This window comes from Anas platyrhynchos, chromosome 2, assembly GCF_047663525.1.
Source record: "Anas platyrhynchos isolate ZD024472 breed Pekin duck chromosome 2, IASCAAS_PekinDuck_T2T, whole genome shotgun sequence".
In the NCBI taxonomy this organism is placed as follows: Eukaryota; Metazoa; Chordata; class Aves; order Anseriformes; family Anatidae; genus Anas; species Anas platyrhynchos.
Window position 1 is genome coordinate 143,522,283 of NC_092588.1, and position 62,931 is coordinate 143,585,213.

At 44.2% G+C, this 62,931-nt stretch overlaps 2 protein-coding genes across 4 annotated transcripts; one reads left to right on the forward strand and one right to left on the reverse strand.

Moving 5' to 3' along the window:
- Window positions 1-24,068: 24,068 nt before the first annotated feature.
- Window positions 24,069-43,646, reverse strand: MAP3K8 (mitogen-activated protein kinase kinase kinase 8). 3 transcript variants are annotated; one of them, XM_027450562.3, is made up of 9 exons: window positions 42,868-43,646; window positions 40,108-40,232; window positions 38,801-39,161; window positions 35,832-35,996; window positions 34,055-34,316; window positions 31,295-31,401; window positions 27,862-28,014; window positions 26,991-27,237; window positions 24,069-25,424 (listed from the first exon to the last, which is right to left on the reverse strand). In XM_027450562.3, exons 2-9 carry the CDS (start codon window positions 40,140-40,142, stop codon window positions 25,291-25,293), a joined length of 1,464 nt encoding a protein of 487 aa, XP_027306363.1. In that variant the 5' UTR covers window positions 40,143-40,232; window positions 42,868-43,646; the 3' UTR covers window positions 24,069-25,290. The 3 variants fall into 3 exon arrangements, with proteins under 3 accessions (XP_027306363.1, XP_038029921.1, XP_071889832.1); XM_038173993.2 differs by lacking the exon at window positions 42,868-43,646 and adding an exon at window positions 41,840-42,738; XM_072033731.1 differs by lacking the exon at window positions 42,868-43,646 and adding an exon at window positions 40,636-41,803.
- A 1,337-nt stretch (window positions 43,647-44,983) lies between these two features.
- MTPAP (mitochondrial poly(A) polymerase) lies at window positions 44,984-59,898 on the forward strand. The gene is made up of 9 exons (XM_027450561.3): window positions 44,984-45,123; window positions 47,123-47,295; window positions 47,856-48,089; window positions 48,407-48,631; window positions 53,803-54,014; window positions 56,198-56,424; window positions 57,581-57,673; window positions 57,767-57,840; window positions 59,024-59,898. Exons 1-9 carry the CDS (start codon window positions 45,021-45,023, stop codon window positions 59,357-59,359), a joined length of 1,677 nt encoding a protein of 558 aa, XP_027306362.2. The 5' UTR covers window positions 44,984-45,020; the 3' UTR covers window positions 59,360-59,898.
- The last annotated feature ends 3,033 nt before the right edge of the window (window positions 59,899-62,931 follow it).

The following is a 62,931-nucleotide window of genomic DNA, read 5'->3' on the forward strand; positions in this document are numbered from 1 at the left end:
CTCTTGTTCAGTTTGAACAAATTTGGCTATCCTTTAATGCTCAAAATAAAGTACTAAAAACTGATGATGGAAGAAATTAAGGCTTTCTTAGCTGAAAGAGTGAGAGTATATTTAGGAGAAGCAAGGAAGTTCCATAAATAGATTAAATGATGCACACTTTGTTTGAGGGAGCTTTCAACACAGTACACAAATTAAACATTTCCAGAAATTCTGTTAGGCCTACGTAACAGGGTGCTATTGTGGGCTCTCAAATTGACCTTTCATATTTAAAAAAGATGTATTTGTATATATAATGGAAAATCTGCCTTGATAAACATAAGGTACTTTGTTGACTGTGGTTGAAAACGGCCTGTTGAAGTAATCTAGCACACGGACACAAACTGAACGCTTGTTTTATTTATTTATTTTATTTTACTTCTTTAGCAAGGTCATGGGTTTACAGACATTGCATGGAGAGAATGGAAACTTGTACCTCATCAAACTAGTAAGTGGAATCCAATACAGCTCTCTGGCACACTCGCTGGCCAGCTCAGTCAAAGTTTTCACCAATGCATCTGCAGAGAAGTGTTCTCATCTAAGACTTTGGACGTAACACTGCAGTGTTGCCGGACCCACCTTGGTGAGTCTGCAGCAGAGAGGCAGCCCACCCTGCTCTCACCTCTCTCAGCCCTTGGGCAGCCCAGCCCACGAGCATGCTGCCTTCAAAACTTCTGACATTCCTCCTACACACATGAAATAAATGTGTTTGCTTGTTTCCTTGTGTCCCAACTTCTTCTTACGTGGTACAGGCATAGGAAGCTTTACATGATCTCACCTGGGCGCTTCAGTGAGCTGATCTGGCCCTTCGCCATTTGGCAGGGTAACAACTCAGCAAACCAGTAAATCAGAGTAGTTTGCCTCTCTGTGCCTCCATATCCCCCTCTTTGAATGAAGACCTTCATAAAACATATTGCGGGTAAGGGAAGGAGAATTACTGTTCACTTTTCCGCAGTTTGGGGAGCAGCAAGGTGCTGTCTGAACTGGGCTTAAGTTCCTGTCTTCTCTGAGATCAGGGCTAGTTTCCCTCTGTGGCAATAACAATGTCTACTTACCAGGATCCACCACCCAACTCACTACTTTGTTATTAAATTACAGACCTAGAAATGCTTGAAATAAAAACTGATTAGATCAAACACTACTTGCTTAGCACGTCACCATGGAAACTCCCCTTTCTCCATCTGTTTATTTACAATGATAATGGACTCTGCAATAAACTTTGAAATAGATACACAGATAGAAACAAGTCAAAACAAATGACAGAAAATGGATATCTTAGCTGGCAGCCAGTAAGCTAATCGCCCTCTGCCCCAGGATACCACTGCTGCCTAGGCTCAAGTTGAAAAAAACTGTGGTGACCGAAGCTAGCACGTAAGCAGATGTAGTATGCAAAACCCCCGGTCACTTGCTGTGTTAACCATAGATATTTCGGGATATTTTTGCTTTTAAATTCTCCAGACACCCAGTTTTCCCACAGTCTGGAGGTTCTCAGTATGGTCTGCCTGGGCAGCACATTAGTGGTGATAGTATATAAGCACACCCCAGAAGGATCTCTGCTTGGAAAATACCACTAAAAGCTAAATCATTTCAGCTCGCCGCAGTCCTTCACCTAATCTCTGCTTCGCTCCATGAATCACTCCTACTGACAGTGAAAATACCTCATTATCACGTGAAACTAGGCAGGCTCCTGGCAGCCAACCCCTCAAAGGTGCTCACAGTCTTCTGTGGATGGACTTCTGTGAGCTGCAAGAGCACTGACACCAGCAAGTCTAGGAAAATGCCAATGTTTGTGGTTGAGCCTCAAGGCCTGGGGTCCACTGAGGGAATTGGCACCATCAGAGGTGATCCATCACCCCCCTGAGATGCCCTCCAAAGCACAGAGGGAATCAGCAGCAGGAGACGGAGTCCTCCCAGGGACACAGGTGCCCACTGAGCCACCCAAACAGAGAGCCCTCTGACTAGGAGGGACGTGCACGTGCATAAAGTTAGGAGGCAAACCAAAGCCTTGAATGTGAGAACCAGCAGGGTTGTTCAGCACTACAAGGCAAAGCAGAGCTGCTAGATCCCATCCAAAACATGTACGTGGTAGGTTCAATGCCCTGAAACATGGCTCCAGCTCACTGTTCTCCTTTATATTCACAGATCTTTCCCCAAAGGCCAAATTTCTCTGTGTTTACACGGATGCACACAGTTCCGGGCAAGGCTGCTCTTGGGACGTATGCCCACGTAGGCAGGCAAACAGGATCTTCACAATCAAAGAGATGCATTCACAATTCGCCCGTCTTTATTTTACTGTTTATAAATACCCAGTTAGGAATTAAGGAAAAAACCACTGTGTGGTTTAAGTAGCCAGTCTTATACCACAAAAGATGAATAGTGAATAGCTGAAGTGAATGATTCCCAGAAAACTCATAGTCTGAAAACTGTTTGTCTGTGTTATTCTGCAAATGCTTGACGAATAATGAACAAGCAAACAGAAGTCAGAACATGACCAGAGGATGGATCAAACTGATCAGAGGCTTTATTCACAATTAAATATATTCAGGGGGGAGGGGGGGATATTTATATACATCACGCTCTTATACAAGTATAAACAAGCCAGAGCACTGACAGCAGCATATCATTATCAGATGGTAACGAGCAACACACTAATGAGAGAGCAGGAAATGGCTGTTGCTGGGTGCTGTAGTGCAACACCCATACACGACCCATGCTTTACCTTCTCTTTTCGGGTAGGGTATGGGTATAGGTTACAAACACAATCAGTACACACGCTGAAAGCTTAACAGCTATGCATCAGCAGGTGTTTTTAACACCTGGGTGTTAAAAAAGGGCAAGACCTGACCGACTTCTTCATAATGCTCCTTGTTGGGATTGTACTGAACCTGAGCCAAGAGCCGAGATGGAGAATCCTTCTATGAACACCGCCACCAAAATTTCCTGGCCAAGAGATTGTGGGAAATGTTACCTGCAAGGAATCCAGCCTCCTGGCTCACAGAAATTCTCCTCGTGCTGCAGTCATTCATCAGCCCTTGAAAGTACTCTGGAAGGGATGGTCACCTGCACGATGATCTCTTCAGGAGTGCCACACATACAGCAAGACCCCTGCTTGCAAAACCCTTCATGACAGTCCAGAGTGGGAAGGTGTGATAGGGTCAACCACAAATTATCCAGAAATATTTCTCCTATTAAGATGTGCTCACTAGGTCACCAAGCCCTGTCAAATTCTCCAGTAGAACTGGGTGAATAATGGATTTTTTTCAGCTCCCAACTGGAAAGAAGTATTTGGGATTGATTTGAACTTTTCATTTTTAAATATAGCCTGATTTCAAAATGAAAATATAATTTTTTAAACAAAACGTCAAGATGCTTTCCAGGTTTCTCCCTGCTTTTTGTCAAAATGATTTATCAGACTTGACCCAAATTGATTCAATTGCTCTAAAACTGCCACAAATGTATATATTAACTGAAAATATTTTCTGCTCAGCTCCATCCAAAACATGTATAACACTTATAAGAATTAGTGGGGGAAACTCTGACGGGGATGCAGAAATATTTAAACATCCAATGCAAATAAAGTACAAATGTAATGGCCTCACTACTACAGAAATGTCTTGGCGTGTTTCCACCTGGAGCCAGCTAGATGATTAACTGGCCACGTGCACTAATTATTTGAGGTCGATGTTTACATCAGCACCGTGCAAACTGGGTGCAGTCCTGCTCAAAAAATAAAAACATTCAACCAAAGACTGGAGACTGGACCTCTGTGTTTGTGAAAAGTTGAAATAAGGTACAGGAAAATGAGCCTCTGGGATTTCGACGCAGAGGCTTGGGCAGACCTGAAGAAGCCAACATCCTGGCCAGGGAAAGCCTTTGCTTTCCCACAAGGATAGCACCCACAAGGTCTTCCCAGAGCAGGCATCACTTGCACAGGAACTGCCACCAACTCTGTACCTCAACTCTGTACCTCAAGTGATGTCTATAACAACCCCCTTCTCTGAGACTGAGATAGGGAAGCATGGATCTGACTGAACATTACCTACAGAATCAGTGCAATGCTGGATCCAGCCAAATGCCCTTTTCTGACTGTGTCCTCTCTTGTTTTGCCACTGATTCTCGCACAATTGATTTACGCCTTATGTTACTTACAGTGGATGAGACGTCCTCTCATTTGGCAAAAACTGGAAACAATTCTCCACAAATCAATATAAACATGGCATAAGCCAGGTGATCTGAGAGCATACAAATGAAAAAAAGGCACTTAGTTGCTGAGTCATGGTAACATACAGCTATAACACAAACGCAAGTGTTTTGCAGAAAAAAAGTCTGCACAGAAACAAAGGACAGGCTTCTCCCAAACCTCCTTGAAACCCAGAGGCCAGATCCTGCTTCAGCTCTGAGCGAGGAAGGTACAAGTCTACTAAAGCAAGTAAAACTTTAGCAGCATATGCTTGGGGTTAGAGCCCCGTTGGTTAGATTCCTGATCTGTGAGGAGTGCCACTCAGCAAGCAAGGACCCTGCTCTCCTACATATTTCCTCCCACATATGCCTTCAGACAGCACCTAAATTTACATCCTTCCCTTGGATGGAAACAAACAGGCTTGGTCTTCATCCACATTTGGAGCAGGCAGAGCTTTTGCTGAAAGGTACCTGTCAGCCTGGCTCTCCGTGTACTGACAGCTTAAAAGCTACATTAAAGCTCAGCTTGGAGGTTGTTTGATTTGAACACAAGCTACAAACCCAGCTCCGGGAGCGCTCAGGGGCTGCAGTCAGACTTGCTGTTCACTGCCTCCTTTTATATATTGCGGTGGCTGAGTCTTATCTGTTCTCTGTTTACTATTTGTGCTTTTTAAACCAAGGGGAGAAACAACCGCCAAGAAAATTCTGGCACGTTTTGTGTGTGTGACAGACACGCTATAAATAATAGAAAATTAATGCTTTCTTTTTTCATATCTGCTTGCAGATGGCTTGTCCGGCGCATTTCAGGCAGCAGAATTAGATCAGTAGCAGCTTTGTCAAACATATTTTTTTCTTACCAAATGCTCAGTTTCTGTCAGAGCCTGTCCAGTCAAGTTCTCGTGAAGGGCTGATGATAAACTGAGATCTTCTGGTGCTCTTCAGCAGCCCCATGCCTCCAGGGTTGGGCCAGACAGCTTGTTCATAGATCAGTGCATCTTTTCATGAGACAGCGCTGGTAAGGAATGAATGGACAAAAGAGGAGAGGTCAAGTGCAAGCTTTTATAACCGTTTGTTTAAACCTGCAGTAATGAGAAAACATTTTGCTAACGTGAAGTGTGCAGGAAGGCTACTTCTGGGGGCTGTCTGCCCACTAGATGGTGCTAGAAAATAATGTAACTGCCCGTTCTCATCATGCACCACTGCTGAAGCAGCAATGCTTCAGTGGTGCATGGGTCTGCAGTGTGCGGTGTGTAGCTTAACAGTAGTTGGAAGCCAGTATAGGTTCTTCTCTGACCTGAGCTAATTTTGATCTGTTTGGTGTATAGATGTGCCCTAAAGGAGAGGGGTTAGTTCAGGTGCACTTCGGTGCCTCCAGTTCTTCTCAAACCAAGTGCCCTCAAGAGCAGCAAATGCTGGGCAGGCTGGTGCAATGCATGGCGTGGTTGCAGGTTCAGGATCCTCACCTGTAGCTGCACTGCTCCAAGAATTCAACCCCACTGTCCATCGCCTGGATGAGCTGGGCACTGGCTAACACGCTCCCAGCCATGGTCAGCGTGGCCTTCAGCAGAAGGTCAGCAGCCAGAGGAACAGAAAAGCCTTTTATTCCAGCCAGCCAAGTTCTCAAACACCTCCTGAAGGAAAAGCCGCTGCCAGGACCGGGCACAGAACGGAGGTGTGTGCTCACAGGCGGGAGCATCCCCACGGGATCTGCAGCTGCAGACATGGGCTTTGCACCGTTCCTCTCTGTTTCGTGGTCCAAGAAAGTCAGTGACTGATTTATGAAGGATGTGGGTGACGTGTCATTTCTGCAGCGGCCTCAGGGCTGGATAACTGGCACTGAGATGAGTGGTGGCCAGCAGAAAATTCCTTTGGTGAACAGTGGTCAGTGATGTGTGGAAGCCCCAGACCCCGAGTGGGAAGGAGAGGACATCTTCCTCCTGGGTAGGGCCACCGAGTGGGACCTGTGGGGAAGGGGACCCAGCAGATCGAGGACATCAAGCACTGCTGCACATCCTCTCGTGTATTAGGAAAACCATTACAGTTCATTTGACAAGTTTGTTCTTTTTTGAAAGAATGCTTACAACACAAAACAACAATTACTCGTGTTAATTAATACGGGGCACAGCTTTCCCACGGATGCACATGCAGGTACCTCAGAAACTCCTGCTTCTCAATGTTTCTTACCAAATTACAGCTTTTATTTTTTTTTCCTGCACCATTTTCAACCACCTGCAGGAATTAATCACACTCGCTAATGGACAGAACAAGCTGGATTAAGACCTTAATTCAGAATTACTCTGATGACAGACGGCTTCTCTGATTTTATGAGTGACAGTGAAATCAGTTTCTGGTCCGTTTACCACTGTTTCTCATGTTGTTCACTGAATTTTCAAAGCCAGAATAAAATGCTCTCAAAGTCACAGGAAAATGATAGGTACAACGTATATGATAGTATAAGTGATAAATCTACACCTTAAAGCTACTCTCTTGTATAGGCTGGAAAAGCTTTCTGGGTAAAAAGCAGGGCTACAAGTCAGAGCAATTCCTACAGCGGTCACACAAAGGCCAGCTGAGGTCAGGTCATATGCCATAAGCAGATATTTCCATGCCGGAGCACTAGGTAATGTGGTCCTGGCACATCTCTGTTCCAAACACATGTCCAATATTCGGTGTTACAAATCATTTATTAAAGCTCAGCCAATCATAATAGCAAATTTGTACGCATGTGAAGATCTCTATATTTTGCCAAAAGTAGCTCATGCATAAAAAATATTACATAAACTTTCTGAACATATATCAAAATAAATATTACAAATTACAGGAAATATGCTAAAATGACTCCCATTAAAATTTCAGGATTTGTTTAGGATTACTCCAATGGTTATAAAAGTGTCTCCTCTCATATCCTTCAGTTGGAGGAACAGCTTTGCCTTGGTCATTTTCTCCCCTTACAAACATGCCAGATTATTTTTACATCCAGCAGAACCGCTACAGGCACAGTGCAAGGTCTAGACACCTGCACTTGCCCAGACCCAGCGCACTGCTGAGCTGGGTGCCCCCAGGTCAGAAGCATCTTCTGGGCCAATTTTCCAGTGCTAATTGATGCTGTCCCTCCATGTGAGCCTCCTAGCCGCCATCTGCGGCGGTCACTGTGTGCCTGTGGGCCGTGCCAGCACATCCAAAGCAGGTATCGACACCCTTTACAGAGCACGACAGCAAGATTTGAACTTCCACCGCGTGTTGCAAAGAGGGGTGAAGTCACTTATTTGCTTCCCCCGATGGCTGTCAGCCTGCCCGTGCTCCAGCTCTGGCTATACTCACTTCACGGTGCTACAGTGACCACGGCATCACAGTATTAAAGCACATTTTGGGACAGAAACCAAGCTGCGAGCCATGTATGCAGGAGGGATTTGCAAACAAACACAAGATCCTACAAAACTTAGATCCACAGCTCCAAACTAGCTGCCCATGCTCTCTCCCCATTACATATCCTCTAGCCCCAGTCAACTAAAAAGTATTTCAAACTATGGGGTAAATCCTTAAGGCTGCCCTGACAAGAATAATTTGATCAGCCCTGGTCAGTCGGTGTCAAGAAATGATGCAGAGGTAGTGGGAGCTAGAAGGCAGGAGCTGAAAATGATTACAAAGGTAGAAAAAGGGCAACAAGAAACACTGGAACTGTATAATTCAATGAAACTGAAAAGTGACACTTTTAGGGATAATTTTAAGTTGAACAAAAGGATTGTTATATCACGTTATCTCTGGCGCTTACAGCCTCGTGATTTCATTTGAGCCATGCCCATATCAGGTTTCTGAGAGGACTTAGGCACGGATAAACGAGATCCATATGAAGACATACATCATTAAAAAAAAAAAAAAAAAAAAGAGGAAGTTTTGTTAGTCGGACTGCTCCATCGCTGTGTGTTACAGGAATTTCTGTACTTTCCACAGGGCAGCAAGCACTTGGCACTGCAACACTTTCACCCTGCCCCCTGGCCACTTCCTCGAAGGAAGGGAAAGGAGTGATGAAATCTGCCCCTGTGGGATACAGGGCTGAGTCTCTGGGGCCGTCCCCACCAGTTTGTGGGGCAAAACCCGGCAGGACGTGCCCGGGGGGCTCCCCCCTGAGTGTCCCCAGCCCCCTTAGCCCTCTGTGGGCCCGCTGGAGGCCGCCATGGCCGCCTCCTCCCCCGGGCCCCCCGAGGGCGGGAGGAAAATGGCCGCCATGGCCTCTGGGCTGAGGGGGCCGGGCTGCCCTCTGCCGGCCTCAGGGGGAAAAGGGGAGCGGGGAGGTGGGCACAAAGTCAGCGCCGGGGTGCTTCGGAGTCAGGCCTGCCCCCTTCCAGAGCCCTAAAAGATTTTAGAGAGCACAGGGCTTTCATTCTGCCATCCAAAGGGGGAGGTGGAGGGGTTACCCCAGCCTCTGAGGTTCCGCAGCCCGCCAGCTTCACAGCAGCATCCATGCCCTGCAACCATCAGGACCCGACTGTTTGTAATGAGGAAGAAAATTTTCATAAATATCTGCCGACTCCAACAGAACGGGAGTCAAAAAAAAAGCTTATTGCAGAATTTGGGGTAATTTTCAAGCTTGTCATTGCTGCAACATAAATAGGGAAGTGCTCTTTATGTTGGGGAAGGGAAATTGTACAAAGCATTTTAAGGGAGGATGTAGTGTCTTTAAATATAATTAATTTCCCGGTCTGAAGACTTTCACCCTACAGTCACACAGTTTTTTTTGCTGGTGTATATTATTTCAGCAGGCACTTTGGATTTTTTTAGCTCCAAAATAAATGAATGTGAGTGAGAGATTTGCAAGGGTTTTCAATGAAAGCACCAGTAGTGTTTAGTTTTGTAAATGCTTGTGTATAGAAGTGACACACAAACATACTTGCAAAACCAATTCCCAAACACAGACTGCCCAGATGGTGAGCTCACCTACACATAAAACGTCAGGATGCTGTTCTCACACAATCCAGCACGCAAAACCACTGGAGACGCTTCCATCTTCCCACTGCCAACTCATCCCCACCTCAATCCTAAACAGTCTGAATGGGAAACATATGATTTTCATTTGGTCCTAAATAGAAATAATCCATTATTGCTCAAATTATGGAAAAATAAATAAATAAATAAATAAATTCTAAATGTCACTCAGAAAAAGGCAAAGTAAAGTCTGTAAAAACTTACACCAATTTAAGAGCTGCTTCTAAAATCAGCTGCTAATGACAGGCGCTGAGGTGTAGTGACCCTTAAACCAACACAGTTACAAAAAATCTTACTAGTGAAAAGATTTGGAAGACTTCAAATGACTGAGGACTCGTTTCAGCAGAAACCACTGCAAGTAAAAGCGTTTGCTAACATGCCAGTGGCAAAGAAGTGGTTTGTGTATGACTTTTATTGAGATCTAAGCTCCAGGCTTGTAGAAGACAGGACCGGTGGTTTATACTTCAAGGAAATGACATTGTATACTGAAGATTATTTTTATAGGTCTTGTTGTTTCCACTGAAACATGAAAGCGCTTATCTTTATGTAGCTTCCTTTATCACTATCAACTATTTGTAAACTCTATTTGATTTTCCAGATCCTTTTTAGTCAAATGTTATTTAATAAGCACTGCACTGTATACAAAGCAGAGCAGCCAAAGGGCAGTTTTAATTTGCAGGCTGAAGGAAGCGGCATTATAGCCAGGCAGGGAGGAACTTCCTGGCCATTTTTTATAAACTAATAAACTTTTTGAGAGAAGGCGGCTCCTCACTGCATGATTTCTCTTCACCTGGAACAGGAACCCCTTGCCAACAAAAGCAAAGCTGTTTGCTTTTGTTGCAAAAGAAAACCAAAACACAGAAAACCGCCCTGCTCAGCCTTCACAGTCCTGCCTGCAGATGAAGGAGGGAGATACCGGCATGCACTCCATATATATTTAAGTCCTTGCACAGTTGTCAAAGAAGTGGCATGAGCTTCTGGGAAACCCATAGTTCCTGTTTAATATGTCAGTCAGTCACAGTGTTGTGTGGCCCGTACAAGCAAGTGGACTGTGTGGCTGTACAAGCAAGGGGATGTTTATATGGTCAGATGGTGATAATAACCTCTAGGCTGGGGTGAGTTTTGATTCATGCCAGGTGTATTATCTTCCCATCTGAGCGGCACACATAGATATTGACTTCATTTGTCCTTACTGGCATGTGCTCATCACATAACACCAATGCATTCAGCAAATTGCACTTATAGCAGTACATAGGTCTTCATGCTAGGTCAAAACCAAGTGCACACTACTTTTCCCTCAAAATGAGCTCTGAGAACAAGTGCTGTGTTTGAAACCTTCCCATACCATATGCTGGATAAGCCTTCCAAAACTCAAAAGTCACAAATGATGTGAGGTTTGCCTCCTGTGCTCTGTTGGCGCAGAACCACTGGGCTGCAGCGGGGTTTTGGAGGGTGCCTGTAGGGAGCTCCTGGTGCTGCTCACCCTCCTGGACCTGAGCTGGAGCGGTGGCCCATGCTTGGGTAATGGTCCACACTGCAGTGGTGAACCGTGCTGCACACCACTGCCTGGTTTCAGGATGGTGCAGGGCAGTGACCATGGTGCACATGGTCACAGACCACCAGTTGGCTTCCTATGCTGGTTTCAGTCCTTTTCCTCCTTTCCTACAGCACATACTCTAAAAACCACTTATATCACAGCGTAAGTATTACTTCCACTAAAGCACTGTGATGCTTTGAGAAGCCTGCACAGCTCAGGCTTCTGAATGCAGGAGGAATAATTGCATTATTTCCTGTGCAAGGAGAGGAACAAGCAGGTTCAGCCTTGTTGCCTTCCTACCAAGAGCCAAATCAGTGCTCGAGAAGGATTCAGAAAATTATTTTTCTGACCAAAAAATCACCAGTGAATCGGCAGAGGTGTAGTTTCATTTGTTAGAGTTATTTTACCAATGTTGGAGGAGTCCTGAGTAAATGTTGGTCTGTAGGCTGCTTTCTTGTGTATTTCAGAATGAATGGACAGTGTCCAAACTTTTGATCTCTTCAGGCTAAACGGAGGTAGTCAACGTGTTTGTTTTGAAAGACCTCAAAAAGAGATTTCACTGGTAAATGGCTTGTGGTTTTTGAGTATGAAGCTAATGTTTTAAAACTATTCAGTGCTACTGGTTTGAAATCCACTGGAAATCCCCTGCACCTATCGGACAGTTTCTGGCAGTGAGTTCATTTTCTAAAATACTACATAAAAAGGATGACACAAGCTAAAGGAGGTCCAAGAGCTCTTGTTTTAAAATTCTGACCAAGATTACAACATCAATAAATGTTGTAAACCAGTCCAGCTCTGGTAACAGTGAATAAACCTTTTTTTTTTTTTTTTTTTTTTTTCAATTCAATTTCTCTTTGCATCTCTCCTTGTTTTCAAGGGTTACTGGTGACTTCCCTCAGCTTATTTATTTTTATCCCAGCTTTTGTGTTTTTGTTCCCTCCCTTCCACCACGAGTGACCTCACTGGAAAGTCCAAGAAAGCCTCACCATAAAGTTTGTGAATTCTCCCAAGGCAAAAAAAAAAAAAAAAAAAGGATCATGATCATTACTTCCCATTTGGTTGTAAAATGTGGTTCCATAAATGTTCTTTTCAAATCTGATACAATTACAAAGGAACAACAGCTCCAGTTCTGAGGTGGAGCGCCAGCAAAAACCATTCAAGCCTCAGCCGTTAAGCAAAATATTATCTGTATATTATCTGTATCTTATGTTTCTATATTGATTGTATTTGTATTTTTCACAGATTGTGAGGCAGCTGGGTGTTGGGGAAACAGCTGGGGTGAAGTCACCAAGTCCTTAGGCGGCAGCAGAAGGCTGCTCAGAGCACACGTGCAAGCAGGCTGGGCGAAACCTGGGGAGCTGAAAAATGAGCAAAAGCAGGCCAAAAGGGCAGCGCAGACCTTCTCAGACTGATCACCCCTGTGCAGTAATTATGGCCCCAACACTTGAGCAGAGCTGATCTCAGCATGCCACGGCAAATATCTGCTTCCTCCAGCACCGCATGGAAAGGGAACCGGGGGCTGACTCACGCCCAGTGAAGTTTTGGGTGTTGGTAGTGAATGGCAAAAGCCGTTTGGGTGAAAGTGAGACCAAGAACGAAAGGGAGAAGTAGAAAAGCTGTGTATCAGCAGCGGCACAGAGAGAAGAAAGTGCTGATGGCGTTTGCACAACAGCACGGTGAATCAGCTGCGGGGATGTGCCCATTGGAGACCTCTCGGTACCACCCGGCCAGCAGCACGAGCGAGAGCACACAGCTGCACTCGGGTGCCCTGTGGTGACGTAGAGGAAGGAAGATACTAGAAAGGAAGAAAAAGTTCCAGGAAAATGAAATTGGATTTTAAAACCAAGAGGAAGGCAAAAGATAAGCTACGTTTGTCAGGGTGCCTTTCCACCACACTCTGCAGGTTTGGGATTGGAGCTCCCCATCCCTGCCTGCTTGCTCCCAGATTCGTTCAGTTTCATTGTGAGATCCTTTTTTAGTCAGATCCATTTCCAAGTAGGAGTGAGAGGGAGATGTGGTCTGCATGTGGATGGGGACAAGTGCCTGGAGAAGGGCAAAGGGTCCCTTGTCCCAGCTTTGCAGCAGAGACACACTCGTGTGACACCTCGTGAAGAGGCAGCCTGTGGCTGCCACACATCTGCATCGAAGGACAGAGCCAACAAACCTGTGATGGTGTTATTTAACCTTTTTACATATATATATATTTTTTGATCTTGTGACTGTGGATCCTCCTGCTCCTGCTGCACAAATATCTCAGGGCATCTCTTAAAGTTTTCCATTTAAGAAAATTCGGCTGCAGTGAATGAATCTGTATCACTGGAGGACTGGTAGCTCATCATTTTCTATGGATCAGTTTAGTGAGTTCATTTTTACAAAGAGAACCTTTAACTGCCCTGTGGTTTATGCTTCTCCTCTGCATCACATCTTGTATTTGATGACTTTATAAAGGTTTGTCCTGGATGTTAATCGGTGGCTGGTGGCTGCCCACTGAGCAAAGAATTACCGAGTGGGCTCAGCATCTATGGGGCATTGCTCCCACCAGTAGCACCCTGTGCCATCCTGGCCATCTGCGCAGCCTCAGCCACATTTTGGAAAGATGACATTCCCAGAGGCTAGCAGGGACCTGGCACATCGCAAAACTAAAGGCGACAGCAGTTGCAGTAGCCCTGCTCTCAGTCAGTCTTTATTCATTCGTTCGTTCGTTTGTTCCCTGTCCCGTTCTGGGCTCTAGTGGATGGAACTGGCTGGTGCCAGCCGTGAAGTTCCCGAAAATGTTCCTCTACCAAAAACATCACTAGATGGCGATAGAAGCTTTCAAACGGAGCTGGAGTCTGAGGCTTTGCACAGGGTTTAGGGACTCAGGCTGTCCCAAAAGGAATGGGGCTGACCTGGACCTCAGCTGATCTGCAAAAATGTCAGTCAGAGAAAGCAGGAAAGACCTTAAATAATATTGTAGCACTGCCCTGTACAGTGCCAGCATAGCAGGCTAACTTCCCTTGCCTGTGCATATCCCCAGGGGGAAGAGGCTGTAGCTTGGGGCTATAGCTGGGCCTCTTCAGCTCTGGCCATCATTCCTGTTCCCTCCATGAGAGGCAGTAAGCTGCAGTATATCAATATTTGTTTTGAGGCATGGCTCTGGCATGCTGGGGCAGGGATATAGAGGCAGCTGGAGGACCTCTGCTTGCCAGTGGGGCAAATAATCTTGGCTAAGTAACCAGAGCTTGGCCAGCTGGCCAGAACAACACCACAGTGCCCAGAGCATCCTTTGGCATGTTGTGCAGGAATAAAAGCTCACTCGGGGCACAGCACGCTGCCTTCCCACCCGTGAGTCCTCACCCTAGCACATCTCCACCTCTGGGGGACACTCCTGCTTGCAAGATTGAAGAAACCAAGAAAAATTAAATTTAGTATTATATACAGTAACAAATTTCTGCAAGGATGACACCATTCTGGGTGTTAAGGTACTGCCTAGGGAAGCTGTGGGAGGTGTATCTCCTCATTATATGCTGTAAACACGATTAACTTGTTTTTCTGTGTAAATGACCTCTATGATTCATTGTTGTCAGGCAACATGCACAGAGTTTCAGTTCCAGATGAATTTTAGAAAGGGTTTGAGTAATTTTTTTTTTTCTTTTTTTTCTTTTTTTTTTTTTTCTGGCCCATCACACACAACTGTGAAATCACACTTGGGTTAGTTACCTAAGCTGCTTTGGCATCCTAGTGAAGTTTCCAAGGCCAAGGATGCTTGTTTCCTACATGTTCCTGCTTGCCCTCTGCTCTGCTGCTTGCTGTGCTGTGGTAGGGGAGCAGAGGTGGCACCCCAAAAGCTCTGATATCCCTCTGCCTCCCAGCAGGCACAGCAGATCCTGCTGGGGTGGTGAAACCTGTCCTCTGCTCCTCCAGTCCCCAGAGTCATCATCTTCAGCATCACCTCCATGGGCTTGCAGGGATGTATTTCATGGACTTCACATGTGCCTGTGCCCCAGATCTCCCTGTGACTCAGGAGATGTCACACCTCGCTAAGGGCAGGTCACCTCCTCCCTCGAGTCCAGGGTGCATGCAGGCACAGGCAGGATCTGTGGCCTCTCTGCAGCATAGAAGTGAGTCTTCACGGTCCTCACGGCTTCATTTCCCTGTACCCCCCTCTAAACAGCATGTTGTCCTCATACACCCCACAGCCCCATGTCATTCAGTGAGCGTCTGGATGAAATCGTGCCCCGTGAGACAGAAAGAAGAGGCTGTGGTCTAGATGACAGTGTTTTGGTTTCAAATGGAGCTGAAGGAAATGGACACCTCAGATGGTTCACTGCCCCCTGCAACCCCTTGCAAGGCTCAGTGAGCAGGACATCGCCGTGCAGCACCACGGGGAAGTGCATCGGCATTGTCCCCAGCCTGATAGCAGCACGGCTTCGGGTAAGGCCGCAGAGGCTTTGCTGAGGAAAGGTCGGGATTGCATCACCCACTTCTCCTACCAGTGGAAGTGCTCACAGGCTCTGACAGGGCTGAGGATCTCCTCCTGAGCTAGAAAGAAGTCTTCTGCCAAAACCAGGGGCTTGGGCTCAAATGCCTCCCTCTCCCAGCCCAGGCAAGGTGCTGGCTGGCACCCTGAAGGACGTGTTAAAACTGCTGATATTAACTGTGTCCTGACAACATACTGGGAAAAAAAAGGACAAAGGAGAGTCCCACAAGCTGCAAAGCTGAGTGTTGGCCATTCGGAGTCTATGTCAGCAATTTAATATTTGATCTCTGCATCTGGATGGGCAGCCTCCAGGCAGCCTGGAGGCAGATGACCCGGCCCTCGCCCTGCTGATGATACCTGCAGTTGCACCAGCTGCTTTCTTCAGGCTCCACCGAAAGCTCAGACCAGTCTGGGAAGTTTTAACCTTTTCTTTTTTCTTTTTCTTTTTTTCTTTTTATTTTTTTTTTAATTGGTATTCAGAAAAATAAATGTAATTCTCTTTCTCCTGTCACCACTATTTTCGTTTTCATGTGTTCTTGAGCTTCTGATTTCCAGTTACAACTGAAAGCAGAAGTGAGAGGCAGCAAGAAAGGCAGTTCTCAGGGTATTTTAGGTTCAGACAGAGTCAGGAGGTTTTGGAAACAAATTATGAGATAATTTGGTTTGTGCTTAGCTAAAGGAAAAGCAAAATTTGACGCTTACTTATCCCTGTGAACAAGCCACATACTTTCTCCTCCCTCTGAAATACCCACTTGGTGTCAGCATCCACAAGTCTGTTCCAGTTTTGCCAGGCAGAAAATGTTTCTGAGTAATAGTGTTTGTCTCTTCAGTAGGAATTCCTGTCTGAGGATCTGAAAATATCTGATAACCCTCATTTTGACAGAGGAAGAGCAGACAAACACCAGATTTTCTGAACACAAGGCTTTCCCTAACCTGCCCAAGCTCATGTTCAGTTGCTGGGATAGAGCCCAGATACACTCTGTCTTTAAGTAAGCATTATTTGTGCATATTTTCCTTCAGCAAGTAGGCCAATTTGGATAAATATATATATATAATTGTCTCCTTTTCAAAGTGAGTTTTGTACAGATTTGGTGTTAGCCACTCAGAGAGGCAGAGCCTCTGGCCAGGATGGGGGGATGAGGTGCAGATCTGTTTATACACCATACACTTCTTGCAGGAGAGATAACAGGTTTTGCTACAGAGCAAATATTTGCCAACAGCAATGATACGGAGTGTGGACTTGAAACAGAAAATATATTTGGGAGCAGTGAAAGCCTGTGGGTTTTTCTTTATGTTACACCAAATGACCCTGAGCAAATCACACTAGAACAGGTGGGCACAGGGCAGGGTATGGAAGATACTAAAAGTGAGGGAATTTCAGGTGGAGTCCAGTGGAGTTTTCAGGCCACAGACAAGGAGTTCAAAGTCCTAGATGCACAGTGAAAACAAGCAGATGTTTTCAGATGTGCTCTAGGGACAGTGTGGAGATGTAAGACCTTAGGGAGGCATTCCCAGCATGAAATCCACCTAGGTGAAAGACTTACCTTTGGGGGCTGGATCCAGCCCAGCTGATCCTACAGGATACTTCAAGTTAAAAACAAGCAAACAAACAAAATGATTTTGAAATTTAGATCTGGGCAGAGAATTGTTCTTGCAGCTTATAGCCTATTATCAGGACAACTTCCCATTCAACTCCAAGTTTCAACTGTTGAAAAAAAAAAAAAAGTTTGTGTTTGCTCTGTCTAATCTTACGAGACAGGAAGAGGAAAATAAGATAGAGTGGGAGATATAGGAAGAATGTGTATCAAGGAGAAAGGAAGTAGTCATGCTGATAAGGTTAGTTAATAAGGAAACATTACAGTAAATGAGAGAACTGTGCCTGTTTCCACTAAGAAATATGTTGATGTCAGACAGAAAGAAAGAACACACACACAAAAGAAAGCAAGAAAGCAAGCAAGCAAGCAAGCAAGAAAGAAAGAAAGAAAGAAAGAATAGAAAGAACAGAAATTAAGGGGCATTGTACATAAATGTAATCAGTTCAGCTAATAAAGTGGAGGAGGACCTTGATCTTCCAGTGAAAGACACGTAATCCACCAGTAAGGAGATAACAGTAGGGAAAAATGCTCTCGGGATTGTAGGGTTGAGAGAGGTCAGGAAAGAGAGTGGTACTGGAGAATTTTGATCTGTGTAAAAATCAGTTTTTTGAACTGGTCATTAAGTGCTAGCAGGGCAGTTTCAGAAATCTGTCATAAATTCTTCCGGGTCAGTTTTGCATTGTGATAACAGTCTCCAAGTTTCATCAGAACAGGAGTAATAATGGCAGTTTTGGAGAGGATCTTCGACTCCTGAATTACTGAATAGGAATACAAACAAACAAAAAAGGACAGCAATGGCCTGGAGGTGGTAGCCAGAGGTTTTTCTCCTCCTGGACTTGATGAACCACAATGCAGAGCCAGCAGGGATGCCCTCTGCTGCAGAACCAGAAGTGCCCACATATTCCCACATATTCCACGTATGCCCACGTGTGTTCCAGGTGTCTGGATGGTCAGCTAGGGAATGCCAAAGAGGTCTCTGTTTGATTGCATGCATGGACACAAGTCACGCAGGAGAGAAACACCACAGAGCCCTTGGTAGCCAGAGCAGCAGGGAACGGACTGTGGGCTGGCAGGGCCATCCCCTTTCCAGGTGTAAGAGGCAAACTTATTGACCATATTCTTTGTGATCCACCGAGTAGTAAATGCAGAAGCTGTTTGGGAAAAATGCCCCTCAAGAGAAAGAGGAAGATTGGAAAGTCTGCATCCCTGACGGGATGAGTTAATGTCCTTTCACGTGCAAGCAGGAACCTTCAGAGACTATGAAAAGGGACTGAGCAGTTGGGGTCGTGCCTTGCATGTCTCACAGTGCAAGAGACAAGTGAAAACTGCCATGAGGCAACCACACCAGCCAAAAGACATCAAAACAAACAGGAAAGTATGGGTTAAATGAAGTGGAGAAAGAACTCACCACAGGAACCCTTCCTCTTTTGTGCAAGGTCTGCTGCGTGATGTAGCAGTGTCGGGGGTGTTGCACAAACCAGCAGGGCTCTGCAGACATTTTCCCTGACAGTGTTTTTGCTACATCCTCTTAGTTTCTCATTAGTTCAAGTTTTCCTCCAGTTTCTAGGGAAGTTTGTGCGCAAAGGAAAAAAAAAAAAAAAAAAAAAAAAAAGAGGAGGCTTTAAATATGATGGAGGCCTGGCATCATCTGATCAGGTGCCGGACTTCAGTTTCAAAGTCCTTTTTAGGATCTGGCTCCAGACACTTTCTTCCTTCAAGCTCTCAGGAAATCCCCCAGCTGGAAGGGTTTAAAATAAAACCAGCTTAGACTTCCCAGAGTAGAGAAAAGCACCTGAAAATGTAACAGAGAAAGAGATTTTCTCTGTATTCAGGTGAAGTCTGAAAGTGTTTTTTAAAGTAAATTTTCCACTCTGCCAGCTCATTTCTGCACTGCTCTTGTACATAGGAAACATCACCCTGAGACAGGCTTTTCCAAGAAAGTCGTCAAGGGGGGCACAAAACAGAGGCACCCCCTTGCTGGGTTCGCCAGCCTGCCCCTGCCTTCATGCCCAAAGTCCCTCTGCTCCAGGTACTGCAGCCCTGGGGTGCTCAGAGGCATCCCCACTGCCTGGCCCACCCAGCATCCAGGCCTGCTCCTCTGCTGTCCCCTCAGTGCCTCCAAGGGCTTGAGGAGGACCTAGAGGAGACCCCCACATGGCTGAGGTCTGCGAGGCCTCTGTTTGCAGCTAGTGTCACACAGCCCTGGCATTCAGGCCTTCTCCTGGCCCTGAAGTGTTTCCTCCACCGCTCTTCATCCCCACCTGCTCCGGGGAGCAAGGGAGGGAAGAGGACTGGGGGGACTTTCTGTGAGAGGACCTTTAGCTTGTGTAATACACAAAGTTAGACAAGATGATAACCAGCCCTCCTAGCTTTAAGGCCTCTGAACCACTTCCTCTCTATCTTGTACATTCACTCTGTTCGTTTTGACCTGCGCTGGAGCTTTCCCCTCCACCTGCAGCCGTGGAGATGAGCTGGCCTGTGGTGAGGTCTGGCACCCGGGGCATCTCCTCCGTCCCCACAGGGACTCCACAAAACCTCGCTGTGGAAAGCCCCTCTAGGGCTGGGGAACCACAGCAAAGGAGGGCTCGAGACAGAGAGCCTGCTGCTACTGAAACATCCTTCCCATCTCCTCCAGATTTGATACTGCTCTCGGGCACCAGCCTTTCCCTCCCCATCCTGTGAAAGGTGAGACAAGCTTCAGGCACAAATAAACAAAACACCGTGCTGCACTTGGCTCCCGACAGCAAGGAAGTAAGATGAAGCCTCCAGCGCACGTGGCTGAGAAGCCCCTTACAAACCGGGACACATGCAGGAAGATATCTTGTCCCTGGCACCATGCCCGTGCAGTCAGCAGCGTGATGCTGGGAAGCAGCTGGAGTGAGCCTGGGGGGGCTGCGGGGGCTGTGGAGGAGCCGACGTGCACCTCCCTGTGATGGGAAGCTATGTGAAGCTCGCTGCCAGGGGGAACATAGCTCCCTAAATATATGTGGCTATCTGTTGTCCCAGCAGATGTGGAGCAAACATGCCCCGTGTGGAGTTTTTGAAGTGCCTGCCTGGGTCTGTGCCACTGGCTGCCAAGGAGGAGGTGGGGATAATTATAAGGATCCTGCCACAGGGGAATAGCTGAGAGCTCGAGTGTCTGAGTGGCCAGAGGCAGCTTAGCTGCCAGGGCTGGGTCTTGGGAAGGAGCAGGCTCAATGAATGCATGCAGCTTTCCTCTTTTGCTAGCTATGTAACACCACAGAGACATCACAAGGCTTGGGTGAAAAGCATAAAAACATCAGCCTAGCAGGGAGCAAGCTGCTAGCTAGCGATCTGTGTGAAGGAGTGTGCAGGATGGAGGTCCAGGGGGGATTTGTTTCAAGGAAAAGAGAAACCTGTGTTCATGTTATGGATAAGTGCATTGGACAGACCGATATAGCCAGACTACATCCTGTGTCTTTCTCCACTTCTGCCTCCCCGGTGCCCTTTTGGAAGATGCATCACCCTATGGCTTTGACTCATGAGCTGGCAGTGGAACGACTTTGGATTTACTGCCTCATGTCCTGAAAGAAGAGGTGGAGGCACTGACAGTGCTGGGAAAGTGGAAATAAACAATCTGTCACCCTTCTGCTCTGCGTGCCAGCAGCACATCCGTGCTCCTGCCAGGGCCACTCAGCTCTGGTTTGTGGGGAGTACAGGACCTGATCCCATGGCTTTCAGCTTCCCCAGCATCCTGCATTGGAGCCAGCCTCACTTGCCTCCTCTGATCTTCAGCACGTCCTGGGGACAACACGGTTGTGCCAAGTCTCATCCTGTGCTTGAGGCTTGGATGCTTCCAGGCAATGGGGTGCAGCATGGCTCAGCCTTCTCCTGATGTGTGCAGCCCCCAAAAAAACAGGCCTGCAGGGCCTGAGATGTCTTGAGTCCAACAAGAGATGTCTTGAGTCCAACCCCTGCTCCATGCAGGGCTGACTGCAAAGTCAGAGCTGGTTGTTCAGGGCCTTGCCCATTCACGCTTTGAAAACACATCCCGTATCTGTAAAAAAACACCAATTCATAAGCTTGAGGTGACTGGCCTTATAGATGAGACTGGCAAATGTGCGTGCAATCTTATGTGCCCAGTTGGTTGCTCATGTCTTCGGAAGCCAGGCCTGAAGCTGTTATGTCACTGCGAGCGTGTGACTTCAGAGCCACAGTCACAGCCTCGCGGGCTGGCGCTGGTGAGAGGAGCACTTGGGAGGGATGCTGCGGGGGTGAGTCAGCCCCAGCAGGCTGGGATGCAGTCCCTGGCGTGTTTCCCTGGTGCCTAACCTCTGCCTCATTTCATAATCTTTCAGGGGCAGAGGTGATGTTGTCTGAGACGGTGTTGGCAAATAGGGCACCACGTTATCGTTGCTGAGAAGATGAGATGTCTGTAGGGATTCTGGTACTGGTTGCTCTTGTGAGCACCTTGGCTCTGCCTTGATGGCTTTTCACATAGCATCACTACCCAGTTCACTGAAACCACTACCTAAATATAAATAAGACCTTTCCTGGTCAAAAAGGCACAGTGAAGTACGAGAATCACCACTGTTGTGAGACCTAGAGGAATAGCACCAGCTGAAATACTGAGCACTGCAAAAAGTTGAAGTCTATGAGAAGGCAAATTCCAGTTTACAACTGAAGTTTGTGAGGAATGTCACAGCTCCTTGCCTAAATGCAGAATTTTTCTCCTGCACACTGGGGCATGAAGGGCCTGCGTTGCCCACCATCTCCCGCAGGCCTTCTGACCGTGCTGGCTTCATCCTCCTGGCAAGTGGGCTTTGTGAGCACATCGGGTCATCTGCCAGGTGACCTCCAGAGGTCCCATCCAACCTCAACCATTCTGTGGTTGTCAAACACATGGAGAAAACAGCTTCCCCTTGCCCATGCGGCCTGGAGGTCTGCATGGGAAGGGACTCTTGCTTGTGGCCTGCCCACTGAGGGACCTGCTGACAGGCACATGGGCCGGGCACGCACCAAAGTCTGGCTGCCGGTGGCTGAATGTGAAGCACTGCCCAAACACCCACCTGATAAATGCAAGCTGGAAGTCACCCCGCGCTCGTCATGGAGGCAGGAATGCTTCTAGCCCCGTGTGCAGCTTTAATGGGTGCAGGAGGAAATACCACGCCTGTCCATAAGATGTGAACGCACCTCGAGGCCTCCTCCTTCCACCTCACTTCTGACTTCTTATCAAACGTGTGCTTATTCGTGCGTGTTACGGGAAAGGTGAAGAGATGGCTCCATGGTTAATGCTGGAGTCTTGCTGCAAAGCTGGAAAATAAACCCTAGCTGTGGTAGCAGTTGCATAAACGTGCAGAAAGGGAGCCAGCACTTCCTGAGCATTTTTATCATTATTTGGGTCGCTCCCCTTCCCTGAAATGTTGCTCTTTCGGCAAGATGAGTTATTGATGTGGTGCAGCCAAGGATGTTTTCATATTTCTGTGGGGGAGCCAACTTGACTTCAAGGGGTAACCTTGCTTGCATGAAAAGATCTTTTCTTACACGGAAAATGATTCAGGTTTCCCTGAAAATAACCCAGTGTATACATGAAAACGGTTTTTGGCTAAGTGCATGAACCAATGAAGCCTGGTTTTCTGTGCACTCTAAACCACCTCCACTGGGAACCACAGGGATGCAGCACACGTGCCCTTGCCACAGCAGGTCTGTGAGCAAGCAAGGAGCCACTCCAACCAGCCATAGCTGCACAGGGCTGGGGACAATTTCTCAGACACATCCCTGAGCCAGCATCCCTGGAGTGGATCCCTGGGTGGCTGTGCCGCTGCTGCTGCATGATGCACGCACAGCCCTTTTCCCTTGCACAGCTCCCTTTGGGGCACTCCTCCCTCCTCTCCCACCGGTCCTGCTCCAGACAAGCCCACCTTCTGCCCTGTGCCATGGTGCAGCTCAGGTGGCAGGCACTGCTGCCTGCTGTGGGAGGTGTGGGGCCGCCGCTCGTCTCCTCCCTGGTGAGTCACGGTGCCCCAGCATCAGCCAGCAGGGCTATGCCAGTGGCCAGCCTGAAACAGCGTGCGTGCAGCCCGGGACCGTAACGAGCCACTCCCAAGGTCTGTCTGGAGTTTTTGGGCGTTGCTGAGTTTTGCCGGTATGCAGAGTTTATAAAGAACTTGTTTTTCCATCGCCCAGATGATTAGCTTTGCATGGGGATAGTTTTAGAAATGCACCTTGCTGGGCTTTCCCGTAAGGAAAAGAAAGGGATGCTCTGGCTCCAAACCGTGTTTTACTTGCTCTGCATCCCAGAGCTGTTTTTCTCCACACACTTACACTTTCCTCTGCATTTAGCATCGGTCTCACTATTCCCCCAGGAGAAAATGAAACTACACACCAGGCATTAACACAAAGGCAACCAATTTGCAAAATCCCACTGCTCAGGGCAGACCAGCCATCCCTCCAAGTGGCAGCTTTCCTACCACCCCTTTCCATTCCCTCTCCATCATCCCTCCGCCTCCATCGCTCCAATTGCACAGGGAACAAGCACTGTGGGATACACCGAGGGACACCATCTGCCTGGGATGTGATGCCAGAGAGAAATCCTGTGGCTCACCTGCAATATCACCCTCAGCTATTAGAAAGTTCTCAGTGCTGGTAGCACCACTTGGTGCTTGGCGTACCTGAACAGCTACTTGTTGGTTGTGTACCAGGCCTCGGAGGTGCTCTTTATCATGCAGCCTCATACGGTTTAAACCTGTGGATGTGACCATAAAGAGCTACTGGTTCACTCAGCCAGACCTTATCACCGATATCTGGCACCACGCTAAGTGTAATTACTTTGGACAGCCCGATCAGATATTAGTTGCATGGTGTGAAGACACATACCCGCCATACACTCAGAACAAATTTTAATTAGTGAGCCTGCCCCCACATGCAGATTCCCATGCTGAATTGTTTGGCTGAGTGGGGGGAAGACAAGGACCACATTAAACAACAACAAAATCACCATAACATTTTTCAAGCTCCATAGGAGCCTGTAATTCTTACCTTGTGGTATCTCAATAGTTGATAAGCATTTCTGTAACATCCAGCTACTGTTTTAACAATTGCAGCATTCAGGCAGCCCAGAAGGAGAGTTGTGGTCTAGGTGAGATTTTGTCAGAAACATTGTTTGTCTGTCCTTAGAGTCCCGAATGTGTCAGCAACACCCTTCACCCCACACCTCAGCACTGCAGAATGCACGTATGTACCTGGGCTGTGGCAGGGGAGGTGGAAGGATCACAGCCCCATGCTGTTTCCAAAGAGAAAAGAACAGAGTGACCATGTCTCAAGGCGCTGAGCTGGATTTATTCATTTGACCGTATCAGTATCAAACTAGAAATCATCTGTTTAAGATTGTATGTTAGATAGGAGCAGCATTAAATAATAGATGTATGAAAAAAGAGACTGTGCTTCAGAAAAGATTCAGTGTACAACATACATAGTATGCCATTTTAACACAAAACGCTTAAAAGAGAGTCATCCTAAGCATCAAAGAGTTCTATAAAAGTTTACGTTCTCATCCCATGGGATGTACAGAACTATGCAGTTCACATAGTTTTACTATCATCCAAAACATCGTGTTTCAAATGAATGAGGCACAGCGAGAACAATATAATTCCATTTCCATAGGAACATAAACACAGCTTGTCACTAAGGACACGCTTTCCAAACCATAGCGCTCACGCCAATTATACATGTGTACAAGTCTGAAGTATTAAAAAGCAAGAGTCTGGAGCTTGTCCACTGTTACCAGTAGGAAATAACATCTGCCCTACCCCTGAAAACTAGCTGAGATATCCTTGCAGCTTCTGTAACATCGAAAGCAGGTGGAGTCACTGCCGCGCACTGTCAGGACCAGCTTGCTGAGCTACTCCCAAAGCTAACAGATACACTGATGGATTCCCTCCACCCGCAGAGCAGGGGGTACAGGGAAGATGCAAAGCTGAAACATATCAGTAACTAGTGATGCTCTGACTCGAAAGAGCAGCTGAAAGAAACTAGCTCAGCTTCAGGAAGGTCCTGATTTACATTAAGAATGACCAGAGATTGGCCAGGTCTCAAAGATTGAACAAGGACTTTGTTTTGGGAAAGTTTTCACTAAGGACAGCTCAGATAGACCAGATCTTATGGCCCACGTGCTCTTTTTCTTTTTTTTCTTTTTTTTTTCTTTTTTTCTTGATGGCAATAGTTGCAAGCATATAATATCAGCTTTATGAAAGTGCAAGACCCAGCACAGGAAGATCTCCCAAGAATGGGGCGCTCCCAGCAGTGTTCTTTTTGCTGTCTTCTTGTTGGTCAACCAGCAGACGCACGAATATCATTGCTTGGCATCAGCTTATCAAAGCCCCAAAGGGTTTAGCTTAATCATCTGTGCAATTAAACACTATTCACATTTTACAGCCTACAATGGCAATAGTTTTATGTACAGATTTGAAAGTCAAGTCTTAAGATCAAGTTCTAAGAGGTAGAGGTCCATTTCTGACCTGCCGACACAAAATGTTATGGTGTCAGTCATATTCTAATGCTGGTGGTCCCCTGACAATATTGAAGTAACCAGCTAGAGCTCCGAGGTCTATGTAGAGTGATCTTTGCCTCTTTAGCAGGTCTGACTCCTCCATGCTCCCAGTACACAATGAGGAATCTGAAAAGGAAAGAGACAAAGCGTGTCACTACTGCACAAACAGCTCCACTAGTGCAGTCTCACAGTTACAGGCATTATTGGAATAATTGGCTTAGGATTTGCTTTTATTTACTCGTGCTTTAGAACTCTCAATTTTTAAAGATAATATAAAATAGATTTCATATAAAATAAAATGGAAGATACCAAAGCAGCTCGTAACTCTAGGGCAAAGGAAGGTAAGCAGCTTGCTACTGCAAACAGCAAATATGTTCATTTATTTCAAAAGCCCTCTGCCAGCTGGGACAACTAGACAGAGGTTCCTCATTCTCTGAGCCACAGTACTAAAGGAGAGGCTGGTGCAAGAAAAAATACAACATTCTAATAGTTTTCTGCCAGTTGAGAATTTCCCTTCATTACAGGGGAATTTTCACCTAAATAAATGACATCCTCTTTGTGCCACTGGGCGTAACAGTACAGAACAAACCCAGGACCATCATCCTCAGATTTTTTTTTTCTTTTAGCTCAACATCTGAAGAAATTTGCAGCTACAGAACATCCCCAGAATACTTGTGTAATGACTGTCCTGGAATCTCATGCACCTAAATTAGAGTTCCAGTTTAATGCCAAACATTCTTACAAAAAAAAATCAATTCTTATTGCCTGTAGTCAAAATATTATGCACACACAAAGTAAAATCCAGAAGGAGCAATGCCATTATAGATGTAAAGGCAGTGATTACTTTAAATGTTAAGTGGATTCACTGCAACAATTATGCACTAGAGCACCCAAAATTTTGCATAGATATTTTTTTCAAATAATTATCACAATAAAATAAAGTATTTGGGGTCACTTTTAAAATGCCGCTTCTTAGGATGATCCTAACGTGTCTTAGAAATAGAAAAGCTTTTTGAAGCCTGCTAGCAGGTTACTGATCCCCAGGCTTCCCTGGGCTTGAGTCTGAGTACACATCAAGTTGTGTTTTTTGTTTGTTTATTTTTGTTTGTTTGTTTGTTTTTAAATGGTTCACATGTTATTATTGATGTGTTAATAAAGCAATTATTAATGCACAAGGGAACTGAATTCTATCCTACCATCATTTTCGTTTTTAAAGCAGAGGGCTTGTACTTTGAACAGCATCATTGAAGTTACGGTTTTAGGTTTTATGTGTGTCTTATCTTTAAGGCGGGAAAATGTGATACTTTTTGTTGTGATTGTTGAAACTTTTTTTGTTAAAAAACAAATCAGTAGCATCAGTAAAACATCCCTAGTACTGGGACAAATCAAGTCAACTTGGCACAGCAACCTATACTCCATGAAGAACTGCCCTGAATGATTGCCACAGCTTTTTCATGAGCCAATCCTTCCAGAGCTGCAGAATGCAGGCTGAGTCCTTCCCCAGTTGAAGTCAACGGGCGTTTCACAGAACTCTTAATGAGTTCTGGGTCTGACCTCATCTGATTGGGATTTTACTGGTCTCTTTCCAGAAGCTTTTTGAGTCTAGCTTGTTTCTAAACACTTAGTCAAATCAAAGTTTGACACAAAGTAAAATCTACAAAGTGCAAGGTGAGTAAGGCTGATAGTATTTACCTGTAATGTTTTCTGGTAACTGCAGCTCCTTCCTTCCAAGTAGTCTTTTCCTTTCAAACAATGCTGAGTCCAGACTCTGGCACCGCGGCTGATCTTCTGGGGGTGGGTGTAAGGCTTCGTGTTTCAGTAACTCTGCTGCAGACAGTCTGTGGTTAGGATTCCTTTCCAGAGCTGCTCCTAGCAAATCCCTCATGGAAGTGCTGCAGTCTTCAGCAATGTCCTCTAAGGGGGGAGCTTGCTTGTGTATCTATTGGAAGAAAAAAAAGGCTGAAACAGTTATTCCAAAAACAATGGAAAAGGAAGTCACAGATAATCGCGTTAGCAGTCTAGGAATTCCCCACTTACAACTCACTAGCTTTCCAAGCTGTGCTGATCAATTAGAACAGAATATGCAAGCACACAAAATCTACCTCTTATCAGATTTTATCGTAAATCTCAAAACTCAAAGCTACTCCAAGTAAGTATAAAATCCAGTGTAATGCAAATTCATCAGACTTCTGTGCCGCAGTGGGCAAGCCACAGAATCAAATTTGCCAAGCTCTGTTTTTATCTGCAGCTTCTAAGCAAAACAAACTGGTCGGACACAGATGGGCTTGTTCCAATGAAGTTTCACGCTGTTCTAACCCTGTCCTTGCAGGAAACCCAAGGCCTGTACATTGTAACACAGACCACAGAGATGACTCCAGCTCAGCTTCTGTCTTCCCCTAAATGATCAAAACCCACTTCTTCCCTCCCTCCCCCGAAGCAAAACGGATGATATCATCTCTCTGACAAATATTTTGGTAGTCTTTATATGACTGGAGCTTTCCCAACAAGAGCACAGGAAACCCTTCGACTGAACCAGAGTTATGGCTTTTCTGAGAGCACTTACGATGTAGAGGTAGGATGGATATGCAGAGCGAGGGTATCTGCTCACCCAGGGCGGGATGCCAGTTTGCATATGAATAATGGTAGCCCCCATGCTGTAGATGTCTGCTTTTGTCGTGTGGCCTCTGCAGAGGATAACTTCAGGACTCATGTAAATCTGTGAAGAATTGTCAGAGAAGATTAATCAATAGAGGAAAGCAACAAGCAAAGACCAAGCGTGACATGCTGTTGTGTGAGACACACACACGGATCCCACTGGTACCCGCAGCCTGGAGACTGAGCACCAGCTGTGGAATAGATTTTCTGCTCTGTTACACTGAATAATACACAACTCTTTGGACAGAACTGGCAGATACACTCATTCATGTCTTCATTAGCCTTCTCTCCCCCTGTTATCCAATAACCTGCATGTTGGGGCGCTGCCCTAAGAAATGGGGCAGGTCTGAGGCTGGGCACTGGTTAAAAGCCAGGTCTCAAGTCCTGATTTCTCCCCCAAGCAGCTGTTAAGGCAAGCATCTCTCTCCCACCCCCTTTTTAACCAGGAATTCCAATCTCCTCGAAACCAAGCTGCGGTTTCCATCTGAACCCTTGACTGAAAAGTTCAGCTCTGTCAGAGCAGCAGGGGTGCTCACAGGGAAGTCCCCAGCAGCAGCAGCTGGAGGAGAAGGAGCAGGATGGGATGCGGGAGGCACTCCCTGCCCATGCTGCTGCCACGGGGAGGGGTTCAACACACACAGCTCGGTCAGCAAGCCGTCCTGTTCGCTTCTGGTTTCCACTTTTCCCTCGCCCCATTTCCCTCTGAAGGAGCCAACACGGATCTTTAATTAGTTCAAGCTGCCCTGCCACACGGCATCGCTTGAAAAGCCACAGGGGCAGGAAGTTAAATCATCACTGCCTCGTTGGACGGCTGGCTGCTGCAGACTGAGAGCGGCTGCCGTGCTCACGCAAATTCCCAGGAATACTTCCCGGTAAATCACTCACATCTGCCACCAGAGCTTTGGTTTGGAAGCACGTACAAATGTTTGGCAGATGTCTAGGGCTGCTACCGACCCCTGTCCATTGCTTTCCTCAGAGCTAGGGTAAAATAAGGCACCTGCCATGGTTAAATTTCATACAGAGCAAAGAGAAGAGTTCCCATTTTTATAAAATAAGTAATTAGTGCATACAGTGCAGTTGCAGTGAAGTCTGTAGAGACAAACAGAATTTGCCTTCTTGAGGAAAAAGGACCCTGGAAGCAGAACCAGTCTGCAGTTGCAGTGTGTGACAAAGGTCAAGATGCACCTTGACTGCGCAGGGACAAAGATGTGCACCCAAGCTGTGATCGCAAACTGATTTAGTCTGGCCTAAAGCTCGGTTGCCCCCAAAGAGGGCAGCCCAACCCCAGATTTCCCCATTCCTGCTCCTTCCCGTCACTGGGCTAGCAGCTGTCTGCCCGTCAGACACAATCCAGCTGTAACACAGTCCATTTTTTGTGCTGCCCTCATTTTAGATCAGCATTCGTGCAAACGAATCAAACCCTCAACATTCAATTAACCTCAGCAGACTTTTTTCCCCAACAATGTTTGCAGCTGAAGCCTCTGCACTTTAACAAAGCGACAGAAGCACAGCAGAAAGCCTGTCCTGCAGAGCAGCTTCACCACACCCATGGTGTAACACGCTGCATGCATCGGAGAAAGGTAGTTCAGAAAACCCAGATTTTTCACTCTATACAAGCTAAACAAAATTTAACCATTTAATCATTCTGCCCAGAATTGCAACTATTCATTTTTATAAACTCAGAGAGGATTCATACACACATTACATGAGAAATGGTGCTATAAAAGACTACAGGTGGCATTTATGGGCAACTAGATCAGGCATTGCACAAGGCTCACCATGGGCACCTACAGAACTCGTAAGCACAAAACCCCATACACAGCATTGACGATGTTCCTGCAAGTCTTCAATTGGCATTAGAACATCTCCTACCACTGCACCCTCTCCGCAGCTTTACTTGACACCTGGAGCAAAACACCAGGATGGCCACTGCCAGAAACTGGCTGCCTCTGCATCACCCTCACCTTGAGACAGCACACACCAAGCCCCTGCACGTTTCAGGGTTCATGGATTGTCTGCTTTCTGTGGACGTGGCTGTAGGCACTCAACAATGCAGAGTCTTTTTCTACTAAGTGGAAAATTACGTGATTTTCACAGTTGTTCTATCAGCACAAACTTGACCTGTCCTCCAACAGCCAAGAGTGGAACACTGCTGCTGCACAAACCTGCAAATTTCCCACCTACACACATCTCCAGGGCTTCCATCCCATTTTTTTCCTATCGTCATCCCACTATTTTTGTATTAACAGCATGTACATGCACATATATTCAAAGCATACACATTAAATGCTAAAAAATCACATTACTTCCAGTACAGTAAGCATTTAAAGCTCTTAATTCCTCTGACCAGAAAGCCAATGCGAACAAATGCTCAAGTATTTTCCCAAATATCTTGAAAATAAATAAACAAGGGTGCCATTCTGTGAAATCTTAGTTTATCCTACCCTGCCAAGGAGTGCTACGCTCTGTCAAATATATGAGTATCTCCTCCAAATACAAGCCTCTGCTGTGAAAGGCTATCAAAATGGTAAGCGCCAACAGTTAAGCTGAGGCATTTCCTGTGAACAACCTTCTCTGGCAACAGAGGACAAGCAAAGCCACAATTGCATCCGTGCTAATTACCCCTGCTTGATTGTTTGCTAAAGCTCCAGTCCTGGAAACACTGTGGCATGAGAGTACCCAAGTGGTGAGCAGGACCTCTCTGCGTGTTCAGAGTTCAAGTGCTTGAGAACATTTCGAAGGCCCCCACCTCCTTCACTGTAATGCCCAAGCATTTTACCAGATAACCATCACCCACGCAGCACATAACCCCCGTAGCGTGTAAGGACAACACACATATGGGAAACATGGCTCAGAAATGCCAGAGATCAAAACCCACAGGTTTGTCATTTCTGTGGTTTGCAAAGGAGGAGTCCAACTGCCGTGCTGAGCAGGTCACCCCAGTCCACAGCTGGTATCTCAAGAAGAAATCTTTGACAGAGCAAAAGAACCAAATTGCAGTCTGAAGTGTCTGTGACCAGCAGCCGATTTGCTCCAAACCACCCTCCCCAGAGCATTGTTCCTTTGTTTGGCTATAGTGGATCCCAGTTTCCTCCTCAACTTCACATTGAATAACCACTAAAAAGTGGGGCTGCAGATAAGGCAACAAGGCTTTCAAAATGTAACACTTGAATTTCCATTCAACAGTTCAAAATTAAAAAAAATGAGATTATCAAAAAATTAAAATCAAACATTAATTAAAAGTATTACATATATTTACCCTTGAACTCCAAATTTGAGCCTGAGCATCACAGCAATTGGAGTGATACAACAAAGAGGTTTTTGTCCCTCTAGTGCCTTACCTCTGTTCCTCTAAGGTCTTTGGGATAGTAAATGTCTTCAGTCATCTGAACACTTAAGCCAAAATCCACCAAAACAGCCTTAGTTGACATAAAGACAATGTTGCTTGCTAAAAGAAAAACAAAAAGATGGCATTTAAGGTTCTAGCATGTTGAGCGTTTATTTCACAACATGACTTTCATTTGGATGTTTGCCTGAAATTGGAGACCAGCACAACCAGTCCCAACAGCCAACAAAGTCCTTCTCCTAGCCAGAACAGGTCTGTTAGTGATTGGGACCAATTTTTAATTATATCTTAAAAAAAAAAATCAAGCTGGACTGGTTTGTGTAAAAGAAGAAAACAATGTTTTGAGCAGAGCTCCTGGCTTGCTCTGAAGACCTTTCATTGTCTCCAAAGTGAGAGCATGCTGTGCAGCTCATGCTAGGAACAACGTAACTATTGGTCACCAAGAGATTTCTTAACACTAGCAATTTAAATTAAGACAGAAATAAAGAACTCAGGCCCCGCCACAGCAGCCCCACCAGTCAGCAATATCAGCTCAATATAGCAGAAGACAGCTGCAAAAGTAAGAAAAGAGAGAATTTCAAACTCCCACTGAATTGCAGCAATATCTAGGAGCTTAATTCACTTTCCTTCATGAAACTCTGCCTAAGGCACAGCTTTGCACTCACAGGCCTTCTTTGCAGTTGTATTTCTGATCAAGTGCTTATCAAAGTAAGGCTCTGTGTAAGCCTTAAGACATTTGTATTCACTTTTTCCAAAACACAAAGTCTCCAAGTTATGCTACAGAAATACTTTTTCCCCCCACAGAAAACCATGAAGTCAGGTCATTTCCCATCTTGACAATGCCCACCATGACCACACAATGGGAAGAAACAAACTTTGACTTTGGTTATATGGATTCCTGAGGTAATCTCCCAGGTATTTGCCTACTTACAAGTGCCACGAAAGAGCACAAATTAATGTGTAACTGTAGGGATAACTTTGAAGGTACAGACTTCAAACACCACAAAAAACTGAAGCAGAAGGCAGCACTGCCATAAGGGCAGCTAATTCTTTGGGATCGCACCCCAGGCCAGATTTGGAGCTGGGACATGGGAAGAAGAGCTGGACCCTGCGGAGAAGGACAGCTTTGCTACAGCTCCTCCTCAACACACCTCCAACAACCTCATGATTTAACAGTTTCCCAATGAAGGGTTAAAATCAGCTACAGCACTGACCTACTCCTAGGAGCCAACAGAGTCCCCCTCCTTCCTGGCTCAAGGAGGCCTTTCTGGCACTACAGCCCCCACCTCCTCCTGCGTCAGCGCCACAGACTCAATAGAAGAGGAAGAAATCGGAGATGTTTGGATAACAGCCTTTTCTAATGACTCCGCCTGGCAAGGAAAACCACACACCTTGGCTTCTTCTGGGGAACCTGCCCTGCCCGACACGAGGCGTTTAGGTCAGCTTTCTGGGGCAGAGTGCACCGGGTCCCATCGGGAGTGCGGACACCTCAGGCAAAGCCTGTCCAACACCTACAGGCCATCGCCAGGAAGCCATGGTGTTCACACCCAGGGGCACCGCACATGCCTGAGCCTGAAATTTCAGAATTAGAGGGACCTAAATCCCTGCTTCTGCCAAAAATGGGGCCTCCCTGCTTCCACACACGATGCCCCTTACTCCTGTGCTGCGGCCCCCTGCCAGCTCTCCTGGTTCTGGCGGCAGACCCAGCAAGCATGAGGTGAAAAGAAACCATTTGCCCCACAGCACAGGAGACTAAGATCAGCTGAAGTGGGATTTCGTGGCTCCCACCAAACTGCCCCGGGGGTGCAAGGCCAAGGAACACCCCCACAGACTGCCCGCTCTGCTCCTTTCACATACATACCCCATAACACCCCTAAATCCTCCTAAAACACACGAAAATTAATTTTCATCCAAGCACTGACCCCTATTATCTAAAAATAAAATCCAACAAAATTTAGCAATTCTTGATAATCGCTTTCCGCTGATTAATAATCCTAACACTTCCAGTTTGAATATTTCTAATTCACAGAAAAAAAATATCTATTTTTAGCAAAAATGAATTTGCAGAGGAGATGCATCTTAATTAGAAGCACTGCTACTAGAAAGGCAGGCACATTTATCTGTCTGCAGTGGGGAGGAGTTGCTGGGAGAAATGGTATTTAATATTAAATTACATGCAATGCATTGAAGTTGAATGTCAGAACAATGTAATATTAATCTACTAATTTTATGTTTAATATCAATGCACTTTGATTATTTACATGTTAATGCCCAGAGGATTTTAAAAACAAACGTTAAAATTTCCAAGAATTGCTAAAAGAAAAAGCAGTAGAAATTATGTATTTAGTTCCAAAGTAGAATCAAACTGTGAATCAGCCCTGCACGAAGACAAAATTATTAAAAGAAGGCACAAGTGGAAGGTGGGCAAGGAAACACTCAGTAAATTTCCATGGAAAGAAGAAAACTGATTAATCCATCCTGATAATTTTGCTCTATTTCTTCAGGTTTTTATTTCCAGATTGAGTTGCTCAAGAAAGCAAAGGAACTCTGACTTGCAAACCATCCTCTTCACTAAAGTAGTAATAAATAGTGTAACTAACTTATCTTAAGAACCTGATCTTGTTATTTGTTGGGCGTCAGCCAGTTTCTCCCTCCCTGTGACGCAAGGCAGTGCACCCCAGCTCCGTACCAGGCCTTTTATCGGAGCCCCAGTCCGACCTGGAACAAAAAGCACCCGAAGGAATCACACACTTACGTTTGATATCGTGATGGATAATCCTTTTGGAGTGAAGAAAGTCAAGCCCTTTCAGGATATGCTTTGTCACCCAAATGATTTCAAATTCCCTCATAGGCCCACAGCTCTCCAGCTTTTCCATGACAGATCCTCCCTCTCCAGCTTCCATGAAGAGATGGATCGTCTCGTCCCACAGAATAGCACCGTATAATTCAGCAATGTTTTCGTGACGGAAACATGCCTGTATTTCAACATCTGATGGTTTGAACTGTTCCACTGGGACCTAGGAGATGGAAACAAAACCACATACAAGCAGCTCAAGACCCAGGGTATCTCTACAAACAGTAGTTTTCCTATAGATTGAAATGGAAGAGGGAAGCAAAGCAACCCCTGTCCACTTATTAAAATATGATTTATTCTGATTTTATTCTGATCCTGTGACTTGTTCTTCCTTTCCAGGTCAGAGGAGCACATCCTGTTCAGAACTGAGAGTTTTTGGAATTGTGCCCGAGTAAAAAGTGCAATCTTCCAGAAAAAGCAATGTAACAATTCCTGTCAAAAACTAGTGGTTACGCAAAAGCTCTAAGCAAACTTCCTGGTGAAGGAGATAAAAGTCCCACTGCTTTTTTAATTAGCTTTGCACAGACTCATCTGCTCCACGAGATCTGTACACCCATTTGACACGTGGATCAGAGCTTCTAGCAAAGAAACGCTCAGCACAGTCTGCAGACTAACAATGCTCCAGACCATTACTGACCTTGATTAAATCCTTATCAGCTTTCTTTTACGGTTTCCAAGACAGGAAATACGCTTTAAAGTGAGCACTCAGCACTATTTCTTTAAAAAGTACTGATGGCAGATTATTAAAGCAATAGGCAGTGTTTGTTTACACACAGCAAGGCTATTACCACTCTTTTTACTCTCTTTCCCTCAAACTTGCGGCTGTGAAGCAATTAACACAGTAATATTTTCTGAGAAACACTGCCTGCATTTTCAGAAGCATTAGGGAGCTTTAACCTTGCAGTGGGTTATGCAGGGCTGGCAAGTTAAATCCGTTCCCACATCAGTACACTGGCCACAAGGGAAGGACATGCAATTGCCTCCCCAGTTCTGTCACGCACAGGTGCTCATTCACAAGTGCTGAGATACAGGAGAGTGTCCCAGCTGAGCTTTTGCTGGCCCTAAACATGTACTACTCAATTCAGAATATGTTGTTGAAAGGTAAAGTCAAAAAAAAAACATTGGCTTGCAGAAAAATACAGGGGTGCTCAGCAATTGTCTTGAGACACCTCACAACGCTATGCTGAGTTAGCGTCCAAAAGGCGATGACAGTTGCGTGTAAGCTGAGCTCACAGAGACATTAATTGTACTTGACTAACAAAAACATGTGTCTGAAGGCCCCAGCTGAAGGGTGAGATCCTAGAATCAGCTGTAGCAACAGGGTTTCGCTGTCACCTTCAGCAGGGATGTGATTCCACACTGATATTCTATCTCCACGAGTGCTGCAGGACAAGCAGAAATTCTTCTGCCGCAGGGCAGCAGGCCTGCCCCCGGGGCAGCCACACAGGCTACCAGATACTTCCACAATGCTGAAACTTTTTTTTTAAGGTCTTGGGGCCAAACACCAAAAACAAATTAACACTTAAAAATGTCCATTTCTCCTGCATTGTGTAGGCCAACAAAACCCAGGCGATATTCAGCCCACCAGTGGAATCTGATGCTGACATATTTGAAAATTTACCACATGTACCATGTCACCCTGTGTTTGCTCAGAGATAAAACCACTGAACTAACATACCAGTTTGCATGCCATTCGTTTCTTGGTTTCTCTGTCTTGGGCTAAGTACACCTTCCCAAAGGCTCCCCGAGGAATAAAGTCAGAGCCAATATTTCTGTAAGTCAGCTTCCAAGGGAACAGGAGCACATCCGAGTCGATTTGATAGCGGCCATTCTTGGGGGTGATCTGTGGAGTCAAATTAAAAAAAAAAAAACACAAGCAAAACAACACTGAGGTTAAAATCACTTCAAGCCTAATTAATTTTATACATTGTGAAAAGAAAAATATCACTTGTATATGTGCACGACGCACGTGATCTGTTCAGCAGTCTTTATTTAGAAACACCAAATGGGAACAGCATGTGAGGTGTGGCATCCATTCACAGCCCAGGCATCCACGTTTCTCTCCAGTGACTAACTCACAAAGTGTAAGTTGCAATTAATTGTCTTGAAACAACAACAACAGCAGCTGGGTTAATGAAATTACCCACCTCTTGTTATTAGATTTACCTGCACATGTTTGTCCTTCCTGTAATCTGCTAACTTGTTATGCCACATACCTGTTACTCACAGGCTATCTTATATGATGTGAGCAAGAGTTTCAGCATTTCCTAATATCACATGGACTGCTAGGGGAACATATTTTAATTTTCCATCTTGTATCAGAATTTCTGCTGCTTAGTAAGCAGTTGAAGACGTCTGCCACAATCTCACCAGCCACCTTCTTGAAGTTTTATATTGTAGCTGAAAAAAAGGCTGGGAATCACAGTATGTGCTTTAGGTGGGCAATGTATAGGGCTCTGGTTTTCTACACTGTCACCAGGGCAAGGAGGGGTCCTCCAGGAAGCGGTTCAGGGCATCGAAGCCTGTTATCTCGCCCTGAATCTTCCCCTGAAAGAGCTCCCTCCCTCTGCACATGACAGAGAAACCAAAGTCCTAACTGCAGCAACATGAGTCCTGCCTTAGGTTTGGTGTCGGTTCTGAAGTCTCTTCATATTCTCTCAGCCAAAGCAGTAGTAGTCTTTCCTGTGAATATGCTTTCAATTAATTCAGGGATATACAGTTCTGCCAGCATCCACAATATGGTTAACCTGTTTACTGATAGCTAACCAAGATTCTTCAAGGCATGTAAAAGTAGATTAAGGATATTTATCACTGTGCCCGTCACATGGTCTCAATGTGCTCTGCTCGTCAGCCTTCCTTTCTAAGATAACAGCATCTTAGGAAGATTACAGGTTTTAGATTTCTTTTTAAGATGTCATGCACGTAATCTCTCCGTGCTTTAACTACTTCGGTGTTTTTGATTTAGGAAAGCATCTTCTCAACTGCTAAAACTGTCATCTGTGGCTGCTATCTAAATATATGAAATAAGTTAATTCTTAGAAGTTGTTAAATTTTGTGAGGTTAAGTTCTTAGCTGACGGGGAGAGTGCCTTATCAATAAAGGTGTTTTGGTGTTATCCTGCTTAGGATATGCAGAATGAGCCTCCAAGCTACTCATCAGGACCAAGGCAAAGACTGTACCAACCCCTGCATCTCCCCTGCATACTTCTGCATTTCACAGGGTTGAGATTCGCCAATCCATGTGGGTGACAGCTGTCCTGGTAAGCAACGCAGAGCGAGTGGAGTGCATTTGCAGAACAAAAGAGAGCAGGAAACATCACACTATTCGTATTTCAGCAGGCTTCCCTTTGGACTAGTTCCTAGCTGGGTGTTGTGGAGCGAACGCTCATTTGTGGCCATAGCCCATCATCTTCCAATTTAGTTTCAGCTGAAAGAAATCCAGCTTGTGTGCTCCGAGGCTCTCCGTGATGCAAGCCACGGTGCAGTTTGTGGCAGTCAGCAGGCAATCAGAAACACGCCTGATCCCGACTAAAATGCAGCAGGTATTTACAATGCAGATGTGCCTGTTGAAACGCATCTATAGGTAAGGCCCTGCCTCCAGTCCTCAGTTGCTCAACGAGTCACGTGCACCTAATAACACTTGGTTCATACCAATTGTATGCATCTATAGGAATAATACCCAAGCAAAACAACCCTGGGTATGTAGAACAGTGCCTACCCTAAGTATAGGAAACATTTAATACTGGTGTCATTTCAGTGTTACAGTTCAAAAAGGGACCCTTTTGCAATAGTCCTCAAAATCAGAATAAAGCATTACCCTTTGCTGCTTCACACCTAAGAAACTCATTAAGCCTCAAGCAACCATTGCTCACATGCAAAACATAGTGCATGCACGGTATTTTAGATGATAGATCTTGAACGTACTAAGAGAACAAAGCAGCAGGACAAACATGTATGAATAAACTTCCCTTTCTTGATTGATTGTCTCCAAAACAGATGATTTTTTAATAGAACTTCAATGACACCGGTATCTACACATGCTTGTAGAACACAAATCATTTCAGGAATAAAAATGGACAGAGCTGAGAACAACACACCCATGCTTGCATTCAGCAGAGTGTGATATTAGATAATAATGTAATTCTGAAAGTCGCAGTTGATACTATGTACTTTCTCTCTCATTACTACGTTTTACATTTTTGTGCAGAGAGTGAGCTCACCAGCTCTACCAAAATAGACCCTAGACCTTTATTTGGGAATTTTGCATAATGAGCTCTGTTACCACGTGAGCACAAGGCACTGGAAAACCCTCGCCATCTCCCAAACTCTCCCTGTAAGCCCTCAGAGTTGTGTTTTTTCTTAATTGTGTGTGTCTCAAGTTTGTCTTCAGCATTGGGAAATGTTTTCTGATCTCCAGGGCTACCAAGAGGCAACACAGAGTGGATCGTTCTGAGCAGCAGATCCTTCTCCATAGAGCCTGAGACTGCAGGGGCTGGATTTGATCTCCTGAGGGATTCCCTCCAGGCCTAGGCTTCCACAGGGAACAACATTCTGCCCGTGGCAATGGAGGTGATCTTTATTTAGATTCAGGAGTAACTTTGAACACCTAATACCTACTCATTTTCAAGTAAAAAGAAAAGAAACGTACCATATTCAAGAGGATTCCAGATTCTTGCTGTCTGCATCCTTTAAATTGTTTTGCAGTGTTGGACACCTGATTTGCAAAAGCAAGCAGGTCTTCCACAGTCCCATACTTGACAGAGGACATCAAAGAAACCTCCCGTTCACAAAACAGTAAAGATTCTGCACGTTCTTCATTTTGATTTGCTTCTTCACACATCGTAATTAAGCTGTCTTCATACGCTACGAGGTCTCCACCTGGATAAAGGTTTTCCATGATGTCTATCACCTCAGACATATTTAAATTAGTTAGCAACAAGTCAATTTCCTCTTTGCTATCACTACCCGTGCTCATATACTCCATTACTGTCCACTTTGCAAAACCACTCCTGAAAAAAAGAGAAACAAACAAACCTGAAGACACTTTTCTTCCAAATTTGTTTTAGCAAAGCAATAAGGAAAAGAAGTGATCAGAGTGACAGATGGCTCGTCGATATACAGTTAGATTTAAAATCATTTTGTATTAAGAAAAAAAAAATCCTCATTAGTAGACTGAGTAAAGAGGAAAAGGAGAAAAACCCTTTACTAGCAAAATTCTTCTGCAAATTATTAGTGAACCTCTCCCGTCATTCAGTCTTGGACTTTACTTTATATCAAAGCTTTTAATTAGAGGTACTGACACAGTAGGGAAGCATGGACCAGTTATATTTTGCTGGATATGCAAAAATGCAGGAGCACCCTCAATGCCTACAAAAGGATGCATTATTTGGAAATGGATGACAAAGAGGGATAGATATAAATGTACCATATTAGTTTATCCCCAAGAGTCTGTGAGCAATTTATGTGATGTGTCCAGAAAGAAAAGGTCACAGAGCAAAGCTAATAAGCATCCACTAGTAATAAGCACCTGTTAGTATCACTGTACAAAGCACAAATCAGTCACCAACTGAGATACACCACCCATTTTTTTTTATTTTTTTTTTGCAAATGACTGACCAGAACTAGACTTGAACAGAAATTTTCACCAATTTAGGAAGAAAGTCAGAAACTGAGCTAGCATAAAAGCAGTGAGTTTTTGAAGCAGTTTCCAGTGGTTTGTTCTGCCCTCACTATGTGTAACAATAACTTCTAGGATAAACCTCGACTGTTTGGCTGAAGTGGATTTCTAGCTCCAAGAAACTGGATTCAACATCCAGAGAAGTCCATTCCCATCCCAGTTTCCTAGCTTGAGCCAAAGAGAGGCATTCTGCTCAAGTGGAAAACACATAGACGTGGTCAGCCGTTAATACACATACACAAATAGTTTTCGACATGTAAATGTCTGAGAGCACTTACCTTATGTTTATCCTGGTTACATCACACAAAACCATCAAAAACGTCTCAATATAATCCCCAAAGCCGTCATGTTTCTCGAACCCGTGTTTACCACCGCCAATAATTTCACAGCGTTCTGTAGCAGTCTATTAAAAAAAGCAAAACAAATAAAGCCATGGCAGACCAGCTCAAGCAGAAGGACTGGTTTATATTCATATGATCGTTTGCTTCAGAGGCTTCACGGAAAGAAAAAGTAGTAATCACAAGGCTGAGATAACAGGGGATTTTGGGCAGAAAAAGATGACTGTGAAAAAGAATCAAGCTACTGTGTAATCATCCAGATTTCCAGGTAGTAGTGAAAAGTAAGTTTTCCATGGGCAGGTCTGGAGTTTTATCCTCGCTGCCTCATGCTTGCAGATGGAGGAAAATGAGATTTGTCTCTTCTATCAGAACACACCACACACTGAGAGCTCTCATTTCCCTTTTTCATAATCCACTGCAGCCAACTATTCTTAGCAAAAGATAAAAACCGGACAAGAAGATACTTACAAAAGAAAAAGAAAAGAAACGAAGCACAACCTATTTATCTCAAGGACAAGCAGCAGACTCGGTCCCCCGAGGCCATGAAGCAATGCAGCTTACCCAGGTACAGTTTCTGGTTATGATCATTATCTTTCTTACCCTCCCCACAAGGACGTGGAAGCTCTGCGGCACATATTTCTCATGGGTTAGAGAGCATTTACGTCAGCTCTAACGTTGAAGAAAAATGAGTAAAATGACGCAGCTAGCATGGCAGAGGAGTTCAGACCATGTGCTGCCAGTTCGGAAGGCAGGGCAGGAAAACTCGGCAGAGGCAGAACAGGAAAAGGCATGGGGAGTGCCTGCAGTACCTCGTGCACCTTTTCAAAGCCCTGTGGTGTTTTTGCCAGAGCAGCCCCGAGCCCTCAGCCCTGGGCAGATGGAGGTAATGTGCTTCATCTGCGTGCACCCAGCCTCTGGTCCACGTGTGGGTCCCCAGCTTTGGGGAGGCAGAGCAGGAACCCTTGTGGTCGCTAGCACTGCTTTAGCAGGGAGCACACAGACCTTGCATCTGGGGTGCTGAGAGGTCAGGGTTTTTGTCACTACGCAAGAAGTAACAGAAGCTGTTTTCTAACCCCTAGCATCTCGCCTTCCTTTTCTACCCCCCTAATTAAAGGTTGTCCTGAAAGCCTGAAAGTGGTTACTCTTAATTATAAAGGAGAATTCTATTTTTTCCTCACAGCAGGATTTTTATTCATTGCTTTTTCGATGCTCAATTAATGGGGGTGGAGAGAAAAGAAACACCCAGTCCAGTCATAAGAGGAACTGAGGGACTGCATGTGAACAGCAAGGTCAAGTTAGAAACAAGTCTTTAGGGACTTTCAGAAGAAAAACACGAGCCTAGAGAAGCTTTAGCCCTTTGTGGATATGGACAAGTAAGCACCACGATGAAACCAACTCCCTCTTTGATGTTTTCATGCAGAAGACAACAGGGCAGTTTAGAGCAAACTGAGCTTTCCCTAAATACCAGCTCTATTCCCCCGAATGTTCCCAGACTCCAGCGTAAAACTCTTACTCTCAACAGCCTCACTACTACCCAAAAGGACCTTCTGAATAACAGGAGGTGTCTGCTCCCAGCATATCCCCAGTTCTGTGCTGTTACCGCTTGAGAAAACCTGCATGCCCGTCACTTTTCCCAAACCTAGCAAATTCGAAGGAGTAAACGTTTACATACCAAAAGCTGTGTCTAGGCTCCATGAAGCTGATTTTTTAAATTATGCAGCACTTTATGCATTATATTTCCACCACTGGCAAAAAGGCGTCAATTTACCACCAGGGAATCCGTTCTCCATTTTTCCCCCTAAAATTCTCCACTAATGCCTGTGGTGGGAACCTAATGACCCAAATTACTCTCTACAGTCCAAAATTAAGGAATTATGTCACGAGGTACGTTTTACCTATGCTCTCAGTTAAAAATCTGCTTTTACCTACAGCAGGAAAAAGAAACCCTCTAAGCAAGCACTTGGGTCAGTTGCTAAAGCACAAGACTCTTTCTCCAGTTCTGTCACTATTTCAACATCATCACATGAGCAAGCTGCAAGCCAAGATTTATTTCTCCCATTTATCGTGAACAGCGTTTCCTTAAAACCCCTTTTCTGGGAAGAGCATAGCTTTGACGTGCATGCACCACACAGTGTAAGAGTCACTGGATAGGAGCGCGGAGTCCCCTGGGATGTGTGCGTGCGTGGCAGGAGTCGACCAAAAAGCTTCAATGAAATTAAAAAGCTGTGCTGACTGCCTCCAAGCAGCGAGATATTCAAAATAAAGGTCTCCTGTGCTGCCTGTAGGGTTAATAATTTCCTGGTCGAAGTTGTGGGCGATCACCCACCGCTGATGGCAAGTTAAATGAATTAGATCAAGCCTCGGTTGCTTCTCGGGTTGTTGACAGATCAAGAAAAAACATACAATTTCAACTTCTTCATAACTTTAGATGCCCACTTGGGATAATAAATAAATAAATAGATAAATAAATAGATAAATAAATAAATAGATAAATAAATAAATAAATAAATAACACCCCACCCCCCCAAATCCTTGCTTACAGCATCACCCAGGGGGGCTCTGAGGGGGGCTCTCGGGCAGGTGCTCCCCATCCGGGGCAGCTCCCGGGGAGCCAAACCTGCCGGCTGGGAGCCCCCCGATCTCCTTCCTCCGGCCGGGTTTTGGGGTCCCGTCTCTCCCAAACCCCCCCTCCAGGCTTACCTGAGGGGCTCCGGGAGCCTCCGGGCCGCCCGTCTGCTCGCAGCCAGCGCCGGGGCCGCTCGGGCCGGGCCGGCCGGCGGCCGCGGGGAAGTCCCGGGGGCGGGCAGGGCTCAGGTAGCACCGCCCGGGCCCGGCCGGGGGCGGGGGAGCGGCAGGCACCGGCTCCGGTTTCTATTTCGTTTTACTGGAAGGAGAGAGCAAGCGCCGCCCTCACGGCCCTGGGGGGCTCGCTGAGGCTCGGGGGTGAGGGGTGAGGGGGTGGCTGTGCCGCCCCACAGCTCCCCTTGGTCGTGGGTACCCCGTGGAAGCAGCCCCAAATATCGTGGGGAGGGTGAGGGCAGGGAGCACGTCTGAGCAGCTTGGCCCTTGCATCATCCCGGAATGAAGAACCGTTTGGTGAAAGAGAAACCCGAAAGGCCACACTCCAGAAGAGCCTGCACTCTTCCTACGCGAACTCAGTTCAAGCATCATCTAAATAAAACTTCAGCGGCGAGTCTGCTGGAATTTAGGACAACAATGCGTAGGATTTGCTAGTGGCGTTAGGATTAAAATGCTCCGGGTGACAGTAGCATGAGTTTGACCATTTCCAAAAAGGGGCAGGACTGCATTTTATTCCCCATCCAAAGGGCAGTAACTCTTGCAGGACTACTGTGCTGCCCAGCAGCTTCCCTTGGATTAAATTTTGGTTAAGGAGAGAAATGGGACTTCATCACCCAAAGCAGCTCCTGCAGCAGTAGCAGGTGTCGAGTTGAACCTCTGTCACGATCTCATGAGACACGAGCTGCATTTTCTGTTTATTACCTGCAAAAACTGACATTTTGCTGACTGAAGCCAATGGCAAAACTTTCCTTAAAAGGTTTCAGGACAAAGACTCTGGGTGGGTTTTGTTGTTTGAGTACGTGAAACTCCTTTACTATTTACGTTATCTAGACACGCTGACCACCTTGTTTAAAGGTTACAGGTTTACCACTTCTCTATATTCAAAACAGCACAAATGAGGTTCTGAACGCACAGGGCTTCAGACAGACTCGCCACCTGATGCCCCATTTTCCTCAGCATCACAACCCAGTGTGTGGAGAGCTGCTGGCAGGGCTGCCCCGTGCTCGCACGCTTGCTTCTCCAAAACACAGAGGTGATAAACACATCGGCAAAGCCCCGTTAAGGAACATGTATCTGCTTTGTCGAGGTTGGACTTGTTCGATTGCTCTCTTCGGCGCGTGTGCTGAGAAATGCCTGTGAATAAATGCAAAGAAGTTGAGATGACTAATGGAACTAAAACGGAGGAAGGAAACGAAGGGGTTTGAGGAAGGCAGGTTGCAGGAGGGGTAAAAGGGAGAGAGGCCAGGCCTGGGAGAGAGCAGAGCTGGCAGCAGCTTGAAGGTAGGAGGTTCAGGCTGAGTAACACATCCTTAATACACAGCAGCTCACACGCTAGGGTATTTGGGTATCCTCTTTCGGGAACATGCCTCGGTTATTAGTTTCCCTAACCCCCAAATTAATTTTAATTAAACCATTTTCCTTTTTTAGCCCAGCTTCAAAGAGCAAAGAGGAGGAGTTTCTCTCTTTCCACGCCAATGAAATTAGGAAAGCTGCGTCACAGGACTCCTGAGGAAACTCCTGTAGTTGCTACAGAGAGACGGATGAAAACATTTCTGCTCTGTGGCATGGGTATGTAGGATATTAATTAAAATTCAGTACTTTAAAAGCAATCTACTCCATCTTCTGGGTCATCCTGGGATATAAACCCAAGATAATAAAGTTATAGAAGTATCTTTCCAGCTCTACAGGAGGTGAATAAGAGCGTAGCCGACCCACCAAGTCCTGCTACCCACGCAGCACCCACACAACCCCTCATCTCCCCTCCAGATGTGCCTGAAACTTTTACATCCCTGACTGCCTTCACACACCACATGCAGCGGCGTCCAGCGTGTCCTCTCCACCCCTTGTACAGGGCACCGTGACACAGACCGAGGACACCCACCCCCGAAACTCTTTTATTTCTCCTTTTCCACCCCAAAAATAAATAAATAAATAAATAAATAAATAAAATAACACTAGGGCAGGCCTGCGCCCGCTAGGGGAGTGCTGAGCCTCGGCGGCTGCCGTCGGTAGGCGGTGTGAGGCGGCTGCGCGCTGCGGGCGCTGCCCCGGCCATGGCGCTGCGAGCGGGCGGGCGGGCGCTGCGCCTGCTGCCGGGCCGCCTCAGGGCGCCCGCGGCCCGCCTCGGCTCGGGGGGGGCGGCCGAGGCGCAGGAGGGTACGGGGGGGACAGGGGGGGAAGAGGCTGTGCCTCACGGGGATGGAGGGGAAGGGAGCAGGCGATCCTAGAGGGCTTTTCCAGCCGTAATGTCCTGGGGCTGTGCGTGGGGGTTGGTGGTGTAGGGCTTCAGGGGCAGCTTTATTCAGTGTGTGTGTGGGGGGGGGGGGGGGGGGGGGTCGGGCTGTGTTGTCGCAGCCTCACGAAAAAATATTTCGCTGTTTGTGTCCTTTAGCTAATGAACATGTAGCACAGTTCCCAATTTGGGTTGATCGTTCTTGTTTTGTGGTATAAATTTAATCTTTTCTCTGTCTCGCTGTGTGATCAGCGTGCGAATGGTGCCTCAGGGTGTGTGTGAGCACCTCAGGGGGTGGCGGGGCTGGTCCCAGCACCGCTGCTGCTGCTCTGGGACTTTTTCCCATAACTGCAAAGCTCTGGCACTAGCTGGGAATGTTGTACGGGACAGGGGAAGAAGGTAATGTGGGCTGCTGCGTGTACAGCTAGGCTGCGCACAGCTGCCCTTTGGATGCATTCATTGGCGTTTGTGCAGTGCTCAGAGCCAGGAGGAGATGGCGGAGCACTGCCAGGTGCCTACAGCATCTTCTGCTGTAGTAACTAAACATGTATAGGTCAGGGGAGAAGTGTGTAGCCAGCCAGGCCTCATACAGAGAGCTGCAGGAGTGAGAAGGGCTGTGTTCATCTCTTGGCTGTGGCACCGGTCCGTGGAACCTGTCACTGCTCAAGCACCTCAGTCACTATACGCTTCTTCATCTCCCCCAGGAAAAATGTTACGCATAGAGATGGACTAGAGTTAAATTAAGAGAAAGCAGTTGTTCTGCTGAAACACTCGATTGTCGCCATGTTCTTAGTGCAAGCCAAGAACCGGTGAGGACCAGCCATTGCTGACGTGCTGTGACTTGTGTTTCTTCTGATGTAAAGTGCTGTGCACAACTAAGCAGCTGAAACAACTGCTTTGTGTAGTTTGTTTGCAAGCTTGCATGAGAAACAAAGAGATTATAAAAATACTCCTTTTAATTTAGAATAAATAGTAACAAGCTTGATTAGATAAGATTTTCTTGAGTCTACAAAATGCTACGTTTTCCTCAAAATCAAAAATATTGTACAAGGAGCTCTCTGTTGAACTTCTCTGTAGCCACAGGGAGGTAGCTGCATGCTCTCCCGCTTCCCAGTCTGGGTTATGGATGGCTGTACGAACAGGGAGCGCCTTCCAGCCTGTGGTAGTGGGATGTGGTCAGATGATTAATTTAATTACGCAGGGATGTGGTTATGATTTCAGATTTGGGCAGTGGCCCCTTTGCCTAGATGCAATCAAAAAAAACAACTTTTCAGTGTTTTTTGCCTGTTCCAGCTTGTCTTATTTCCGTGTTGATTCTGTAGGCTGTCAGCAGCAATTTACCTTGCCAGTAGTGCAGCAAGATATGACTGATCTGTGGTTAAATTGATGTGAGTTGATGCAAGGATAGTATCAAATGAAAATTTTGTGTAGGAGTTTACTGTAAAAGAAGGTGGTGACTTGTAAAAAGAAGCAAGTGCTGAATTGTTCCCCAGGTGAAAGTGCTGTTTTCGTGGTAGCAGAGAGAAAGTGAATTTTTAGGGCAGCTTGCCAAAGGTCTGGCTTTGCCTCGTATTCTTGCTGGGTACCTCCGTGTTAGACTCAATACATGTTGAGTTGTTTGTGGTGAATAGCAAATCAGAGAGGAGCAAAGATTCTTTGTATCATCAAACTTCCTGTGGCAGCAAGGAAAGTCAGTGTTGTTTTCATCCTGTATTTCCTATTCCTTGTTCTTAGAGAACATATGTGTTTGTGAGAAATAGGCACTTCTGCATGTATTTCATTCTTTCTTGTTTGCTGTTTTGCTGTGATCCTCTCGGAGAGCCAAAGCAAAACTTGTAGTTGTTCAATCCCAGAAGAGGAGCTGAAAGTCAATTTTAAATCTTTATGTAGAAAAAAACCCCTGATGCTCATTTCTTCTTGCAGATGCTGAAGTCAATACCAGAAAGAAGACATTCACAGAGGTTCAAACGGAACGACGGGAGCAAGCGGAACGAACTGTTTTAATTAAATGCCCATCAAGAGTTAATGAAAAAAAATTACTGCAGTATTTATCCAGTCATGGAAAAATTAACAGTCACTTCTTTTTTGAAAATCGGGTAAGTTATTAACCATGTAAACTGAAATGTACACTCGGACAAAAAATAAAAGCTTTTATTTGGTCAAGGCCTCACACATGTAGGTCAAGCGTATTATGGACAATTAATATGTTAAACTAGCTTTTGTCTTTATTAATGTTTACAAGTTGCTGAGCAACAGATTTTTATTTGTAAGTTAGCTAAGCAATAGCTGTTGTAAGTGGTTCTAGCAACCTGCTTTACATTAAATCTTAAACTTTTACGTAGCACTGTAAATTATCCTAAAAATAGAGCTCACTTTTTTAATGAACATTACAGTTGTGAACGTAAATAGATTTCAGAACAGTAATGTGTAGTGCTTACTACCAAGAATAGCATGCCTTACATCTTCTTGTCCTCTTGTGAAAAAAAAAAAAAAACATTTTAAAAGTCCTGAGGTACAGAAGCTGGTATTCTGCTTTGTGACTCTCTCATTAAAATGTCCCAGTGCTACCACAAATGGCTGAGTAATGTCAGTACAATAAGTTCAAGGCTTGTATGTGTTTATCTAACTCTGTCTATGTCCATTCTTATTTTTTTAGGGTATCCATGCTTTAATAGAATTTTCTGAAAAGAGCAGTGTAGCCTCATTACAAGATGTTGTTGGAATTCCAAAGGCTGTAGAGCATCATGTCGTCCCATTTAAATCTAGACTTTTTACCTTCACGCTGAAAAATCCAGTGGCTAAAACTGCTGAAGAAACACCAATTCATCTCTCCCGTCAGTCTCACATTCCAGTGAACGAGCTTATTCAAAAACTTCATCAGGCAGACAGTGTAAGTATAGATTTCTAGAGTTTTCTCAAACAAAAATGATGTGTCCACTTAAGATTTGCAAGTGGCTGTGTGAAGCATATAAAGCAATTTATTTCTATTAAAAATAATCTCTGTTAGAACTTTGTGTCCGTGGTTCTCATACTTTCAAACAAATAGAGAAAATTATTTTAAATGTCAAAATCGTTCTTTCAATATGCTGTAAACCTGTTTGAAACTAATAAAGATCTTATAATTGCAATGATAGTAAGTAGAAGAAAAATATATATTAATAGAAGGTGGTCTTTGTATTTTATTACAGTATTTATTTTCTTTAATAGATAAGCAGTCAAATGTACATTCTGCTGAATGAGTATCAGCTCACCGAAGAAAATATCAAGCTCCGATTTCTGGCCTGTTCCCTGGTTCAGGATTTTGCACGTGCATATTTTCCAGACAGCACGGTAAAGCCATTTGGCTCTTCAGTGAACACCTTTGGCAAACTGGGATGCGATGTGGACATGTTTCTGGACTTCCGTGACACACAAGAGCATGCTGCAAAAATGGTAAGGTTACGCTGTGCATCTTCAGTCCTCGTTCTTCCCTGTAATAGGGAGAAAATAATTTGCTGTTTTTCCAGACTTCGTTTGTACTGTCAGGGTGGACTTTACTGTGAAGAAAACCCTCATCCTCCAAAGCTGATTGAGCAACACTTCCCAATTTTATTATTATCACTGTTTTTTCTTCTCTGGAGCTGCTGGGCTTCACCCATGCCATTTTAAAGCTTGGGTGTGATTTTTAAGGTCCTCCGTGTCCTGGTACATAATAATTCTGTGCATTTGCATTTTGGGAGGGTTGTCAGGTTCTTTTCCTCGGTTTAAAGAGCTCACTTGCTATAGAAACTTTACTACATTACTAAAGTACATACAGCTGTACCTAAGATTGTGTTAAGACCTTCTGGAGTAATACTGGTGAGTAGTTGCAGGTGGCACCGTTCGTGTTTATGGTGTCTGTCCAGCAACAATTAAATTTCTTCATAACCATGTCTTCACTGGTACCAGAATACTGAAATCTGTGCAGTAGCCAAGTGTCACGTGCTTGGTGTTGGGACTGGAGCAGCTCCCAGTTGTAATGGTTACAGTAGGTTGTGTCATGGTCCAGGTTTGTGAAGGCATAATGAATAGGAAAGGGCTAGACAAGGTCTTTTTGGAAGGCTTGTTTCTTGCTATTGGTTTTTGACTGTGGATAGTGTAAATGTCCTGTTGAACTGGAGAAGGAAATATGAAAGAAAGAGGTGAAAATCAGGACAAGAAGGGAGATTTGGATTAGAAGTGTCCTGTGGAGAAGCTGGAGTTCTTCACAGATTCTGAAAATGCCAGAATCACTTAATTACCAAAGCTGCTTTTTTATGTATGTGATAATAGTTTGGGGAAAGCTATCTTTGTTCTCCTTAAAAAGAGGGAAAGAAAAAAAAAAAAAGATGATGGCCTTAAGCTTTTGGAGATTGAAAATTTGCTTAGCTTTTCTGTACTATTTGCATATTACCATGCATTTTATTTTTCTTTAAAATATGCCTTCAGACGTTCCTAGTTTTCAGTATTATTGCAGTGATCAAACACAATGAAAGCAGGTATGTCAGCTAAAGGATAAGATCACTGTGCCTTTGTGGGAAAGGTTAAAATCTAGGAAACCTTTGCTTTAGTTGCCTCTTGAGTTTTGAGGAAAAAACAAATACAAAACGTCTGTTTTCAAAGCATGCTTTGTAAGTAGCAGTTTTCTTTGGTATTGATGCTCTGCAGAGAGAAAATCTTTCTTTCATGTTGTGCCTTCTAAGGAAAATGCACACTCTGAAAGCAATCTTATAATAGAAGATGAAATCAGAATCATAAACCAGACCTAAGGATAAAAGGCAGTGGGTCACTGTAAATCTTAGTTTTTAAAATCATCTTACCTACATCTTAACATTTGGTTTGATCATTTTTTTTATATATGTATGCATCATTTTTTCAGTCAGACTAATATAAACAATGGACTTGGGTTGGTAAGTGTGCGGTTTGCATGAGCACGCGGACTTCAGGACAATGTTAATATAAATATTGAGGAAAAATGACTATACCTAAAATGAATTGCTTAATGTTTGAGAGGTGGAAAAGATGTCAAATCAATCATCCTTGTGCAGAAGTCCCATACCAATGCTAGGAAACATGTAGTGCATTCATTTTAGAAAAAGAACAAAATTTGACCATTGACGTCCTTTGTTCTTGTATAGTGAACTTTTCATTTGTCCTTTTGAAAAACTTCTACAAATCAAGCAGGGAGGCAAGTGTAATTGCAGTTGCAGTTTTTAATAACTTTTTTCTCCTTTTGTTGAATTTTGAAGTGACAGCATGCCTAGGCATCATGCAGTATTGCAGTATACTTGATAAATTCAGTTTTAATGGAGTGATTCCTGTCACTGCAGATTATTTTACATGAGGAGGGGAACAGAGATTCTCACTTTAACTTCACTGTGCTTCTAAAACAGTTCTGAAATTGAGGTGAAGGTAAAGGAGGATTTTTTAATTGACATAATGAACAACGACATTTTAATAAAAGATTAAAAGTACAGAAAACTTTAAGAAAAATACAGAAAAAAAAGTAAAATTATAGAAATTCTTCAAGCTTTTCTTACTAGTGTTTCTTTACATGTTCTTTACATGTAAGAAGATGCAAAGTCTCAACAAGATAAGGAGGAGAACTAATCCACTGTAGTCATAATATTTAGCCTCGCTAGAGACATTTCAGCCTACATCTTACTTGGGTAAATAGTTTCCCACCACCAAATTTTATTTCAGAATACTTCTTCACCCATAATTTGCACTTGCCAGTGAGTTATGGAAGGTTCTTTGGAACTGGGCTGTATAATGTGCTTTGTTCAGTCGTAGTTTAGCTGAACTGGATTCACGTAGTTGACAGGAAAACTAAAAGGAGTGTATAGAAATGGCAGCAGTTCTAGGCATGAAAAATTCTGCAGTGAGAATCCAGGTGGTCTAGTGAGTGTTACGAGATGCATCGAAGAGATGGAGTGTTCTCCCTCAGCGTGAGGACAGATAGTTGTATATGTTGTTCTTTTAAGTTGTCTTGTCATCCATTCACAGCAAGTGCTGCAAGAAAAATAATAACAAGCAAACAAAAACCAAACTAGCAGTGTGTGTCCAGAGCTATTTGCCTGTCATCGTTCCCTAAATGAACTGCGCTATTTAAAACTTCTGTTATAAACGTCAGAGAGATGTGGGAACAGGCTGGGTTACTAGAAGTGGTGAGGACTTGTGGGCAGTTGACAGACTTGCTGCGGTGGGGCTGCTGCAGCAAAGGCCAGCAGGGATGCTGTTTGCACTGCTGTCTCCCAGTTATGGGACAGGTTAAGGGGCTGCACGGCATATTTACACTCTGTGGTGCAGCGAGGCTTTTGTCCTGTATGCAGATGTCATCTTTATGTGCTAAAGATGAAGATCTCGCTGGTGGTGTTGAAACTTCAGAGTGTTAAAATGTGGCAGATCTGCTCCATCACAGTGAAAGTATACACAGAAGTAAGGTTTGTTAAAGCATTGTCTTGCAAAGGACTGTAAAAATTGTTAGTGCAACTCCTATCTTGATTCAAGCATAGCCAAAGAGTAGAGGAGAATAAGGTGGCAGCACCTAGAGAGGTTTATACTTCGTAGGGAAACAAGATGTGGGGGACCTCCCATAATAGGCGACAGCTTAATGCTTCAGAGGAAGGTAAAAATCTCATACAGGTGGCAGTGTGATTTATGGGGACAATGATACGATACTTTCCCTGGCAAACTGTGTTCCTAATAACCATAAGTTGATTGTCTTTCCTAGGATGAGCAGAGGCAGAGGAAGGTAGCGTTAGTTACAGGATGATGCAGCAGCAGGGGGAAGGTTATCTATCTTCTGAAATACCAAATTGCTGCAGCCTTTCAGGAGGTACCAGCAGTGACAGAGGACCAGGCATTTCAGCATCTATTTACATTAAATCACACTTTTTTATCATATCTTGTGGCAAAAAAGGTCAGTGACTGTGACTTAGGTGGCAGTAAAAGTCAGAGTGTTCTTTACCAAGAGCAGATGATCAGTGCAGTGTTTACCACGGATGTGGTGTGGTTAACTTGTAAGCAGTTTGGGAGATTAGGGAATGACTTAAAACAGAGTTTTGTGATAGTTTTAGAGTAAGTTATTGTATTAAATGTTGCACTTCTTGCTTGAGGATGTGCATCAGTCTACCCCAAAGAAGTAGTTTACTTTACCTGTATCTGCTGTTTTGAGCACCATGCCACAGGGTGTGAGTATCAGTATTTTATCCTCCACAAGAGGAACCAAAGCTCCATGTGGAAGTCCAACCAATTAAGAGCATCTCCTTCATTATTACAAAAAAGTCTTCATCCAGCTTGTTAGAGATACTGAGCTGCTGCCTGGGAAGGCATGTTGTGATTTTATTTTATTTTATTTTGTTTTGCTACATAATTACAAACACCAGCACACCCAAGTGTCAGCCAATTCTCCATATTTTTCTTTCCTGTTACCTACGTTAATGTTTGTAGCTGTAGGCTTCTTACACTTTGAGCTGGTCCTGCTGTAGCATGCAGCTGCATAGCCAAATGGGATTAAGGAGCACTCTCCTGGTATGCTCAAACACATGGGCTGGCTGGAGAACTGTGGGTAAGAGGAGAGCAGAAAGGGTCACCTTAGTTATCAGAGTGACACAAATACAGCTCCTGAAGTAAGTCTATGGGATGATTTGCAAGGTCCGTGATCCCAAATTGTTTCACCTGTCTTTGAGTGCCTGTTTTCTGTGCGCTAACACAGTGACAACAGGAGTAACCTCCTCTATTTATGTCTTAGAAGACTAATTAGGTCGCTGCATAATGCTTTTTGTATCATACACATTCAAACTACATTCATTACATGTTTCACAGGGGAGGATAAGTCACTGTCAGGTGTCAAATCAGCAAGCAAAATTAGTTAGGGCTTAAAAACAGACAGAGGATAAAGCAAACAGAGATTTCATGGGTATGGACTTAGTTTATTTGGGTGTTAACTGCAAATGGGACAATTAAAATATCTACAGGAAACTTAATGTCTGATCTCAGACATTATCAGTGCAGCTCCACAAATTTTTTTATTTTTTTGAAAAAACTGCATCAGGTGTGAAGCAATTATTTTAAGTTTTAAGGAAACTTACCTTCATTTTGAAGCATTAAGCGATATGCATGCTATTTTTTTTAAGCTTTTTAATTTAAAAGTGATTTTCCTTTACACTGCTACTTCGAGGATATGAAACGGAATTACTGGTGGTGGTTAGAAATTAATAGTGGTTTGGTTGTGTTTTGTCCCTTTTACTTTTTAACTTAATTGTATGCTGCTCTTTTCAGTCAGTCTGTGCTGTCTTGGGAATTCCAGAATGACTTGTTGTAGACAGCCGTGTAGTAGCGTTATACCCTCATCTAAACAAATAACTTTACAGTAAGTTACTCACTATTAACCTGGAAAAAATGAATCACTGAGAAAGAAAATAAAAGAGAAAGTAATGTTTTATGGTTTGTTTTTTTTTTTAAGCTCTGCAGGCTGCTTTGAATAATTATATTTTAACTCGTAATTGCTCAGACTCCTTTGCAAAGTGTTGTCTTTCAGAACTATTCTTAAATGTCTCTTTAGTTCCAGAACTATTAACTTATTAAAAAAAATCTTGTGTTAGAAAAAAGGTCCCTTTGAAATGGAGTATCAGATGAAAAGATTGCCATCAGAAAGATTAGCAACTCAGAAAATTCTTTCTGTGATCGGTGATTGCCTTGATAATTTTGGTCCCGGATGCATGAGCGTACAGAAGATACTCAATGCTCGCTGCCCACTGGTGAAATTTGCCCATCAACCAACAGGATTCCAGTGTGATCTGTCCGTGAGCAACAGGTAAGGCCTGGTTTTAAACATTTTACACAGAACACCAATGTGCTTATGTTTTGGAAACTTGTCATGAAAAACGTTTAGACTACCCAGTTCTGCGTTGTTAACAAATGTGAATGTTGGGTCTGAAAAGGATGTTTTTGACTTCCAGATCTTAGTTTTCCAATGTGGTTAAATTAAGATCTCTTTCTGCAGTATGGTAAACAATTGAAAGCTGAAACTGCAGGCCTGAAAAACACTCTATATGGTAAGTTTGGCTTGTAGGGAATTGAAAGCAGACGTGGTTCTTCAGTCACTACTTCCCTTAAGGTATGTGGGTGCACAGCTTGTTTTGATTGCTTCAGGTTAAGCATCATGCTAATTTTCATTATTGTCCTTCAGCTGCTTTGTGGTCATTAGACTCCTAGTTATTTTGGGGTCTTTTTTTTTTCCTTCTTGCTTCTTAAGGGCCTGTGTCCACCTGTTTGCTGGCAAAGTATCTGGAATGATAAATCAGCCCACTGCTTCAGAAAACAGCCTGAAATGTTACTGTCAGGGCCTTTCGCAGTAGTGCCCAACAGAGGGAGCAGCCTTCTTAGAAATATTTCCCTTTGCATCTTTTCCTCCTCTTCCAGCTTGCTTTCACTTTTTTAGGTTACCAGTGGGTGATAGTCAAGCATATAGTTTGTTTTGCTGTCACTTAGTTTGTAATACATAAATCAGTGTACACGTGTAGCACTGGCGTGAAGTACATAATTGAAAAAAAGTATGTAACTCTTTTTATTAGTGCTAGGGAAAGGTGATGAGTGATCATCTTTCCAAATACTTCTGATATGACTTACAGATTCAATGCTAGTATAAATGTTGTGATTTGTCTAGCACCTGATCACATCTGATGTAGACTGAATTTTCTGAATTACCCAAAGGTTTGTTTCAGAATATGCAGGAATTGTTAGGACAGTATTGAGCAAATGTCTTACAATAACTCTGCTCGCAAATGTGCAGCCACAGTGAGAGGCAGCATGCAGTTCTGTGCAAACTTTGTAATTCCCTGCCAAAGGTTTGGTTGGTTGAGATTGTGTGTGTCTTGTTATTGTGGAGAAATAACAAAAATCTTACAGACACAAGGAAGCATTTCACAGCTGAAATCTTAGAAGTCCAGGTATTACAAAACTTCAATATGGCAAACTTCCGCAAAATGCTTTGCTGGGTTTTTAGAGGAATTCGGTGTAAGACTGGGAGTAAAAATTCCTGCAACAGTAGTTCAACAAGCAATTTAAACTAAATTTGACCCCAAATTTAGTCTTGCTCTCACATCCTGCTTCCATTTTTTTCCCTGCTTTTCACTGCCTTCCCATTCATAGACTGCGAGAGTGTTTGTACAACCATGTGATGAAACGGATCAAAGCTGATCCATCTGAAAGCCTTTATCCTTCCAGATTAGTTGTTTTGCAGCAGGACCTGGATTGGGGTAGTTATTACAAACAACTACCAGCGTGGTGGATGTGGCAGTGTGGGAATGAGAGCAAGCACCTGGAAGCGAAGCTGCTGCTTTCAGCTGCAGTTTTTGCTTGTTTGTTTAAAGAACTTGCTGAAGAACAACTTCAGATTCATTCTGATCACGTTAATAATGTTTTCAACATTTTTATGGCTTAAAATTCATAAGTTCATTTTGTGCTGTCAAAAACTTAAGGATATAAAGCTTCAAATGTTGGTCGTTTGAAAATTACCAAACGGATCAGTCTTTACAATAAGACTGTAAAAGAATTTATAGTTGGTATAGAATATATTAGAATAGACATATTATCTAAAGCATTCCAAAGGCAATTGTGGCTAAGTTCTATATGGTTTTGGCCTTGATCCTGTATAGTTTAACTCCAAGTATGTGATGGTTTTTTTGGGTTTTCTTCTTCATTATGATGTGGAACAAGGAAACAGGAAACAGCACAAGTGTAATATTACTACTTAGCCTAAACTGTACTCTTCTTATAGGAAGTTATTGGATATTTAATCCTGGACGATTTCAGACATTCTTTTCTATTCTTTAATGGATAAAAGTGGTTTTTATTGCTCTTTTGTTTGATTGTTGTTGTTTAATAGATATCATCTTCCCTTATAACTGGTAATCTAGGGCAGAGCAGCCAGCACTGCAACTGGTACTTCCCATTCTCTTCTTATTTACCTCTCGTACCTTTTCTTTTCTTCCTCAGTATTGCTATCAGAAGTTCAGAACTCTTGTACATCTATGGCACTCTTGATCCCCGTGTGAGAGCCCTGGTGTTCAGTTTGCGATGTTGGGCCCGTGTTCATGGACTTACCAATAGCATTCCTGGTACCTGGATTACAAACTTCTCTCTGACCATGATGGTCATGTTTTTTCTGCAAAAGAGATCACCACCTATCATTCCAACACTAGACCAGCTTAAAGAACTGGCAGGTAAGGGTAGCTGTTTATCAAAGAGGTTGGAGTGACTTTCACATTTATTTTAACTTCCGTAAAGCTATGAATAAACCCAAGCCATTTCTGTATGCTCTCAAACACCAATGTATGTTTTCTGTGCCTTAAGTTTGAAGGAACACCCAAGTTTCACTTGTGTTTTTTGTGAAAATAATGCATCTTAAAACAGATTTAGTTTTGCATTTCTAGTGCAATGCTAAATTCTGCTTACAGGGGTTAGGCTTGTTCTATGCCTCAGACAACTAGAAGTGATTTATTTGCCCAGGGCTCCCACGCTGCCTGTTTATTGTTTATTTTGTTTTGCAGCAGACCTGTGAGATCTCATGTCTCTGCAGTTTTTAAGGATTTGGTGCAGATTGATGCGATGTCTGTTGTTTTATAGACACCAGATGTATCTATATTACTTTTTTCTCACAATTTGTAATATCCTTGAGACTGTTGGTGTTCTGGCTATTTCATACGTAGCTTTCAGGATGTGTTATCTTCAGTAAATTGAATGAAAGCTTGGAGAATGACATCCCAGATTCTTGACTCCTCGCTTATTTCTTCTGCTTATTGACATGCTTCCTTGGAAGCTTTGAGTAGAGAAAAAGGTCTGTGTTCTGTTGTTGGAAAATCAGGTTAAATGTTTCCATCAGCAGTTACCAACAAGTTCTCAAAATAAACCCGGAATTTTTATACTCAGAATGAAACATGTCATAGGAATATGCTTGTAGAAATGTCAATACCATTACAGAAAAAGGGGTGTGGAGGTTTTGGGTGTGATTAATGATGCCCTATAATAACTATTAACCTCAGAAATTTGTGCTGTTTCGTGTATTATAAAGCTCTGTATCCAGAGGTATCAGGTTTGTTACTTAACTTTGGAGATATAAAGGTGTCATATACCATTTTCCTGGATGTTTTTGAAAATACGCCATCTACTCATGCTTCCTCTCCTTTGCTTGTCAAAAAAAATATTTTTCTTTTAAGTCTTTAATGTTAAGATTCAACTTAAATAGCTAAAACATGCTTGTGAACTTCTCATTTGCTGTGCTTTCATTGAATTCAGTCATGTCTCATATTTGAATCTGATTACATACAATGGCATTTTATTGTTTATCACTTCAGAATACTCTTGCAATCTATGTTTCAGATGAAAAAGACAAGCATATAATTGGAGGATATGATTGCTCATTTGTTAGCGATTTAAGCAAGATTAACCCTACAAAAAATACAGAAACACTTGGTAGGTAAATCTTCATTAATTTCCCTTTTTCTGTGTGTTGAAAATAAGTTTTTCCTTAACGTTACTGTTGGCTCCTGGTTTTCTTTCCCTTAGATGAGCTGCTCTGTGACTTCTTCGAGTATTTTGGAAACTTTGACTTCAGGAAGAATTCCTTAAATCTTCGACGGGTAAGTGAATTTGAATCTCTCATCATTATTGGTTGAATTTCTGTGACAGATAATGTGTGATCATTCTCTGCTTGCCAAGAGGGCTGCACTGTCACTTTGGTTGTTACATATCAGTCATGTTATTCGCTGGTGTGTGTGTGTGTGTGTGCAAGTGTAATGGACATGCATATATGTAAGTACCTTAACTAGCACTTGTTTTTGATGGACTGCTTAGAGGAGGAGGGATTTCAGTGCAACACTTTCTGGCATAAAAGGTCTTTTGCCAGTACAGGCTGATCCTAGAAACTAATTAATTAAGCTGGGTAAATTTTGTTTGCCATTAAGGCTTAAGAAATGAGCAAAAGCCCCCACATGCCATAGCCTGACCTGGACAAGGGAAATGTCTGTGCTGCTGCTGTTTTTTTCTTTAACTAGTCCTGGCCCTGGGGCCAAGGGTATGATGTATCAGTATGTAGACTCTTCCTGGAAGAGGATTAGCTGGTAGGTTCCTCCTAGAGCTTGCAGAGGTTCTGTAATGCAGAGCCAGTTAGCTAGGGAGCACTGATAAGCACTGTGATGGGAAGTGCATTTAAGTAGCAAACTATGTAGTTGTCAACAGCTTGCATTGTACTACAGCGAGTGCACAAAAGTGGACTGTGACCCAAATAGCTCTCTACTTAAAAACCAAACTGAAATGGGGGGGAATTTCAGCCAAGGCAGCAGTCTTGCTTTGTTATAGTAGCTCTTAGTGAGCACTGTGAGGGGAATGGTTTGAACAGATTAAGTGCTTGGAGTAGTTTATCAGCCTGGGCTGTGCACGTTAATATGACAGACTCGTGCTGCCCGTACACAAATGGAGAGAGGAGCAGATTGCAGCGAGTGAGGTTTGAGGTTTGTGGAAAAGCAAATGGGAGGGTGGCCAAAAAGGCAGGGTAAGTTGTTGTACGTTCTTTGCCTTGAAGGAAATCTAAGCTCTATGTGGCAAGGAAAACAACCACTAAGAGGATTTAGAGAATAGAGTCGTACAGTTAGATTGACAGGAAAATTAACTTGATTAATAATGACTTTTTTTTCCCCAAAAAAGTTCTCTACTAGGACAGAATACTCTTAACGCTGATGTGATCACTCAAGTGATTTGGTACTTGCTCAGCATATAATGCCTACGTGCAACTTTGTGTGTTTTTTTCCTTTACACTATCTGCAGGGAAAGGAAGTAAATAAACCTGAGTCGTCTCCTCTTTATATCTGGAATCCCTTTGAACAAGACCTTAATATCAGCAAGAATGTTAATCAGCCACAGCTGGAGAAATTTGTAGCTATGGCCCGAGAAAGTGCCTGGATTTTACAGAAGGAAGATAGAACTCAGCGAATGATCAATAAAGAGCCCTGGGGACTGGCAGCCCTACTAATACCATTTGGAAAAAGTAATACAAACAAGATGAGAAGGACAAAGGGAATGGGAAGTGAAACAATCAGAAGCCTTTTAGACTCCTTAAAGTTAAGTAATGCAAGCAACCTACAAAAAGCAGTGGGAAAGTGACTTTCGGCACAAAACCAACGTAGCTGCTATTCTGTTCTAGGAATTAAATGTGATACGGTCTGAAGAACATTACTTTTAATATTTCTACTATGGTGAAATGGAGAGTCAGGTAACCTGGTTTTCATTGTGATGGTTCTTTGTACAGGTCTGCTTTCCTGCTGTACATTACCTCCTCCTTACTCTTCACTTTTCCATCTGTTTTATGAATGAAGAACATTAAAAGGCAAGTTTTACAGATATATTTTGGAAATATCCTTCACTCTTTAAAAAAAGAAAAAAACTGACAAAAGCAGCAAGGGCAAAAGCCCTCGGGAATTCTCGTGGTTAACATCCAAATGATGCGTTAAGGAAAAGCTCAAGAAGCAAACCACCTTCCAGTGAAACCACATGTTAAAAGAAGACAAATATTAGAGTCATTGCTTCCACTGCAACCACATTCTGGGAGCCAGTAAAACCCAAGTGCGTGCATCTATTTTTGTAATTGGTTTTGATTCATGTAGATAGTGCCGAGACAAAAATAAAGAGAATGGAATTAGGTAGGAGGGCTTGCAGCTTCATACTGGATTGCTCTCCAAGAATAGCACACCTGTTTTGCGTTGGAAATTTGGGTTTGCTCTCGTGTTTACCACCTGTTCTCAAACTTCTTCAGTCTATTCTTTATCTTTTGTACCCATAGGACTGGTTCTCACTGATATGCACTCATGTTTCTCCTTTTGCCTTCAGCTTCACTTTAAGCCTGTATTTCAGGTTCCAGTAGGAGTTTTTTTCTTGCCTAATCACTCCCCTCAAAGTTGCTGCCTGCTAGGCAACACCAAAGCCTTCCTCTCATGATCTCTGCATCTCTCTGCTCTTTACAGAGGTCCACAGGGAATCCCATAATGTGTTTTGAGTCCTGTCCCCAGTCTTGCCTTATTTTTCAGATATTCAGCAGAGTGCTGACTGTCCCTCTTCCAGATCAGCTAAACCAGTGAGGAATGTTTATTGTTGGCTTAAAGAAAGAATTGAGTTCTCTATGCTTTCACCATAAAATAGTGTTTTAGAGGAAGATGGAGGGGGTGGAAGGAAGGAGGACAGAAAGAAATGGGGAGAGAGCAGTCAAATGTCAAATTTTTTCCAGGGGGGTTTGTGAGTATTCTACCTGTCCAGTTTGAGAGCCACTCGTGCATTAAAATTAAATGGCAGGCATGATGAGAACAACTTACAGACTACTGTTTGTTAAACAACATCTTTTAAGAGCAATCTTTAAAGAAATTCTGTGCAAGAGATGACTGTAACTTGGACATTATCACACCGATGCAATATTGAAAAAGAAACAGTACTCATAGACATCAATATTTTTAGATTCTTTAATTCACTAGTGGTACATGATTTTGTGTGGACTTTCTGTTGGAATAGTCTGACCTAGTATGTTGGTATTAGCAGTTGAAGAGTGTGTGTTCTCTTTTCCTGGAGGTATATTTGTCAGAAATAATTTGTGCAGTAACAAGTAATTCCAAAGTATTTGTAAAATACCACTGGGCAGGGAGAAGCACTGTTCACAGTTAGCAATCTGATCAATTAGACCTTGAGTGGCATGAAGACCCCCTTACAGATCAATGTGATGCTAATTTATTTGTACTTTAAAATAATATTCATGTGCATCCATTTCATGTTCATAAACATTTTATCACATGCCTTTAAACAGTTTTTATCTTAGTCACAGGAATCAATTCTCATATTAACTGCTTTGAGCACTGATGTTCAAACTTCGCTTTCTACTTAAATCCCTGTACTTCTGCGTGAACTTCTCAGAGGCTGGAAAGAAGTTTGGTGTAACTTGTTACTGGTGCTAACAAAACCTTTTGGTATCAAGCTTGGCACGGGCGTGGTGAGCAGTCTGTTGCTACCTTGATCCTTAGAGAACCCAAATAAATTTTCTCCTGTTTCCTGAACAGACTTTGAAGCTGTTGAAGATTAGGGTGGTACCTGAGTACTTGCAAGTTTCCTTTTTCCCAGCCAAACAAAACGGGTACCACAGGGATCTCCACATAGGGATGGTGTGGTGGAGAGCCTCCGGGGGAGGATTAAGGGAAAGAACAGCAAAGCAGATGTTGCAGTGGGTGTCTGCTATTGATCACCTGCCCAGGGTGGTAGCAGAGAGGAGTTATTCCACAGGCAATGAGGAGAAATCCTCAACTCAGAATGAGGAAAAGGTACAGGTACACACTGGGAGACGAGTGGCTGGGGAGCAGCTCTGCAGAAGGCCCTGGGGGTGCTGGTTGGCAGCAGCGTGCCCTGGCAGCCAAGTTGGCCAGCAGCATTTTGCAGACAGTGTAGCCAGCCTGCCAAAAGAGGTGTTTTTCCTGCTATATTTAATGCTGGCACAGCCTCATCTTGAATATTGTGTGCTGTTCAGGGCTCCACAATATAACGAGGATGTTAAGGTGCTGGAAGGCATCCACAGGAGGGCAACAAGGCTGGGGAAAGGGCCAGGAGGCTTCGTTCTCATGTAGCTAAGAAAGACTTGAAGGATTTTAACACCCAGACACAGGATGCTTATACCCAAATGCTTATACCCAATAAACTTCGCAATTTGCTTACTCAGCCCCAAAATTGGGACTTTAGGAGGTACCAGATGCCCTGTTCCTCTGCCTCAGTTTCAAAACTACAGTTCCTGCAGGGTTCTGTCCTTTGGACTTCAGATCCCTGCATAATTCAGGGTGGAGGAGACCTTTGGATTGTCACCCTTCCTTCGAGCTCTTTGAGGAGCTCGTGTCCACCCATCACCACGTGAGCTCTCCCCCCATGTCTGCCATGCCCACAGTGCCATGGTAGCAGCACCAGAGCTCTGGTTCCTGCTGCTTGTCCCCCAGGCTGCACACCTTGCCACCCACACATTTGAGGTGCGATCTGTTCTTTCGTATCAAGTCTCTCTCGTTCCCATCACCCTACATCCTTTCTCTCAATCACTCTCCACCCCTGCCTCGCTTAATTGCAGGTTATAGCTGTGAGAAAGCACCGAGTGATGTTAGAAACCTAAGAGACTGTTAGAAAAACACTCGTCGCCTCCCCAGCTGGTTTGTCACCCTGCCACGTAAGAAGAAATCACCTACACAGTTCTGTTCTCACCTCAGTGCTGCCTTCCTACTGATCTCACTCCCTCGCCCTTCAGACGTGCTTCTCATCCTCATTTCCTTAACAGGCCCTTTCCATCTCACTTCCCGAGTGGAATTGTGCTGCCACAGAATTGCAGGCTCGTTTTTCCTCTGTGGATAACCTCGTTCCCTCTCCTCTCTTTACCACAGCCAGCGGTGTGGCAAAGCCCAGGGGTTGGCTGAGCTGTGTCCCTCCTCCTTGCTAAAGCTGGAGACCTGTTGAAGTATCCAAAGGTATCCGACTGTCTGTATCACACATTATCAGTCAACAGCTTTGCCTTTTATAAGGTGTTTGGGTTTACCCTTTAAAACTTTCAAATATTTTTATTGTTTTTATCATCTTTTGTACACGTGAGCTTACTGCGATCAGAGAGAAGTGGCAAAAGCCAAGACCACAAGCCAGCTTTGGGTGTTTTATTGCCAGCTCCTCCTGGGGTG

What these genes read in the sequence shown, in the direction of transcription:
- MTPAP (XM_027450561.3), top strand. Translation starts at nt 45,021, where the DNA reads ATGGCGCTGCGAGCGGGCGGGCGGGCGCTGCGCCTGCTGCCGGGCCGC. An exon ending in AACTTCATCAGGCAGACAGT is followed by an intron (nt 48,090 to 48,406) that starts GTAAGTATAGAT and finishes TTTCTTTAATAG; the next exon opens with ATAAGCAGTCAAATGTACAT. An exon ending in GATCTGTCCGTGAGCAACAG is followed by an intron (nt 54,015 to 56,197) that starts GTAAGGCCTGGT and finishes TTTCTTCCTCAG; the next exon opens with TATTGCTATCAGAAGTTCAG.
- MAP3K8 (XM_027450562.3), bottom strand. Translation starts at nt 40,142, where the DNA reads ATGGTTTTGTGTGATGTAACCAGGATAAACATAAG. An exon ending in GTAACCAGGATAAACATAAG is followed by an intron (nt 39,162 to 40,107) that starts GTAAGTGCTCTC and finishes TCTTTTTTTCAG; the next exon opens with GAGTGGTTTTGCAAAGTGGA. An exon ending in TATCCATCACGATATCAAAC is followed by an intron (nt 31,402 to 34,054) that starts GTAAGTGTGTGA and finishes TTTTTCTTTTAG; the next exon opens with CAAGCAACATTGTCTTTATG.